The sequence below is a fragment of the Prunus persica genome, chromosome G8 (assembly GCF_000346465.2).
Source record: "Prunus persica cultivar Lovell chromosome G8, Prunus_persica_NCBIv2, whole genome shotgun sequence".
NCBI classification, from domain to species: domain Eukaryota; kingdom Viridiplantae; phylum Streptophyta; class Magnoliopsida; order Rosales; family Rosaceae; genus Prunus; species Prunus persica.
Window position 1 is genome coordinate 9,675,649 of NC_034016.1, and position 72,089 is coordinate 9,747,737.

Below are 72,089 nucleotides of genomic sequence, written 5' to 3' on the forward strand. Positions count from 1 at the left end.
TTGTGGGTCCCGCGGGCCCAATTGGTCAAATTTCGCCATCAGGGTCAAACCGAACGTTGGATCATGATGAGACTTTTAGGATGGGTTTAAATCATGGTTTTGGACCAATAGGAATCGTCGTATAACAAATTGAGGTTATGGTCCCTACGAGCCCAGTTGACTTAGATAGTTGGCTTTGTCGGCTCTTTTGAGACCATTTAGTAGTTGTAATTGTAATTAGATGTTTGTTTTAAAATGTTATTATATTGTGAGAGTTTTAGTAAATGTTCATAAATTATTATGCAATCGCTTTTACTTTCCAAGCATGTTATATTATGTTTAATCGTGTGGAGTTGGGAATGGCTTGGATAACCGGTTTTGGCATGAATAAGGAATTAATTAAATGCTTGATTATGTCTATATTTAAAAACATGCTCGGCGGCTTGAAATCGGTGAATTATGGATACTAGTTTTCTCAATAGTATGTTGTACATATTTGAATGTAGTTTGAGAACAGTTTTGAAAGATTATGCATGGTCAAATTCAAGTTAAGAAATGTTGGGATTGATCTCGTTTTAAAAAGAGATTTTTCGTTATCTATTTAAGAACTGATTTTTGGAAAGTTGAGGAAGGATTTGGAAAATAGATTTGTGAATGTGGATTGAAAAAAAGAGTAATTTTATGATAAGTTTTGGAAAATGGTTTTCAAACCCACCACAGGAGTACTCCCCCACCACCCCTCTCCCCCCAAGTTGCCTTCAGAACAGTCTAGTCATTTATGAAAATGCCCCAGGAGGGACGCCTAAATCATGTAGTGCGAGGATTTGCGTTCTCAGGTTGATTATATCTTCCTGAGTCCTATGAGGGGATTTGATAGATATGCATTCTCAGGCTGACTACATGTCCCCTGAGTTCTATGAGGATATGCATTCTCGGGATGACGAAGTGTCCCCTGAGTTCTGCAAGGATATGCATTCTCGTGTTGACCACGTGTCCCTCGAGTTCTGTGAGGATGTAACATATATGACACTTGGAATTGAATGAATATTATTGGAATTGACGGATTATGATTGGGGGTACGCCTGTTATAAAAAATAATAGTTTTCCTCTTTCCGTAAAGCGAAATACAAAACATTTATATTATAAATAACATATAAACAAATTGGAAAGTTTTAAGGTATAATGAAATTTAAGAAAACAAAATAATAGGTAAGTAAAGGAAAATAAATAATAAGTAAGAAGGTAAGTTTGGTACGGTGAAGCACGTCAAAGACGCTGTCCTAAAGCCTTTGTAGCCTCCCTACGTACAGGTACTGACGGTCTACAAGATTCCAAGATACGACCCCTTGTACACAAACTCAAGATCCGCTATGAGCACGTTTACAGACAGATATAGGTATCCAAGTCACATAACCATTGCCCAAAATAATAATAATATAAAGTAGAGAATATATGTAAAAGTAGACAATGAGAGAATTAGAATGTGTATGTGATATTCTGATAATGTATTGTAATATCGTGTGTGTATCAAATGTGAATGAGGAGTGGCCTTTTATAGGCATCCAAAATTATGTAACTTTCACCAACCATAAAAGTTCACCAACCAAAAAATTAAAGCTTTCACCAACCAGAAATAAAACCTGAATATTAAATATTTAGAACCCCCACAATAAATAAAATAAAACAGCCAAGATAATTAAATAAATAAAACGGTTAAATTTACCTTCGTACTTATTGGTGAAAGTTTTAATACATGTTTTCAGATTTATGAGATAAGGATTGAGAGTTTTCTAAGTTTTAAGATATTTATACAATTCACAACTATTTTCTTAGCTGATGAGTTTGTTTTTAGATGTGAAAGATTGAAGCATGTTTTATTCAAACCGTTGATATTAATGTTAAGGTTTCACGTGGCGAATGTTATTTTAATAATTTTCTCATTTTCCTACTTATCTGTAATGAGCTATTATATATATGTATTTGTATATACACATATGTGTTGGGTGGAAGATTGTTCTAAAATCAATATCTTTTGCTTAAGTTTCAGCAGATTGATTAGAGTTTGAAGCTTTTGGTTTTAGGAAAGTGTGAAGAAATATTTAATTCATGTGCTTACATGTGGGTTGAACTTTGTTTTCTTGTATAAAGAATTACGTGTAGCTTGATCCCTCAGTAAGGGTACGTAGGCAACCTAGGGGCAGTCGTAGGTTTATGATTGGGTTGTTTTGTTCAGTTTTGTAAACTTGAATTGCTGAATGCTTGGGAAATTATTTGAGTTTGCTGTGCAGGCAGATTTCTGGTTTTTGAGCTTTTTCAAGGGAGACTTTGCTGGTTTTTGCGGTAGAAGTTAAACCCTAAAGAAGCTTTTGGATTAGGACAAGAAGGGTATTTTGGTTATTTGTGCCCGACACCTACCATGTGTCGTACACACACAAGGTTCGACTCGGATTCCAAAGTAAAATTTGGGTCGGGTCCAATCAGAAGCTGCCTCACGTTATCTATTATGCAAGCCGTACCTTAAATGATTCTCAACTTAATTATTCAACTACAGAAAAAGAGCTCATTGCTTTGATTTTGCTTTGGAGAAATTTCAATCCTATTGAGTTGGTTCCAAAGTGATTATTTACACTAACCATGCAGCCCTCAAATACTTGTTATAAAAATAAAAATAAAAAGGCAAAGCCGAGATTGGTTAGATGGGTGCTTCTATTACAAGAATTTGATTCGGAGATTCGTTCGAAAATGTTGTAACAGACCATTTGTCCATATTAGTTCACACTCATGATGAAAAAAATGATTTACTTCCTTTGCAAGAGATATTTCCGGATGAGAAACTCTTCAACATTAGTTCTACACTACCATGGTATGTAGACATAGTTAACTATCTCGCCTGTGGGGTAGTTCCGAAGGATTTTACATATCAATAGAGGAAGAAGTTTTTAGCTACTATGAAGTACAACTTTTGGGATGATCTCTGCCTTTACAAGCACTGTCCAGATCAGATTATTCGAAGATGTGTGCCTGCGGAGAAGCAAGGAAATATTTTGAAATTCTCTCATCATTATGCTTGTGGAGGTCATTTCGGTCCCAAGAGAACTGCAACCAAAATTCTTGAAGTGGTTTCTTATGACCAACATTGTTTAAAGATGCTTATCATTGGTGCCAAGCGTGTGATAAATGTCAGAGAGTTGGAAATTAGTCTTGTAGTAATGAAATGCCTCCAAAAAGTATCTTAATTGTGCAAGTATTTGATGTTTGGGGTATAGATTTCATGCGACCTTTCCCTTCATCTCATGGTAACCAGTATATTTTAGTGGTTGTTGATTATGTATCTAAGTGGGTTGAAGCCATTGCGTCTCCAACAAACAAAGCCTCAGTTGTCACGAGTTTTCTTCAAGGAACCATTTTTCCCAAATTTGGAACTCCTAGAGATATAATCAGGGATGAGGGCACACATTTTATTAATCGTGCTTTTGCTTCTATGCTTACAAAATATAACATCCTCACAGAGTTGCAACAGCCTATAACCTCTTCTAGAAAATACTGGAGTGTGAAGCGTACTGATGCATTATAGGCGTATTGAACAGCCTTCAAGACTCCAATTGGCATATCCTTTTTTCATTTAGTTTATGGGAAGGGGTTGCAATGGTGCAAACTAATCCTTACTCACATGTCAAATTAGAACTCATATGTCTTTACTCACATGTCAAACTAGAACTCATAGATTGCAATTGAGCAAACTAATCCTTAGACCTGAGACATCATAGATGTCTTGTGGCTATATTGTTTGTCTTTGAGGGTATCATACAGTTGTGTTGTAGGAGACATGACCTAAAAGTGTTTATCAGGACTCTAATAAATTCAGGGAGGCAAATGAATGTGCAATAAGGAATCTCTGTTCTCAATAAAGAGAAAGACTGCTCCAATGATATGATTGATCAAATCTCTACGCGGAGTAGTGGATAAGATTTGAAAGAAGAAGTCTTCAAATCTTACCAGGATAATCATATAAAGGAATAATTCGCATTAGGATACATTAGATTACATTATCTAATAATGTGAATAAGGAGTATTGTATAAGAGAATGATTCAATTGCACGATCATTCCAATTTGATTAGGTTCTTCCCTACACCTATTTAGCTCGGATAACCATGACATGTTGCTAGACGTCAACTATGATTTGTGAAGTCCTAAAAGGTTCAATCATAATTGAGCTTCACTAACAAGAAGAATTAAATAGTGAGATTAACTCATTAACTCACAAGTCAACTAAGAGAAGTTGAGTCTACCCACTACCTTACTAAAAGGAACCTACAGATCGCACACCGAAAAATGTGATTAGAGGAACAAATGAAGAGAAAAGAAACTAGGAGTCAAAAGTCAATGGTCAAAGTCAACATATTTGACCAAAGTAATTGACTGAGTCAAATAGTAAAACTATAAGTATAACTTTAATGGTTAAGTTATAATTCATAATTAAGAGTTAATTATGGAATTAACTTTGACATGAGGAATGGGATTGGGCGGCAAAATACCCAAAAGTCCTTTGGCCCCAAGGATAAGTGTTGTATGACAACATAAATCTAAAGACCCAAGTCAAGCCCACCTTTCCCACATGGCCAGCCATAGAGAGAGCTTTCTCTCTCTCTCTCCCTTTGTGTGCTTTTTCCTATAAAAGCTAAACTTGACTCAAAACCTAGTAAGAGAGCCCTCTCTCTCCCTCTGTATTCTTTTTCCTATAAAAGCTAACTTGACTCAAAACCTACTAAGGGTTTTGACATTCCACTGTTGGGTTTTTTATGTGTAGAAGAGACATCTTCCCTCTCATCTTCCTTAGCCAAAAATCAATCCAATCTAGAGGAGGTCTAGCATCTAAGTCTTCTAGGTTGATTTCTCTTTATCTCTAGTCCATTTTGGTGTGGTGAGGTAGAGGACTTCAATCTTGGAGTCTTAGGTTGAGGAGCTTGTAAGAAGAGGAAGAAAGAAACTTTTTTTCTTACGAAGGTGTTCATTCTTAGCTTGTCCAAAAAATAGTCTTCAAGGGTAAAATCTTATCATTTCTTCTTTTCTTTTTTCTTTTTTTTGTGCTCAAATAGACTAGATCATAAGATATTTGGGTTAAAACGAAAAATACTTAGTTCAACTAGAATAAGCATAATTAATCCATCATTATGAATGTTTATATGTTATATGTTGTGGCTCAATTCATTTTCAAGTCATGAGATGTAAATGTTTCCTTCAAATAAACAGCGAAGTGTAAGAAGTCTTAGTAGAGATAGAGTTTGTTTCAGAATTTTGTATGGGCTTATCAAGGAAGAGGCAAGGGGATGTCAACAGAAGTTGTTCACAGATGGTAACCTAGTACTTCATAAAATTGCAATCCGTAATCAATTTCAATTGTTTGATTGTTCAATTTCTAAAGGCAAGAAGATCCTTCACATTTTTACCCTTAACCGCGTGGGTGTTTTTTGGACGAAGAAATAGGCCAACTTAAAAAAAATGTCTGATCAATTTTTATTTGGGAGCTTCACTAATATACCCAAAATAGGAGCTGAAATTATTTATAAAAAAAACCCCACATAGAAAAAACTTTATAAACACATTCAAAACCCATTTATTAAATAACAAATTAGTGTTGAAGTTTCAATAAATTACAGCACTGCCACTATCAAGCCCAATAGATAAAAACTCAAAAAGCACCCAAAACAACCCCAACCCAAATTTATAAACAAGCCCAAACATTTTACCATCTCGAAAATCGTAACTTTTGTCCACAAAAAAAAAGTAAACTGTAACTTAACTGCCAGCACGCGCGCCTTATTAAGTCATATCTGCAAAACGTCTCTTCACTCAGCGTCTTCATCAAATCGTCTGCAAAGCCGAGACTCCATAACCACCACCAAGCTTCATCTACTTTCAAAAACAAACACCAGACATTGACCTCCACCTTCAAAACCAAGACAAAATTTCAGAGAACAATTTCAACAAGAAAACGCTTCAAAGGTAAGACATTTACAAACCAAACCTTTACTGTAATATTGATTATTTGCTATAACGATCCAGTCTAGGGTAATAACAGTATTTTAGATTCAAATGAAGGACAAAATCTTGAAACTATATTGGATTTCACTATTGGACTAAATGCATATGACCATTATTCTAGTCACTAATTTAGTCGTTAGTTTACTGTCATGTTGATTAATGGCTATAAAGTTTCAGGATAGGGTAATAACACTGATTGTACACTATGAAATCCTATTTGTAATGCATGTCTACCACTATAAAGTTCCAGTATAGGGTAATAATACTACTTGTTTCCTATGAAATCCCCTTCGTAATGCTTGTCTACCACTGTAAAGTTCCAGTATATGGTAATAACACTGATTGTTCCCAATGAAATCCTATTTATAACACATGTTTGCCACTGTAAAGTTCCAGTATAGGGTAATAACACTACTAGTTCCCTATGAAATCCTATTTCTAGTGCATTTCTACCACTGTCAAGTTCCAGTATATGGTATTAACATTGATACTTTACTGTCATGTTCCTATTTCTAATACAGGTATATTAATTAAAAGATGAAGAAATAACAAACCAGAAGAACCTCCAAACCAAAAGGACAACAGCCATCATCCAAAACAAAAACAAACAAGAAGCCAAGCAGATAGGAGGACCCAAATTATGTGCAAATCAAGAGCAACATGCTCTCTTTTGCAACAACAATTGACAACATCAGACAAAGACTTGAACATCGGCACGATGTCTTACACTGCTATCAAAGACACCTTTTGGACATTGATAGAAGCATATATCCTGAGAAGGTTAACAAAGGTAGAGTGCATGAAGTCTAACTATGACATTGTGAGACTCATACTAGTTTATGACACAAAGAGAAAGAAGTTCAAGTTTAATGATGGTGACAGTGAGATGAAAAGCCAAGATGTGGCTGAAATTTTTGGCTTGCCAAAAAGAGGCAAGAAGCTACCAAGCACAACAACCTCAACAAGGCCAGATTTGCATTTTGTAAAGAAATACTTCACGGGTTATAAGAAGATAACAAAGACTTCAATTGACAATTGCTTGAACTTAGCACTTGAAGATGAAACAGAATAGGGTGCTATGGATATAACAAGATTGATAATCCTACAACTCTTCATGACCAATCTCTTCTGCAACTCTGGTTGTACACTTGCTTGGACATGTACAACCACAATAGACATTTTAGAAGAGATGGGGAAATATAATTGGGCTCAATGAGTTTTGGACTACATGTATTTTGGATTAGAACAAGCAAAGAAGAACAAGAAGGACAAAAAAAAGCAACCAAGCATGAGTGGCTGCCTAATCCTAATACCGATAAGAACACAAATCTCCAAACTGCAAATTCATAGCATTACTCTAATGATATGAATTGACACGTGATATTGCAAAAAAAAAATTGTGCAGTATTGGCTGTGTCAAAGATCTAACCTGCTCACTCCAATTCCTGGAAAAGAACAAATGACACCAGCCGCTGTCAAATGGAGTTTTCAAGAACTCAACGCGAAACTTCATCATCTAAAGAACAACCAAATAAAAGTAATATTTCCTTTCAAATAATCTGCAGCTGATATGACAACACTGTTAATACCATGTCATAGACATACATTCTTAATACCATGTCATAGAAGTAAACTATGAATACCATGTCACACAGGTAAACTATGAATACCATTTCATAGAAGTACACTATTAAAATCATGTCATAGAATTACACTCTTAATACCATGTCATAGAAGTACACTCTTAATACTAACTCTACTCAACAAACAGATAAAAGCACTAAAGGTCAAGAGCCGGATGATGATTCTGAAGAAGAGAATGAAGAGAATGATGATGATTCTAAAGAAGAGAGTGAAGAGGAGGATGATGTTGCTGAAGAAGTGAATGAAAAGCATGATGATGATGCTGAAGAAGAAAAAGAGGAGAAGGATGATGCTGCTGAAGAGGTGAATGAAGAGCATGGTGATGCTGCTGAAGAAGAAAATGAAGAGGAGGAGGATGCTGAAGTGAATGAAGAGCATGATGATGCTGCAGGCCAGCAACACCACCAGCTACAAGAAGACCTCCAAACTGAAATCCCAGAATACCGGAATTAAACGTTGTTTGAGGAAATTGTTAGATCAGTCCCATAATACAAGGAGGATGAAATACAGCTTACAAAAGAGTATATGATGGCAATCAATAATGCTACTAAATATTGGACAAATAAATGAGAACATTAAAAGATCCATGATGCAATAGCATCCTGCATAAAAAAGAATAAATTGATTCAAATGCTATACAATAAAAAAGAAGAATTAAGGAAGCATCAATAGCAATTACAGAAGATGGTCAAGGAAGCAGCATATCACAAGAATGCCATACAACTTGATGTTTATGAGGAAAAACCCTACATGACAAAGCTGCAGCTAGAAAATGATCAACTTTTTGCAGAGAAGATTTCCTACTTGGACATTATTAATGAAAAGGAAGCTGTTATTGCCTCGTTGAGAGATCAAAAATTAGCGCAAGAACTGCAGAGTGAATACGATAAAGGAGAAAAGAAAGAAGGTGAAGCAGAAAAGATAATATCAAGAAAACCAGATTCCTCATTCCCTAAAGCAGACACGAGAGCACAAAAAAAACCTCAAAAACCAACCAAATCAAAGAATAGGGCCAAAGGTTCATTCCTGCAATGGAATACATATCAGGTCTACAACATGCTGGATGAACTCTCACAAGAAAGTTGAGAAATTACTAGTAAAATTCAATTGATGGGTAAGGCAATGTGTTTCATTTATTTTCAATGCAAGATGCTATTATTGAACATGCATTAGAAAATAGGATTTCATTGTGTTATGACCCTATACTTGAACTTTACAGGGAGTAGACATGCATTAGATATAGGATTTCAGAGGAATCTAGTAGTGTTATTACCCTATACTGGAACTTTGCAGTGATAGATATGCATTAGATATAGGATTTCATAGGATACAAGCAGTGTTATTACCGTATACTGGAACTTTATTGAACAGTTCTTTCACTTTTATTGACATTTTTTCTAACTACAAATATTGTTACAGCATTGCTTTTTGGCAAGGGACAAGCATTTTGTTCAAAGATGACATACCAAGCTTATTAAGAGATACTGAAATTTATGGACAAATCATAGATGCTTATGCCGAGATACTTCATCATGATGAAAAGAAGAACCCTGAAAGACAACAGAATGCATACATCACGTGCTCCGCATACGTAAGAACATAATTATCCCATTACTTCTAGTAAAAATCACAAATTATTCATCTTCCTATACATTTCACATTCTCTCTAATGCCGAAACTATTAATCTTGCAAAGATACCTCACAGGTAAAATGCACCCAAAAACATTCGATGAATATTTTTTTCAAACTCCTCGAATGCATAGGGAAAACTTCAAAAGTGTTCATACCAATAACGGATGGCGAACACCACACCCTGCTTGTCTTTGACACCAATCCATTGCAATGGACTCACTACAACTCATTGAGGGGGGGAACTGAGCAAACCGTTGAATACTACAACAAAAAAGCAATAATTCTTGTAAGACAGACTCCTACTATGAACTGTTAATACAAGGCATGAACAAAACAGTTTAACAAAAATCAATGAAGCTAACAACATACTTGCCTACAATGCAGGCAGATGCATCAAATGTCTTCCTCAATAGTGCCAAGGAATGTGCTCCAACAATTTTAGAAAAAAACAGCTTCACACTTCTAAAGTTCAAGAAGCCCGTCTACGATGAAGAATTGACCGACGAGATTGCAAAACTTCTTCTGAACATGAAAGTTACACCAGCAATTGCTCAAACAATACAATATCTAATGAAACATGCTCCCACCAAATTCAACTTTAAGGAGGACAGGGAATGCGCCCAACAACCTGAAAAGTCGTAAGTGTCACAATAACACTTTTCTTCCCCCAATTCAAATTAAACTATGATTCACAAAATGTTGCATATGTATATATGTATGAATTTGCAGAAATGATTGTGGAGTATTTGTTATGTACTACATGTAGTAGTTGTCACAAGGAAAATAAATTGAAAAAAGCTTGAGTACAGAGCCTGTGGGAAATGAGAAAAGCAGGAAAAAATTTGGTATTTCACAAAAGGGAATGAAGGATGAAAGCATGGATTTCACAAATTTTAGAACTATAAAATAGTAAATGCCCAGCTTCTAACTTTCAAATGTCAAATTGTTAATATGTAGCTTCTAAAAAAAAATATTTTGTTGCTTCTTAACTTTCAAATGTCAAATAGTTACTGTGTAGTGAGATTCAAATGTAAGAAAGTGTTATTGTGTAGTTTCTTCTAAATTTCAAACTGCGCATTAATAGTGCATTTCAACACGCGTATTAACAATGACTTTCACAAAGCCCAGCCTAAGTTGAGAAAATCAAGGTCAAAAATGAAATAAAAACCAAAACAAATCAAGCAAGCCATTGAAAAATACAGAGAAAAAAAAAGCCTAGTCTAATTTGACCAAAAAAAAAGCCCAAATAAACTAAAAAGTCTCACACAAAAAGAAGCCCACAAAACTCAACAAGCCAATAAAGCCCAATTTCACTAAGCCCAATGAAAAAAATATATATATCTAAGCCCAATTTCACACGCACACACCCAAATAGCGAAAAACCAACTCACCTCTCACTCCAATCTTTGCGACACCAACTCCAAAAACAGGCGACAACCTCCATAACAATCCTACAGGAGACAAACTCCATAACCACCAACTAACGATAACTTCATAACGAGAAAGCCGGCAAATCGAAGTTACACTCTGCCATAGCCAAAAGTCTTCAAAATCGACACTACAAAACCCTAAAAAAGCAACTGAGCACAAGGACAACCCAGGAAAAAAGGAAGAAAATTTCATCCATAAACATCGACAGAAGGTACAATCTCAAAAACCCACACTCACTTTCCACTTTTCATCTTAAGATTCTACTAACTAATTCAAGAGTGCCACGTTTAATACAAGTAACCAACGAAAAGGTCTAACAATGACAGAAACAAACACTCAAGATGCAAAAAGCACAGAAGACCATCCCAAATCAAACCAAGAAACTTCAGAAATGGCTGACAAAGCATCAGTATCAAACTTCCAGGTATTATAAAATCTCTTAACTTCAAAGTCCAATAGCAATGTTTTGACATGTTTTGAAAAGACGCATGTTTTGACTGCAATGTATATGTTTCATAACTGTTAATACTTTGTCATAGAACTTGAACTGTTAATACTATGTCACAACTGTTACTACTATGCTCCTTGCTCTTCTAGTGCACTACGAAGTAGTGCACTTGAAGACCAAAATATATAGCATCCTTTGTTAATCAAAATCTGGGACTGCTATGCATCTTTCTCTTCTAGTGCACGCTGCTATGCAACTTTCTCTTCTAGTGCACTGCGAAGCAGTGCACTTGAAGACCAAAATATATAGCATGCTTTGTTAATCAAAATCTGGGACTGCTATGTATCTTGCTCGCAGTGCACTTGAAGACCAAAATATGTAGCATCCTTTGTTAATCAAAATCTGGGACTTCTATGCATCTTGCTCGCAGTGCACTTGAAGACCAAAATATATAGCATGCTTTGTTAATCAAAATCTGGGACTACTATGTATCTTGCTCGCAGTGCACTTGAAGACCAAAATATGTAGCATCCTTTGTTAATCAAAATCTAGGACTTCTATGCATCTTGCTCTTCTAGTGCATAGAAAGAGAAGCATGAGGTTCAAATGCATAGAAGTAAATGGTTAATACCATGTCATAGAAGTATTCATATTTATGTTTCATCTTTCTTTTGCTTAGTTAAAGTAACTTATTTGTTTCACTTTGCGGGTGGTCATATGGAAAAAGGTAACAGGGTTGAAATTAAAAAAAAAAAAAAGCATACAAAAGGATCCCAAGCTAGCAAAGCATAAAACAGAATTAACAAACACACAAGGCACACCACCAACAATAGCAAAAGCCAAACCATCCACACCCAAATCCACAAATACACTGAAACCAAAGAAAACAATGAAGACCAAAAAAACACCATCCAAAACACAAAAACCTCGACCAAACAGAAGCAATAACCCAAATTATGTGCAGATCAAGAGCAACATGCTCACATTTGACAACACATTGCAAACGGTAAAAGACAAGCTTGCAGCAAGAAAGGATGTCCTCAAGATCCTACAAAAAATGCCATTCTGGAGCATCATCAAGGCTTATATGGAAGGTCAATTAACCAAGGCAGAATGCCAGAAGTCTAATTATCAAATAATTAGACTAATCAAACTCTACAACCCCGCAACCAAAATATTCAAATTCAGTGAAGGCAACGAATATGAAATTACAAGCAACGATGTGTCTGACATCTTTGGATTGCCAAACAAAGGAAACAAGTTCCCAAGCACAACAACTTCCACAAGAACAAATTTGGGCTTTGAAAAGAAGTACTTCAAGAATTCAAAAAATATCACAAAAAACCGAGGTTGATCGGTTTCTGAACACAGCAATAGCATATGACAGAAACAAGAATGCAATGGATGTTGTGAGATTGTTAATCCTAGAGCTGTTCATCACAAATCTCTTTTGCAACTCTGGGCAACAATGGCTTGGACCTTTTTGACAATGATTGACACCTTAGAAGCAATGAACAGCTACAACTGGGCAAACGGAGTTTTAGATTATATGCATTTTGGACTGGACCAAGCCATAAAAAATAAAAAAGGACAAGACAAATCAACCAATTGTCAGTGGTTGCCTTGTGCTAATCTTGGTAAAAAAACTACATCCATTTGTTAATGCTATTATATTATTTGTTTTCATGTGCATTAACACTTTATATTGAAAAAAATGTTTGTAGTATTGGCTGTGTGAAAGAACTAACCTCAACTCCTGGAAGAGAAGATCACAAACCAGCGGCTGTCAAATAGAGCCTTCCGGAGCTCAATATCAAGCTGAATATTGCAAAATATGAAAACACTAAGGCATTTTTCTTACTTCCATAAACATATATAATGTTAGTACACCATAATTACTACTTACTCCAATAATTCAACAGATAAAAGCTGCTGACAATGAAAAAGAGGAAGAAGCAACAAAGACTGATCATGCAGACCATGAAGAACAAGAAGAAAATGAAGAGGATGATGACTTTGTTATCACACTTAAAGATTGGGTAAGATAACCTACAATGATCCAACATTTATATTTCAAAACTGAATTGATGGTGTACAAACACATATACATGTATATAAATTTGCTAATACTCTTTTTTTCCTTTCTAATATTTGTGACAGTTAAAGAGTCAAACACAAAAAGGAAAAAAGTAGACTATTATTACCCAGAAACAGAACTTCAGCTTCCATGAAAATGTGGACCAAAGTGCAACCCAGACAAAAACTCCACAACATGAGCAAAATGAAGACAATGCACAATCATTGGGATGCAAAGCAGATGATGAAATTGAAGAACCACCAGCACAATCATTGGGATGAAAAGCAGATGATGAAATTGATGATCAAGCAATTGACCTTAGTGCAGACTCAATGATTGAGGAAGACACTGTTAATGTCCAGCAACAGCAGCCAGAACTTGACAACCAGGATGAAGACTTCGACACCATTTTTAAAGACATAGTGGGTTCAATTCCAAAGTACTACAAGCATGAAATAGTCCCTACCCATGAGAAAATCCAATAGCTGAAAGAAGCAGTCGACTATTGGATTGAAAAGGCACATACTCGAAGGGATTTGATGCAGATTGCTATAGAATCCTGCATAAAGAAAAATTCATTCGTTCAACAAATACGGACTGAAAAGGAAGAGTTGGAGCAACAAATTAAAATACTGAAAAAGCAGCTTGAGCAAGAGAAAAAAGAAAGTGCAAAATTACAAGGGGAACTTCATGCACTCAAATCAAACAGGAGACAGCTACAGGAACAACATGAACTACTTGAAGGGGAAAAGTTGTCCTGCATTGAGAGCATGAAAGAAAAAGACACTGTTATTGCCTCTTTGAAACATGTGATGGGAAAAAATTTCAAACATGGTGAACAAGGAGAAATTCCAATGAAAGAACAAGCTGATAAGGAGAAAAAAGATGAGAGAATAGCAGAAGAAAGTCAATTGGAGATGCAAGAATCTCCTAATGATGAAGATGAGAATGCCGATGAAAAAACTCCTGAAAACTCAGTTATCATGCAAGCGAAAGAAGCAGGAACACGGCAGTTATGTTCTGGCATCAAAATAATCAAATACATAAAAGACAGAAAGCCTGCAAAGAAACCAGACTACACATACCCCGAAGCACATAAGAAATCCCGATAAAGAGCAAGCCAAAGCGAAGATGAAGCAGCCAACAAAAAAAAGGACAAAGATACATACCTTCAGTTGCACATGTATGAGGTCTACAACAGGCTGGATGAAATATCAAAGAAGAAGTTGGAAAATTACTGGAAATCTGCATCTAATACTGATGAGTAAGCCAATCTGTCATAGAATTTCACTGTTAATACTATGTCGTAGAACTGTCATAGAATTTCACTGTTAATACTATGTCATATAATTGTCTTGTTATTAAACTATTACGAGATTATTATTTGTTGAATTATTATTTAAACAACATTATTGTTGCAAAGACGTTTTTACCTACACAATAGGACAATATTGTACAAGCACAACATTGAAAAGCTGATGGGAGATGATCTAATTTCTGCACTAATCATCGATGCTTATGGAGAGACACTTAATGATGATGCAAAGCAGAACCCTCAGAAACAAAAAAAATGCATATTTGTCTGCCAATACTATGTAAGATCACATCTAATACATCAAATTTATATCATCAACATGCTCACTAATCACCAACACATGACTTTTGCATATGTTTTTGCGAGGTGCTTCATACAAGCTGACATATCATGCTTTCTATATGCCACTCCTAGAAAATATTGGAAAAGTTGATAGAGTGTTCATACCAATTACAAATGAAAACCACCGTACGCCGCTTGTCTTAGACACCGGTGCAGCAAAATGGACACACTTCAACTCATTCAAGGGGACATTAGAACAAACTCTCCAATATTATCACAAAAAGGTAATTGTTTTGGTAAGTAAGATTGGTGATTAACACTGTTAATACATAGGACACTAAATTTAAAGGAAACTAAGCATATACTTGACTATGATGCAGGTTGAGACAGCAAATATATTCCTCTGTCTTCTTAAGGAATGTGTTGCAGCATCACTGAAAACAAAACTCGTCCAAATTCCTTATTTGAATGCCAAGAAGCCGAGAGAGCTGAATGAAGCTTCAGCTAAAATGATAGCAAAAATACTTGTCAGCATCAAACTTACACCAGAATGTGCTCAGACATTGAAGTATCTGATTCGTCATGATACTACTAGCTTCAAGCTGACTGAGAACAAAGAATGTCCCCAACAAGCAAACAATTCGTAAGTTACGCAATAACAGTGAAACTTTAATCCTCTTCAACTAAAAAAATACTGAACTAACTCCTGGATGCTATCTCTATTATGCAGCAATGATTGTGGCGTCTTTGTCATGCACTTCATGAAGCAGCTTTCCAAAGACCAACAAATAGAATTAGATTTCAACAAAGAAAAGGTCTGGGAAATGAGAAAAGAAGTCCTCATGAAAATTATGAGCAATGAAAGAAGTTGGATTTCCATCAAAGAAAGAGAAGAGAGAAATGCAAAAGAATGAAAGTTGTAATCAAATATTTTGCCAAAATTCTTGCTTATATTGTAGTTTCTTAGGACTTGTGTAGGTTTAGAACATTGAAGTTAAGTGAATTTAAAATTCAAGTTATGTACTTATTCAAAAACCAATTTATTTACGTGAATTAACAGTGTATGTAACCTGACATGATGGTCTCCATAACACTAAAAGAACTAAAAAGGTGAACAACAAATAACAACGCACTCTAAAACAATGTTAATGCTATTTGATAGAAATAAATTGTTAATACCATGTCATAGAACTATCTTTTAATTTCAACAATGATGTAAACAACGCGCGTTAAACAGTGTTAGTTAATTTATAGATCACTCAAACAGAAATAATGCTTAATTCATATCAAACTTCAAAACCAAAATTTGTAAAATACCAAAAATGGTAAATATTATATATTAATACCAAAATTCAAAGAGTATTCATATGCAGTAACTGCTATTTCACCGTATTAACAACTTGCATATCAATTTCTATTCCTTTCAACTATGATTGTCATTAATCAATCACATAGCACTTTAACTACTTAAAAACTAACTACTCTCATTCAAGTCTTTATACTCTAGAACCTTTACATCAAATAGGAGCCTTGCAAGTCCTATTATGAAGATCACAAGATCTGCATCTCTTGCATTTCACCTGCCTTTTAGTTTCACTGCTTGACTTGAAGCGTTTTGTCGGAGCTTGTCTCGGAGGCTTTCTTATATGAGGAGGTAGAATAAAAACATCTCCAGGAGGAGGCTTCTCAATATCAGGTATGGGAAATATAAGGGTTGCATAAGTAGCCCTATAAAAGTCTGCCTTGTAATACTCATCAACAAAGTTGTACAAACATAACCCGGCATGTTGGATAACTTGAATAGCATGCTGACACGGAAACCCAAGCAATTGCCACTGATAACAGGAGCAAAACCTCTCGTCCAAATTGACCATAACACTAAAATCAACATGAACTTTAAATATAGATTCACTCGCGTGACATATCCTCAAATGACGACCCTTTGCAGCTAAATTCTCCAACTCATCCTCAATAACCTAACACAAAACACTACACCATTTCTCAGATGCAAGCTTCCTCCTAGAGATCATCTCCATCATTTTGACCCTAATAGTGTCAATCATCTCATAAATTGGAAGCCTACTTACATCCTTAACCCATGAATTAAACGACTCGGACAAGGCATTACTAACCTCCCCATACCTCTTTCCCGGAAAAAATGCATTAGCAAAATTTTGGATAGGGAGATCAACCAAAATCTTATCAATTATTGTTGAACCGCCATCATCTCTTAATTTTTTCAACGTATCTTGATATTCCTCAACAGTCGGTGCATATAACAACTTAGAAAAAAGCCACAAAATATGATCCTTGAAAGAGGAACCAACAGAATGCAGATACTTCTTTTCCAAGTTCTCTTTCAAATGATATAGACAAAAACCATGGGCAGAAGCAGGAAAAACAGTCCTAACAGCATCGATAATAGCACCATGCCTATCAGAAATGAATGTAAGTAGCCTACCTTCATCCACCAAGACTTCAAATATCCTTTGCAGAAATGACCTCCAATTGTCTACAGTTTCACCGGATACAATCGCAAAGGCAAAAGCGAATACTTCTACAAGAAACAGAGAACTATATTAGTTAGTTTGAATATTGCAAGAGCTAACAGTGTTACAACATGAAGCAGAGTCAAACTACAATGCATAAAAATACTAAGATGCAGGGTATGAACAGTATAAAAACTGTTCATACCACTCAATGGAAGTCAACAACTACAGCATTTACATTTGCATAACTACATTGTTCATATCACTCAATGGAAGTCAACAACTACATAATAGGTACAAAAAATTGTAACAACAGCAGTGAAAAAAAAAATGCACTGCATACCTTTATTTCCATTCTTTGCAGTAGCACTTAGAAAAGTACCTTTGTACTTGTTTGTGGCGAAAGTACCATCAATGAACAGCATAGGCCTACACCATCGAAAACCAACAATGGAGGCCTTAAAACATATAAAGATCCGCTGGAAACGAGAACCATCCTCGCCACAGTCAAGCACACAATGAGATCCGACATTGCTGGCCTTCAAAACATCCACATACCAAGGCAGGTGAGCATAAGACAACTCCTCATCACCATGTAAATCCTTGGTAGTCGACTCCTTCCCATACCACGCAACATGATAAGGGATATCCAATCCATAATTTTCCTTCAAATCAATAATCAACTCAATAGCCCTTACCAGAGGATTGCTACGAACTTTATCTTTGACAATTGAAGACACCAAACAAGACCCCATTGCCTTATTTCTCTTCTCACGAATCAAACCATTGCAACTGTGTGTGTTATTTAAATTCTTAATATAAAAAATTCCATTTACATTGGACTTAACAGCATGCACATGCCACTCACAGCCATTTGATTCCTTCTTAGCACACACGACAGTAACACAACGAGGCTCATTTTTCAAATACTTCATCTTAAAACCATTCTCAATCGAGTACTTAGCCAACTTATCACGGAATTCACAAACTCCACCCTTAAACTTCTGACCCTCATGACTAATATAACCCTCCCAATCAGTAGACAAATACTTACGACCTCCACAACTACCATATTTGCCTAAATATTCATTTCCAAACTCACTACTAATACCATCAAAATCCATACTCAAACAAGAAGAAGAAGCTGCACTTGAATCAACAATACTACCAGTTTGACTTGAATCTTTACATGTATCCTCATGTTGTGCAAAACTGTCATTGTTAGGAACAGCCTCCAATAAAAAAGGAGAAGCATTTATGTTCGTATTAACAGTTTGAACATGATTCACTACAGCCCTATCCCTAACAGCAATGTGAATTAATTGATCCTTCATCAGTCTACATACCATAAACATGATTTTCAAATGATCATCCGATTCCAATAAACAATTGTAGCAATCCGTAAAAGAGTACCTCAACTCAAAATAACCTAACTTAAGCTTAAACCTACTACACAACTTGTTGGACACCCAATCAAAAGTAGTAATTGAAGTAAAAATAAGCATTAAAGTTCCAATACCATAGGTGCACTTCGCCACTCTCGAATCATCCATATCTCTACAACAAAATAAAACAAGCAAAACAAACATGACTACTAGCATTAACAGTGAATTATAGTCGACTCAATAACCAATAGTGCATAAACACAAAAAACACGAATATACTCATATTCAACTGAAAAAGTATACCTCAATATGAAAACTAAATCAAATATCACAAATTTTTTACCACAGCTCAAACCAAAACACAAGAGCAAATCCACAATCAAAACGAATCTGAAATCAATCCAAATTATAAACAAAAAGAAACGAAAACCTAATCAGCAACTTAATTAATCGAACATGAAATCACCAAAAATCATACTACAATATAATCGAATACCTCAAAAAATGAATATCAATTCACAAGAAAAAAACAAATACCTCAAAATCGAAGACCACAGATCGCACCAAGCTCCAATCGAGTCTCATGCAGCAGCGCAATATCAATCCAAAAATTACCAAATCAAACAAGAAAGATAAAAATTGAAGCAATAGAACTCCAATCGGCACCATACTGAGCTCAGATGAATCGAAAAAGAAGATCTGGAACCACATCATACTGAGCTTCGTTCGAAGAGGTGAACGAAGCTCGTTTGGAATATTCGATCTGCTGACTGCCAAACAGGTTTCAATTATGAGGTCACCAACGTAAGTTTCAAGAAATTCCTATCCTAGCTGGCGAGTTTTGGGTATGTTTCAAAAAATTCAAACCAAAAGGTCAAAACCGTAATCTAACATAGAAAATAAATCCAAAAATCTCCAGCTGTCAATTTTAGGGTTTATTTTGGGTGTGTTTCTATGTATTAAATAGTGTAGGGTATATTTATAGTTTCATGTCTAGGAATGGGTATTTCACTAATTTTTTATTTTTATTTTTCAGGCTTATAGAAGAAAAAGGGAAAATACCAACAATTAATTAATTTAAAACAATTGAGAATTTGTCATTAACATTAGGACCGCATAAGAATGTTTGAATCATTGAAATGCAATGCGTAAGGACCCAACAAGAATGTTCATCAAATAAATTTATTTGATTGATCCCTCAATTGAAAAGTTGTGTTGTATATGCATAGTCATTCGAAAATTTCAATAACGAAAAAGAAGGATCTAGAATTGTATACCATGCACAATCCATTGAAACTAAATACTCATTCTTGTGAGTTTTAATACATTAACCCTACAGATAGGCTTATTACATTTTCCTTTGAAATGATCGGTCAAGGATTCAATTCCTTTCAACGTAACAAAAATTACAAATTACGAAGTTCTACAACAATGCTATATTTTGTAAATGCAGTGCATTCTTACACCTTGACCTTAGTAAATTAATTCTAACAAATTCATAAGTCGCCAAAATAGTATATCTGCCTGTGCTACAACTTACAGAAAAAATGAAAAATGCTGCAGAATGCGCCTAGCATTACAATGCAGTTACAGAATTTTAATGAAATTTTGTACTAAGCTTGTGAGGAAGGCTCCCAATTTAGTTTGAGTCTTGAATCCAAAGAATTAATCAAATCATAGTAAGCTATGGGATGACAACAAGACCTCTCTGCTACGCATCTCAGACGAACTGTGTCGGCATGGGCAGGTAACCAGGCTTATGAGCTTGAAATGACATCAGTTGTGGAATCAACATTCTGTTTCCCATTGCCAATAATAAGACTACTCAAGGGGCCACTAAATTCCGACCCATAGATGTGACCCATTTTAGCACGTTTAGTCTCTAAATACCTCTTGTTCTCCTTAGTAATGGGAGTTACTAATGGTATTCTGCCCGAAACTGTTAAACCATAACCCTTTAGCCCAACATACTTGGAAGGGTTGTTTGTCATCAGCTTCATTGTTCGAACACCAAGGTCCCTTAGTATCTGCAATGAATAAGCCAATAGTTCAGTTTTACCAAGAGAAAGGTACTCTTGAACATGCAAGTATTCGGGGTTTAAAAAGATAGTCACAGGATAAAGTTCACAGTTCTATGAAATAATAAAAAGATTCATTGAGGCAAATAGCATTTTCTCAACTAATTTACTGTAGGAATTCCTTAAAACTGAGTCTCTGAGAGTAAGTTTTTCCTTCAAACTTGTAGAAACCAACATTCATTCAACTCTTGAATGCAATACGAAATCTATTATATGTTGCAGAACAAATCACTTGTCAATATTCATCATAACTACTCTATATTAAAACTTTTGAAATCTTCAAATTTGAGTTTCAACTATCCAATAAATTTAACAGAATTCATGCAAGATAAAGACCAATACTTAATTAAACAACATTATGATGAGATCCAAACTTCTATGGCTAAATAAATTGTTTCGAAATATCAAAACTTAAGCATGTAATTTGAGGCCAGACAGAATCAACATTGATTGCCGAGCAATCGAAAGCTCAATAAAGAAATCTCAGTTAATTTATTACCAACTTTAAACAGTAATTCAGTCTACTTTCAAAATGCCTGTAAACAGAATTTCTACTAGGAAGTACCTGGGCACCAATGCCATATTCTCGTGAGTCAACAGGCAACCCCAAATCCTCATTGGCTTCAACTGTATCACGTCCAGCATCCTGTAGGTTATAAGCACGAAGCTTGTGACCCAAACCAATGCCCCTTCCTTCATGACCACGTAGATACACCAGGACACCCTTGCCGTTGGCCTCAATCTGCCGCATTGCAAGTGCGAGCTGTTTCCCGCAGTCACATCTGGCCGATCCAAATATATCTCCTGTGAGACATTCTGAATGTACTCTCACTAGAACATCTTGTCCGTCCCCAATGTCACCCTGCTTATACCATAAACTTAGTTATAAATTAAACATTACTATAGTATTGAAAAGAAAAAGAAAAAGAAATTATGGATCCCACATTCAGGCGAAGGATCTAACAGGACCAGATTGGCCTAGGCTTCAGACATAATTTCATTCTGGTCATCAGGCAACTTTGTCTACCAGCTATACAACTATTTTTGGTATAAAAACTCTAGTATTCTAGTATTAAAAGTGAGTGCAACCAATAACTTTGTTTTACATTGTAACTGAGATAAACAAATTTAAAATAGATTGAATACCAACGTAACAAACAGTGCTTACCTTAACCATTGCAATATGTTCAATCCCATCTAAGATGGATCTATAACAGAGGGCTGTGAATGGTCCCCACATTGTAGGTATCCTTGCAGCACCAGAACGATCAACTAATTTGTCTCTCTTCCGCCTATACCTGCCATTATCCGAGCACTGGATCAGTTAAGTCGTTTATGCTTTAATGAATATGCAACGCCATAACAAATAAGATGGAAGGTAAGTATAAAATTGAAAAGAAAATAGTCGATACATGCATATATTTATTTATACATTGACCTGAAAAAAGAATAGGGATCAATGAATCTATGAGATGAGTTAAAGCATGAGATAAGATGTTTGTTCTTTATGAGCTATTGCATATAAAATATGTGCATGAATATATATTGCATTGAAAATGCAGGTGAAATGTAGGCTTTCATCGAGGTATAAAACAATTAAAACCGCAGGTTAAATAATTCTAGCTATATTTAAAGTCGCAGGAGAAAATGTAGGCTTTCATGGAGCAACTGCAGTTAACTTAATATACAGTAAATTTTGTCCAAAAGTGAGCAATAACTTTACCTTATTAAATCAGCAATGGATACAATTTTCAAATTCTCCCGCTGTGCAAATTGGCGAAGCTTTGGTAATCTAGCCATTGAACCATCATCATCAACAACCTCACACAAAACAGCAACGGGATCCAATCCAGCTAGCACGGTAAGATCAACAGATGCTTCAGTGTGTCCGGCTCTTTTCAAAACACCACCCTCTCTGTACTTCAGTGGAAATATATGACCTGGGCGGTTGAAATCATCAGGTTTTGAATCTCTAGAAGCAAGAGCTAAAACTGTTGTTGCCCTATCACTTGCAGATACCCCTGTGGTTGTACCATTTTTTGCATCCTAAAAAAGTTATTAACGCAAAATCAAAGTTGAGAAAGAGTTAGATAAGTACGCAAATGAAAAACATCAACAACTAACTTACAAACCTTCCATAAAGCACAACACTGCAATTGAGTCAACTGGAAATATTGTCAGTGGACAATTCAGGTAAATATCCTAAACAAGATAGTTTAAGCTTTTTAATGGGTTTGTTATTGTACTGACTGTTGTGGTCATTGATTTTCTAATATATGTTAGTACATTTAACATTTAAGTTCAAACCTATGATACATTGGCATATTTTCTAGCATATTCATTGTGAACAAACTGCATTGTCTCAGCACTGTCTCTTCAGAAAGAGAACTAGCGTATTATCATTGTTTTCTTTTTCATGATAAGATAGGACAGCTCAAATTTTAAAATTGCAGGTCTGCCCTGCTGAGATGAGGAATTAATCTATTGTAGCCTTAGAAATAAGAGATCAACATTAAGTTGAAATTACAATATTGAAAGGAAAAGTTAAAATTTTCAAATAAAATGTCAAATAATAAGAATACTTACCACTGTCACGGTGAATGCTGTTCGAAGCTTCTCATCGTTATCCTTTTGTGTTACCATTAGAGGTAATTGCAACCTCTCCAGATCTTTTCCATCCATGCTCACGCACACTATTCCAGTGCTATGCTTCACGATAAAAGCCATAGCCTCAGGTGTTGCTAGTTGTGCTGCCATGATCAGATCTCCTTCATTTTCTCTGTCCTCATCGTCTACAACCACTACCATCTGCAATAGTAATTTCAATTACTCATGGAAATATACTTCAAAAAAAGGTGGACAAACATAGAGTGCCATGCCACCAAAAGACAAGAAAAAAAACACATAAGAAAAGCAACCTTTCCTTGGCGAATGTCTTCAATGGCCTCTGGGATGGAAGCAAATCCTTTTGTGGGGCAATCCAAATCAAATTCATTATTATCAACTGGAAAACCACTAGTTGTTGGAACAGTATCTGCTGAAAGTGTTCCAAATGCTACTGCATCCGGCTGTATCTCAATCCCAACTGACTGATCATCAATGAGAGTACTATTTGTCACTGCACCATTGCCGTTAGTATAAACAAGGTCACCCTCTTCAGACACCATTGTAGCTCTAATTCGAGAAACCCCCTTATTACTGAATGAAAATTTACTACCCATCTGGATCGAGGCTATACTAGACGTGTTCCCATTAGACAGAGAAAGATTCAGAGTATGCAACCCATTGAACAATTTAAAATTTTTGCATGCCCTACATAAAATAGAATGCCAATAAGTACCAAGAGATTAAAATAGTGGTAGAGAAAGGATACACGAAACATAGCAAAATGGTGTGAGTAGATTGTGTAGCTAACACAAATAGTTGAAGAGATTAACTAGACAGGAACTTCTCAGCATATAAAATGTATTCGAACGTCCTTTTATGAAGAGAACCAGTTGTTGAATAATCCAGACCTTAAAATAAGTCTACCATAAATTAAAGTTTCTCCTAAGAGTTATGGCCCAAACAATCATCAATTGTATTGCTTTGTTTATGAGATACGAAAAGAAAAAAAAAAAGTAACATACACATGAATACTACAACTGTATTTAAACTATTAATCAGTTACATTAACGTAACAGTTGAAACGTTCAATCCTTAAAGGGCCCATTTGGTTATGTGTTCTGCAAAAAGGTGCAGTCCTCAGAGTTCATATCTCAAAACCAATCTTAGCAAAGCCTTTGAAAAAGTTTTTATTTGCCAGTATATCGGAAATGGGTAGAACTTTATGATATTATCTAATTTGGTTTCCTTCAAATTGAGTGAAACCGCTGGACACAACAAATAGTCAAAATTTTGTTTTTTCTCAAAAGAAGGTTGTCCAAAACTATTTCCTAAGCAGACAAACAAAGCTGCCAAATTTTTTATTTATTTTGTAACTTCCATTATCTGAGCACTTAAAATTGTTAACTAATCGAAATATTGGATCTGACCAACTAGAGAAAATTCCTACTCAGACACAACAACAATCACAAATAAGAGTTCTCTTAAAGGCAAATCATATGATATGACAAACATATGGTAAACCATGAAAAAATAAATAATAGCATGAAGTATACAGCTAAAAACATAAATAAATAAAAGTCAAAGAATTAAGCAAAGCATTAGCATCTTGCCATAATCCAAGTCCACATTTGATGAGCAAATTTCAATCAAACAAGACATCTGTAGAAGATGTAAAGGAAAATGGCTACAAAACATCAAGAACACAAAAACCCAAATGGGTTTTAACTTAAAAGGTTAATACAACAGATAAAAAGCTGAAGAAATGAAAGAAAGCTCACTGAGGTCGTGAAAGGGGAGTTGTAGAAGGGCATGAGACGTTGATGGAAGCCATGGGATTGTTGGAGAAGCCTTGCCAAAGCCCAAAATCAGACTCTTTTGAGACCTTCCCACTAAAACGGCTCCCTTTAGATTATAAAATGAAAGAAGATGAAGCAAAACGAAGGAAGGTGGACAGGGAACAGATTATGAAGCAATGGCGATTTATATAGAAGGGAGAGGTTTGTTACTCGCGGGTGACGAAGCTTTGTCCCCAACCAATCAGAAAACAATAAACACATCACATGGTACGAACTTTCTTTTTCAATTGAATAAAGATGTTGATCTCCTCGTTGATAATAAAAAATTTATAAAATCCCTAGAAAAAAAAAATTTAAGGCATGATAATATTGGAAAAATGACTCATCTATTTATTTTATTTTTGAATTTTTTATACACAAGCAATATTAAATAAGAGAAGAATTGAACCTAGAACATCAAATGCATAAATAATTACTAATTCTTTATTATTTTCAAGTTTTTAATATCAATAGGCTCTCAATTTACATTTTAATACAAAAATGCGAATCAAACACAAATTCTTGACTTACTCTTTATCACTCCGTGGTCAATATTGTGGGCTCACTTATTTTATTTTTTAATTATTAAAAGAAAAGGTGGATTCCATCCTGGGAGTCCCACAGTTTGTTTGGGAGTGGTTTATTTATTTATTTATTTTATTTTTTATTTTTATTTTTTATAAAGCCTCTTTTAATGAAGGGATCGATAAAAATCTACAAACTCACACACACGCCGATGCCGGGGGCAAGCCTAGGACCTCTCCTAGCAAGGCGCAAAGCCCTAACGACTGCACTATGGTGCCCATCCTCCAGTTTGTTTGGGAGTTTATGTTATCTTGGATAAGGAAGACAGAAAAAATAAAAAATAAAAAATTTTAAAAATTTTAAAAAAAATTTGAGATTACCGCAGAAAATCTTTTCTTATTTTAAGGCAGAAGATGCATTTGATGCAAATAAAAGAAACAAGAATATGCACATGATTGTTGGAAATTGAAATAGGAGAAACTTATTTGTGCATATGCATCACGTGTAATACATGTCTCTCACATCTTGTGGTCTATAAATTTATAATGAGATTGACCTTTTACTTGCTTTAACAAATGCTTTGCAATGGCTCTCACGCTAGTGCACTAAAAAGTTGATTGTTGATAAATATAACAATTTAAAGAAGAACATCCTCGGTCCCTTCTCCACTGGTCACCTCTCCATGTCCTTTTTGCTCCTTTCTCTTTCTTTTACATAAAAACTTCCGATTTAATGATGGGTAACCTTTTGAGTTCAAATCAGGTTGAGAGAGAGAAAGGGGGACGGCATGGTAGGTGGGATTGCTAGGTTTTTTAATTTAAATTTACCTCCTGCAGCTTTTAGAATATTGTTAATGGTAAAATTAGGACTATATTTTTACAATGTTTCTAAACTAGTATATAGATGGGAAGGGGGATCGAACTCATGTGCAAGGGAACTGATTTAGTAATTTGATCAATTGTCCTAATTCATATCTGCGAAATTAGAACTTAAATTAGAAGGATCGTAGAGTGAGCAGTTGGGGTAGTATAAATACAATTTTTCTAATACTATATCAATAGATTTTTTATCCGTTGTGTGCCCCTAGATTTGGATGATATATTATCTACACAATTAATTGATGGGGTATGGAGGAGGATGGGGTATGGAGGATGGGGCGGAGCGGAGGGGTTGGTCCATTTGCATTTTGATGAAATAAATTCTATTTCACACTCGTCAAAATAGCTTTTTATTTTTTTATTTTTTTTATTTTATTTTGATGGTATTATAGAGCTCTACTCTACCTCACTTAACATTGGGGTAGGGACGGAGAATGGGGAAGAAAGGTAGGCTCAAAACGTGTTGATTGGTAACCATAGCTAGGCCTAGACCTACTCCAAGGACTAGTTAGTTTTCTATGGCATTTGGTCCTATAAGACCATCTCCAACTACGTTTGAGCTAAACTCATATTTCCACTCTCTAAAATACAACTATTCATGTATTTTCAGGACTCAAATTTTTTTTCCCTCCAACTTTGCAGACTCATAATTTGAGTCCACAACTTTATTAAATTGTTTAAGAATGATTAACCCCTAAATTTGTTTTCTCGTTAATTTTTCTTGACATTATTTTTGTTTCAACATTTGTGATTTAATTTTCTAAACATTTTAACCTAAAAAAATTAAAATTCCAAAACATAATAGAATTTCACTTAAAAATAAAAACAAGTACAACACCATATGTGTTTAAATTATGTAAGTGTGTTTAAATTATGTTGTGTGTTTAAATTATAAAAGTGGTTGTTGTTGTATTGTTAATTGACACAAATTAATGTGCTAAGAATGAGAAAAGTATAAAATAGAATGAAAAAAATATAAGAATGAAAGTAGAATGAAAAAAAATAACAAAAGGGAGAAAAAAAAAAGATTTTTGGTTGACACAAATTATAGCTATTGGAATATTTAAAAAAATAAAATAGTTTTAAAAAAAAAAGAAAAAAAAAAGAGCACATAATAATTTTGAAAAAGTAGTCGTTGGGATTCAATCAAATGGCCAACTTGTTGCAAAACTCACGTGAGGCTAGCACTTTTTGTTGTTCACGTGGGCTTCGAAGGCAAAAAACAAAGAAGAAAAAGCAGATTTTGGGCCCACAAACGTTATCAGTCCAGGCAATAATTTGAGTGGAATTCCAGTTCAAATTTGAGATTCCTTAAATTTCCACCCCCCAAAATGCATGGGTTTGAGAAGTTTTTTGGACTCAAAACTTATAATTTGGGTTTCCACCCCTTGAGTTGGAGATGGCCTAAGGCCATATCCAATTATGGGCCATAGGCCAAATATAGCCCTAAAATAATGTAAAATTCATCTTCAACTATAGGCTAAAAAAAAATTTGGCCAAATTTAGAGGGTCACATTCGGCCCTTTAGCCCTTCAACCAAGTCAATTGTAGCCAGTTTTGGCCTAGGCCAAAATTTTTTGTGGGCCCTATACATGTGCTTTTCAAGAAGAGAAATTATCAAGTGTGGGCAAGAGCACGCAACATCTCGTACAAATGCATATCCAACAGCCAATATTAAAGGCGCGCTGATGTCATTAATGACGTCAGCTAGCCGTTAAGATAATTTTTTTTTAAATAGCTTTTTAAAATGTTATCAAAGTATACTGTCATATGTGGATATTGTCTCTAAATAGTAGTTTAATTAAATTAAATAATACATTGTTGTTGAATGTATGAGTGTTGTACTATATTTTTTTTCTCAAAATAAAAAAATATGAAGGACCCTAAAACATAGCCCTACATGGCTAGAGATGGAAAAATTTTAGCCCTACACTATTTTAAAAAAAATTAATATTTTGGAGGGCTAAATTTATAGCCCTGGACTACATTTAGCCCTATGAGTCTATGACTGGAGATTGCCTAATAACACCAAAACTTATGAGCTCATCTTTGAGAACTGAGTCAAAAAAAAAAACCAAAGTAAAAGTGATTTCTCTTTCTTTTTTTTCAAGTTATTTTTCAATATTACGTATTCTTCTATTCTTTTAAATTGAATGGTCCAAAGTTTAGTTGTGTGTTTGATTAACACATTGTTAGTCCCATTCGTTTGTATCTTCAAATTGTATTGAGCATACTTCCATATATATGCTACTAATATAACATAGGAAAAGAACAAAACTACTTAATCATCTCATTTTATTTTGGTCCTTCCAAAGGATAAACGGGAATCATCATTATAGATTACATAGGGAAAATTTTAACATTGACCTTGAACTTATGGCTTTCTTCCGATTTATCCCTCAACTTTTAGTTTGGTTATGAGCACCTCTACGCTTTTAAAACATGCCAATTTGCCCATACCGGCAAACTTGTCAAAATTTATAGTAGTTTTCTATTGACAATGCCCCCAGAATGGATGAAGCAATCCTCAATTTGACATGAATTTGACAAATTTGATTGTAAGCATTGGCACGTTTTGAAAAATTAAGGGAGATCATTCTCAAAAAGAAAGCCCAAAGAGAAAAAAGGAAGAAGGTCCTCAATTTAGATGACATTGCCAAAATGGTTTTTGATTGTGCTTTCTAGACTTTTGTTGTTTGGTGGGTTCTTTCTAGCTAGGAGTCTGGTAGAGAGTTTTTCAAATAATTGCTGATTTTTCATCTTCATGCGTAGTAGTTTAAAGCACATTAAATTACAATTTTTTATTCTTTTTTTATTTCAATTGTACATAGATTTTTTTTTTCCTCTCACACATATTGCCAAGGTACTATGTACTTCGAACATGAGATCACTACCCTAGACTAGAAGTTACAGTTTTTTTTTCACTGAGTTAGACCTCATTGGCAACTTAACCATTGTGGTTGGTTGCCATTTTTCATTTAGGCTAAATTCCGTCAATTTAATTAAGCAAAAGCTTAAATGACGGTAAAACGTAAGCATGCATGTCATTGTTGCATATACATCCCACCAATTTTACAAAGAGCTATTTACACTGACATCCATGAGATTTTTGGTGTTTTCACAAAATTCTCAGAGGTTTCGGAAATTACATTAACATTCCTTGAGGTTTCAAATTGTTTTCACAAATCTCCTTTACAGTGCGTTTGGATGAGGGAAATAAACTTGAGATTTTGACAAAAGTCAATTGGGATTCTAGAGCGTTTAAAAATATTTTGTTTAAGTGCCAAATTTCATGGAACTTTGTGGAACTTTTAGATTTCGTATAGACTTTCAGAAGACTTCTATACAATTTTTTTATAATTTTCCTTAAGATTTGTATGGCTATTATTCTAGACTTCTATAAATTCTATCTAAAAAGTTGTCATTTTTAAAATTCCAAGAGACATTGAGTTTATGGAAAAAGAAAAAAAAAACGTTTACAAATAAAGGTTACATTTCATATTTAAATTCGTTACCAAAACAAGAAACTTTATAAATTCTAGAATATTAATTTCCGTCATTTTAAATTTCATCATTTATGAATTTCTTTATACTTTTAAATTTCCTCATCCAAAATTAATTTACTGTCAAATATAAATAACTTTTCATAAACTTAATTAATAATTATATTTATTCTTAAATTAAAAAGATACTGCAAGAATTTGGTTTAGTTGTTTCTCGTTTACGTTTTGACTTTTTTTAATCTTAAGATTCAAAGAAGTTCCTTGTAATTGGTGTACACGTTATGTGTAGAGTCACAGGCAGGTGATGCAATGCAACAACGGGATTACGACAATAAAGGATGAGAAGTGGAGAAAACGCATGTGCCGCCACCCACGCAAGCAATATAGAGAAACAAATTGAAAGGAAGGTCGAGGAGATTCTTCTTCTGTCTGTGTCCCTATCCACTGAGAAATGAGGGTCAAAATGCTCGTTGTTGGTTGGATAACACAACACTCCTTCGACGACGTGGAGGTTGCAAAAGCCCAAACCAAAGTTTTCCTCCTACTAGTCTTCTCGCACCCCTTCTTTGACTATGACCCTTTTACTTTTATTTCTCTGTTTTTGTTTCCTAAAAACAATCGAGACCGAAACGTTGTTTGTTTTCCGCTCAACATCAAAAGGAACATCCTTAATAGTAAACGTTTATTTCAGTTTATTATACAATATGGTCTCATGATTCGGATATTTCATTTATATCTTAAAACAAATCAGAGAACTTGAAACCCTTTAATCATTTAATATATCATGTTGATTACTTTCATTGTTTTTGTTGTTAATATTGTATTTATCTATATAGTTTATCACAATTAGATGGCTACAGGATTTTTTCGATTGGGCTTTTTTTTTTTTTGCACGATGATTGTTAAAATAAGGATCTAAAGCCCAAACGGTTCACTTATTGATACCACATTGTGACTAGTTGCCCCAAATGAGTAGTTAGTATCGTATTAACTCAGTTTTTGACTAATTTATTTACTTTAAGTCATTCAGTTAAAGGTTGGTGAAATAAGGAAGATAATTTCAATTTTGAGCGACTATATTGAGAAAGGATAAGCCTATAGGTTCTCATTTCATGGAGTTTTGGCCCAATTGGTAAAACTAGACTTCTATACTAATTGTTAAGAGCCCATGAGTAAAAAAAATTCCAATACAAAACCGGCTTATAAGGAAAGAGTGCCTAGGAGATCATTTACTATCCCGAACTATGTTATCGTAATATTTGGATCCTTACATTTGCATGCAGGCCATTTTAAAATATATGGGCCTTGCACACGTCATTTAACATAAAAGCCTTTTAATTAGTTGTGGGCTTCTCTCTTTCATTTATTGGCCCATAATGATGTGAACTTAGTTCCCGTTGTGGGCTTCGGCCCACAACCCAAAGAGAAAAAAACAAAAAGAGACTGATTTTCTCTTCTCCCATGTTCCTGAAACTGCGGAAATATATTGACTCCAATTTCAATGAAAGAGACGATTTGGTTGCTTTGAAATCATAATCTGCACTTGCCGAAGAAAAAGACAAAAAGCAAATCGCCAGATCACCAGATCACCGGCCATCTGCACCGTTGGAAAACTAACCGTTATAGGCTGAACTTTTCATCCAACGGCCATAAAACCTGCGCAGTAAACAAACCGCGTTTCGCCTTGAGTTGGTAACACGTTTTCTAAACCGACCCCTGCCATCAGAAGAAAATCTCCACCGTCAAGTCCCTTAAATTTCGCCACAAACAAGATTTTAATAATCCAACGGCGATCCCTCAGCCAAGTCTTCTCACCATACCCCTTTATAAAAGGCCCCCCTCCCTGCTCTCCTTAAACCCACATCCTTCGCCTCTCTGCCTCTCAGCCTCTCAGACCCTCACTCTCTCTCTTCGTGCGAATTCTCTCTCTCTCTCTACAATGGCCAGATTAAGCAGCGTCGTTTTGGTGCTAATGGCTTCTCTCTTGTTGGCCTCAACAAGGGCGCAATCCCCTACATCGTCACCCGCCAAGTCCCCTGCGCTCTCTCCCAAACACCCCGCTGCCCCTTCTCCATCGAGCATTCCACCCAAGGCTTCGCCTTCTCCTTTGAGCACTCCACCGTCGGCTGCTCCTTCTCAGTCTCCCGTCGCAGTCTCTCCACCTTCTCCCCCATCCGCTTCCCCTGAATCTCCAGCGATCCCTCCATCTTCAGTTTCTGGACCGCCGTCTGAGGCTCCCGCACCCTCCACCAACGGCGCCGTTTTGAATAGGTTCTCCGCCGCCGGATCTGTGGCCGTAGGGGTTTTCGCTGCTGTCTTGGTTATGTAGAGTGGGGGGTTTATGGGTTTTTTTTTTTACAATTATCCATTTAATATTTGTATCAATTTAATTCAATTTATTTATTTTATTTAATTTAAATTTGTAGCGCAGTTATATGGAAATATAAAAGAGACATATTTGTTTTCTTAAATATTTTTTTCGATACATATGATTATTCTCAAGTTAGCCCCTGCATTGGGTCCAGAATTACAAATAAGTAGTCGTTAGCAACTGCCAACAGCTATTGCTACCTCACACTGGGCAGAGCTAGTTGTGTTGAAGTTGAACCTAAAAGTTGTTCTTTTATTAAACTCAAATCATCAAATGAGATTAGCTTTGACATTAAATATTTAATCAGACTTGAGTTTAAATTAAAATTTGCTCTTTTCTTTTCTTTTTTAAAGTTCTGTCCTCCTAGTTCTGTAGACAGCGAGTTTCTTGGTCACTTGCCATTGGAAATCCAATGATGCACAACACTCTTAACAACAAACTCATTTTTTGTAATTCTTTTTGGTAAATGATTTTTAAAGTTTTCACAAATGTTAAGAATAAAAAATTTTGAAGTAATTTTTCAGGAAGAATCCAATTTTTTTATCTGTCTAGCGAGTTTGAAATTTTTTTTCTACTCCCCTGTAAAGGAAATTATGATTCTTATTAATCAATTGAGAAAATATTACAGAATAGTATTTAAAACCTAACTAATTTATACAATAGATAAAGCCATTGGTACAAGCTGTTACAACTACTCTCTTTATTTTAGCCCCTAAATTGTATCCGTGTTTGATTCACATAGAAGACAATCTTGAGACAACTCAATATATTACTCCCCCCTCCTCCTCTCTAGCAAACGACAAAAAAATAAAAATAAAAATTAGTGGAGTTTATATGTGAAATAACTTATTTTAAATAACTTAGGGCATGTTTGGTATCCTACTCAAAAAAATTTTTGGTTAGAACTCACAAACTATGACTCTTAAAAATATGAGTTTTCAAATAGTGATTTAAAACTATTTTTAAGATCTATAAGAAATTGAAATTGAAATTAAAATCAGAAACCATATATTACCAAATTGAAATTAACAAAAGAAAAGGAAAAATCTATGTTGTTTCAATGGAAACCATAAAAACCCAAAACATGAAAAAAAAAAAAAATTTATCAATTTTGGTTGGGGTTGGGTCAGACCAAGGAGGTAGTGGATGAAGGAGACCGTCACGGAGCTACAAACGACAATGTCGACTCATAACCACCAACCACGAAAGGGAGAGAGAGAGAGTGTGTGTGTGTGGAGAGAGAGAGGGAGGAGAGAGAGGTAGAAAAAACTCTTAAAACCTCACTTTTTTTGTTTGCAATAATGGGGGGTGTTTTGAGTGTTTTTTGAGTTTGAGTTTTAAAAAATAGGCATACCAAATGAGTTTTTTTGTAAGTTTTGGACTTAAAACATGTTTTTAAGTTTATAAAATTGAATTCAAGTATGATACCAAACGGCCCTTAATTTATATGGCAAACAGTCATCTTACACTGCTCCATTAGAAAAATATAAGAGCAAAATAGCATCTTAATATAAAGTGCAAAATGATGTTTTTTTGGAGTGCTGGCAATCACAACTCTTTAAAATAAAGCAACACTTTCCAACTGCAAGAGGAGGATCCGTTGCATAAAGCCACTATTTGCACTGGCAAAAAAGAAAACACAATCACCCAAACTTGCCATCTGCACCGTAGGAAAACTAACCGTTAGAGACTAAACCTTTGCATCCAACGGCTACAAAACAAGGCCAGTACACAAACCGCGTTTGGCCTGAGTTGGTAACACGTTCTCGAAACTGACCTTCTCTCAAAAGGCTAAAATCTCGACCGTCCAAATAAGCTCCTAATAATCCAACGGTCTATCCCCCATCCAAGTGTCCTCCCCTTCCATCTATAAAATGCCCTCTCCCTGCTCTCCTTAAACCTATCCATCACCACTCTGCCTCGCAATCCCACACACACACTCTCTCTCTCTCTCTCTCTCTCTCTCTCTCTCTTTGTGCCAATTCTCTCTCTCTCTTCTCTCTTCTCTCTCTACAACAATGGCCAGATTCAGCGGCGTCGTTTTGGTGCTAATGGCTTCTCTCTTGTTGGCCTCAACAAGGGCACAATCCCCTACATCGTCACCAGCCAAGTCCCCTGTGTTCTCTCCCAAAAAAGCCGCTGCCCCTTCTCCATCGAGCACTCCACCCAAGGCTTCGCCTTCTCCATTGAGCACTCCACCGTCGGCTGCTCCTTCTCAGTCTCCCGCCGCAGGCTCTCCACCTTCTCCCCCATCCGCTTCCCCTGAATCTCCAGCGATCCCTCCATCTTCAGTCTCTGGACCGCCCTCTGAGGCTCCCGCACCCGCCACCAACGGCGCCGTTTTGAATAGATTCTCCGCCGCCGGATCTGTGGCTGCTGTGGTTTTCGCTGCTGTCTTGGTTATGTAGAGTGGGTTTTTTAATTACGAGTATTTTTAGTGAGAGTTTATGGATTTTTATTTATTCATTAATTATTGTACCGATTCAATTTATTTGTTTTTTTTAATGCTTAAATTTAATTAAATGGAGACATTTTATTTAATTATTAAATCCATTTCTGTGGTGTCAAATGCCATTTCCAGCTGGAAAGCCTTAGCAAAAGCAGCTGCTGCTAGCTTTGTCACTGGGCATTGGCAAAAGCAAAGAACGCAAGATTTTGACCAAAAAGAAAAAAAGAAATCTTCGTGCTCAAGACTAAACTTTAGCAAGTAAAAGGAAATTGTGACAATCAAATGGCGGTCACATATAAATGTTACCATTCAGCACCTATCATGAGACAACCAGATAAAAGAATAAGAACCCACTTTCACCCAACTACAAGAAGCAATGTGCAATTTGCCTTGAGGATGAGTAGTGTTTTGAGTATGGTGTAAATTTAAAGGTCGGAACCATCAAATTGAAAACCATTGTGACAAAAAATTAGATGAACACATTGTTTTGAAGATAATCTTTGAAGGAATATGTAAAAGACGGATAGTTTAGATGATTGAAATACAATACGAAATAGACCCACAAAAATATTCCTCAGATAAACTTACAGAATTGTGCGCCCGATGGAGTTAGTTTGCAGGTTTGATTCTCACTTGTGCACTCCAGTAGTTTCTTTACTTCTTTTTTCGAAGCAACAAAATTTTCTTCATAAAATGGCCCTAGGGACTATCAATTTCATGACGAGTTAGACAACATTACCAACCACCAAACGACTGGACTGGGCATGTCGTCATGGAAGATAGTTGTGCTTAGGTTTTTTATGACATCAACAATTCATGGTTTTTTGTTTTAGTTTTGTTTCATTGTTTTATCATGTAAGAGTCTCAATTTAAGTTTCGTATAAAGCACTAATAGTAAGGTTACATATCGTAGCCTAATTACCTAAGTGTGCAACCTCATCTATCCATGCACTTAAATTTTTTTCTTTCAAGGACAACCAAGTACCTTTAATATAGTTCAAAACAGCTGCATTCTCTTTGTACTCATTTTCAAAACGATCCAAGCTTCATTGAATGATGGTTCATTTGGAGATTTGATTAAATAAACCCAAGTAGATAGGAAATCTGTATCATCTTGAATAACATATTGCGTACCGATCGTACCGTATCGACAATTTGGTCCTATAGTGGAAGACACCAAGAGTATGATGCCACAGATCATTGAGGAAGTTTTTACTCCCGCTTGTGATTGAGCGGATAAGCCCACTTAGTTAAATTAACAATCAAACCCATTGATGTAGAGACACTTGCCTAATCGCTGACAACATAGCCTGATTTTTTTTACTAATTACTCATTTTCTCTTCAATACATTTCTCTCCAACAAAAGATAATTCATTCATCATTGACCAAAACAAGATCCTTTATTGACCAAAAAGAACAATTCATTATTGTTAAATAACCTTGTTCTCGTTCCCATACATACTGAGGAATCCTCTCATATAAAATGAACTTATTCTCATTCCCATGAGAGGATTTCTCTTTCAACTACTTAATCACCAGAAGAACAAAAAAAAATTACTTCATAATAAAATTTTCTAAAAAGAAAATTCTAATTCATGATTGCAGCTTTTTCATTTGTAATCTCAAATCTCAGATTCTTGTCAATTGTGAACTTGGCAACAATTACACAATTTATCTCGACTTTTTTATTATTATTAATTCATTCAATCTTGAGCTTGAAGATTTTTTGGATGAATGAAGATTGAACCTCAATTTCTTGAGAATTCATAGACATATCCAATAACAGGGGTTAGCAATGGCTGGTGCAATGCGCCAACTTTTGCCTGTGAGTTAGATACTGTACCTCTTTGAACCTGAGCTCGATTCATTTCACGTGTATTAAAATATTTTTGCAAACACAAAATTATATAATTTTTAATATAAAATAAAGAAAAATTAGATTGCAATTCTGATGACAAAAAAATATGTCTCTTTTTATTCCCACATATATATATATATATATCAACAACTACAAAATGAATGAATTAATCAGATGGTAAATTAAATACAACAAAACAAATGATTAAAATTCATAAAACCCCCGCTGTACTTTCCCTCTTTACATAAGCATGGCGGCAGCGAAAACACCAACGGCCACGGATCCAGCGAAGGAGAACCTGTTCAAAACTGCACCGTTAGGTGCAGGAGATTCTGTGGGGGATCCCGAGACCGAAGAAGGGGGAGAGGTGGCGGGAGATTCAGGAGAAGACGATGGGGGAGAAGGTGGAGAGTCTGCGACCGGAGATGTAGAAGGAGCAGCCGAGGGTGGAGTGCCCGAAGGAGAAGGTGAGGTACTCGAAGGAGAAGGTGAAGCAGCGGGTGGAGTGCTCAAAGGAGAAGGAGCGGCGGCGGGTGGAGTGCTCAAAGGAGAAGGGGCAGATGCAGGGGACTTGGCTGGGGAAGATGCAGGGGATTGTGCCCTTGTTGAGGCCACCAAGAGGGCAGCCATTAGCACCAAAACGACGGCGTTGGATTGAGCCATTGTAGAAGAGCGAATGAAGACAGAGAAAGTGATGGGGTTTAAGAGGCAGGCAGATGAAGATTAAGAAGCGAAGGATGGGTTTAAGGAGAGAAGGGAGAGGGCTTTTTATAGGGGAGGGCTGAGGAGAGTTTGGTGAATAGATCCCCGTTGATTTTGAGAAATTTCTAAGGGGTTTGGACGGTGCAGATTGTGGTTGGGATGAAAGGAAATATTACGTAGCAAGCTGGACTTGGTTAGAAAAGTCTGACCAGAACGCGGTTGTTGTATTGGCTGGGTTTTAGTGGCTGTTAGATGTAAAGGTGTTGCTGCATGAAAAAGGACCAAAGTTCAATCCAAGAAGATTTCGCACGAAAACTTAGAAGCCAAGTCAAGAAAATCAGTTCCAGCAAAGAATATGATTGTGACTAGCTTGGTGACAACACCACACCTTTGTGATTTTGGTCTAATTAGTCCGATCTTGATGTTTGTATACCGATCCTGGGTATGTTGCTTGGGCCTTAAGTAAAATCTTTTTCCAGTTGGATCCAACATAAGAGAGGACATAATACTATTCACATAGTGTGCTTGGTCCCACTTCTCCTCCTGGGGTGAACAGTTATCCTAATATATCACTGTATAAATACAACAATGTAATCATTCTTCAAGTATCAAACACTGAAAGATAAGCATCCCAGCAAAGAAGTGGCTATTCACTTCAACTCAAATTCCTCACATCGAAGCCTATAAAAAGGGCTAGATGGCTGGGAGGAAAAAGGAACGGAGGGAAGAGGAGCAGCCGTAGGAAAATAAGAGAAAGACAGCAAGCAAGCTCCAAGATTCGATCAATCCATGAAAATTCTTGGCCGTGATGCCTTCAAGCATCTCAAACAACAAGATCTTGAGATTTCTCTCACTGATGCCCTTATCATCCAAAATAGCAAGTTCAATCCTTGGGGATTGTTATGTTTCACAGCGCTGTTAAAAGACTTGGAGTTTTCTGGACAATTGAATTGTGCGGTATGAGGTGAAGTCTCAGAACTTCATGGACCCACATAATCAAAAAGAAAGAGGAATTCTTTCTCAGTATGCAAAATCAGACATTTGGGTTATTATGTTTGGCTGAAGGTAAACCAAAAAATAAATAAAGAAGAAGCCTGTGGGTGGTGAACCTACCACGTGAAAGTAAGAAGGAAGTCGTCTTGTTCCCTTTTGTTCCAAAGCCACCTGCAAAAAATTGAGACTCGAGGACAATTAAGACATAAAGAAACAAACTAGCAAGAGCTCACAAAAAGACTCCAGTTCGCAGGTTGGAAGGCCATGTGCATTGTTGCCTTAAGCTCAAAAGACGTGATCAAGAAAGCTAAAGGCTTGTGAGGACTCAGCTCATTAACAAATCATTAACAGCTACAGGCCGAATATGAAATTACAAGATTTGATGGCCTAAGACCTAATGGTCTCATATGCATTGGGCTCGTCTCACATTTCATGATCAGTCAGTCTTACACCAACATTCCTAGACTTAACGGTCTCAAATACAATGGGCTCATTCTATTGCAAGTCTCAAGCACAATGGACTCGTTCACTAAAAGTCCAATTGGAGAACAATTGGTGCAAAATCATAAATTCACAATTTCTTTTTATAAAAATTTTGATAAAATTTTCTTGCCATATCGTTATATACATTTTTTTTGTTTTAATTGTTTAAATGAATTATTTATCTATATTGAATTTTTTTTTTAGTGAAAAGTAGTGATGTGTCGAAATTCATAAAAATACACGAGTGTCATGGTTACATTGTCGCATATCTATGTTTTCTACTATATATGTATATTTGTTTGACTAATTCGTTATACCATGTCAATACGATGATTAAATGGTATGATTACTCAACATAATTAATAATATAAAAATATGAGTGAAACACATTACAAATTAAAACAAAGCATGTGACATTATGTGAACAATCATACCATAAAATCAAATATTACAATGAGAATTTCTTCTAAAAGAAAAGGGAATAAAGGAAGGCTATATTAAAATGAATTAATATAAAAATAAATTATTTCCAAAAACAATGGGTGAAGTTTTGTACATTTATATTGATACCCTTCCTCATATGGACGCAATAAAATTGCTGTGGAACATTATAGGAAATTTTTGAAGCCTTAGATACCCTATACTATTATTAGAGTGATTCCAATATACCTTGGTGCAAGACGCCAGAAACCGGATCTCTCTTTTCTCTCTGTACAAGCTTTGCTTGAGTGTGAGCATTGAGCACAAGAGTGAAACGGATGTAGGTCGGGAAAGAGAGGGGGGAGAGAAGAAGAGAGTGGGACATGGAAGGGAGGATTTTGGGGGGTGGGAGATGATGAGGGGTGAAAAGGTGGCCGGGATGAGAGAGGGAGAGAGGGGTTGCTTGGCTACAAGATTTTTATTTTTGGTTTTAAAAATTTAAAAGTTAAATTATTTTTAGAGAGATTTACTATTATACCCAATATAGGAGCCCAAATTATAAAAAAAACATATATAAAATGGACTTTAGAAACACACTCAAAACTCATTTACAACATAACAAAAAGACTTTTAACTTCTTTTATATTACAAAATTGCCATTGATTTCTTAAAACAAACTCAATCCCAAAATCTTATAAAAAAGCCTAAAACACTCAATAGGGTATCAAAGTAATTTAATAATCAAAATTAAATTCAATAGGGTCAGCTGTCATTTTTTGAGTTTGTTTATAGAAATTAAATGGTATAGGGTTTATTTATAGTTTTAGTGCTAAGAATGAGTATATGACTAAATATCTCTTATTGATAAAGAATGGATGGGTTATGTTTTTTCCCTAAGTTTTTAGAAGTCATTTAACGAAGGGGTAAATTTGTCTTTAAAATTTTGAAGATAAAGTGAATGGAGAAATAGGACAAGGAGTGGAAATAGCAGCACTCTCTTCTAGATGGTGTAACAATAATGAATTGTTTTTTACTGTGAATAATGGATCCTGTTTTGGAATATGATGAATGATTTTAAATTTAGAAATGATGAACAAGAATGACCAATAAATTAGGAGGAACTTGTTAGGACTTAAGGAAACTAACCATTACGTTATCAACTTCAACTTTACATACAACAGCTAGGAAAAGCAGCCCAATATACAAACAAACCACGTTTTGCTCCAACCAAATCCACCTTGGAGAGATCTCCACCGTTCAAACTAGTTTCTCACAATCCAACGGACCAGTGTTCTACAAGCCAAGCCTCCTCAGTGTCCCTCTATAAAACCCAACATCTTCTCTCAATAAACCCATCCTTGGCTTCTTCATTTGCCTCTTAAACCGCCCTAAACCCCCATAACTCTCTCTCTCTCTCTCTCTCTCTCTCCAATGGGTCGATTCAGTAATGTTGTTTTGGTGCTAATGGCTTCACTTTTGCTGGCCTCAACAACGGAAAAATCCCATGCATCATCACCTGCCAAGTCACATGCGCCTTCTCACTCTAGCGCTCCATCTAAGGCTTCACCTTCCCCTTCTCCGTCGAGTGCTCCACCAAAGGCCGCTCCTACTACGTCCGAAGCTGACTCTCCGCCTTCTCCTCCCTCATCTTCCCCTGTTAGCTCTGCGGAGATTTCTCCCTCTTCGAGTTCTGGTTCGTCTTTTGAGTTTCCTATATCCGCTCCTAACTTGGCCGTTTCGAAAAAGTACACCTGGTCGATGGGATTTACTCTGCAAACTTGGTTAAACAAGTACTTTGGGGGCAGAGAAAGAATCCGCTAATGTAATGGTTTGAAGTAATTGTTCTCTCAGAAATTTACTGGATTCAAGTCTAAGCATCTGTGTAGTGTGTGTGAGTTTAATATGTTATCGCCTCTCTAAAAGGTCAAACAAAAAACTTTGGGAGGTTTACCTATCCATTTTTAATTATCTATTTGAATATTACTTGTATTTATTCATTTATTGGGAAATAAATAGCGACTTTATTCCCCAAATTATTACTTGAATATAGTGGATAGCTTTGCCATTGAAGAATTATGATTCCATTTAACAGCTAATGGTTGAGATTATCATTAATCAAAAAGTTGGGTGATGGTTTCTCAATCATGGATCAGAATTTTTTTCTTGTCAAGAAGTATTTCAAAGAGGGCCCTCATCCTCCGAACTGAGAATGAAAGGGAAGATTGTTTTTTAAGATGGTGTTACAACAAGTGATTTTTTTTTTGGTTACCAACTATGAAAGAATTTTGAAATACAATAGTCCCGATCTCTTGGACCACAGGAGTCCAAGAGATTGTGGTCACCCACCGTTGGATATTAATCCAATGGTTTAAAAAAGTTTTTTAAAATGAGTGCAAGAGTGAGTGAACCGTTGAATTTACATCCAACGGTGAGTGACCACAAATTTCTTGGACCCCTGTAGTCCAAGAGATCAGGACTGTACAATAGGAATGCTATAATTTTTTCGTTTTGTTTATAAAATGCATAACAATAGATGACAGTTAAATACCGATAACATCATTTACAATCTTTACTAACTCCCATGATTCCATTCAATTGGATTGTTCATTCCAACAATCAAACACTTCTCTAACTACTAATAATATAGATCCTGAGCCTCCACATTTAGGTGGTCTTGTACATTTATCCACATTTGGCACAATCCAAACCAATCTAATAACTGTGTATTTACCCACTTACATACTTGAAATGATAGAAGTTATGAATCAAAGAAATGAGAATTTAAAAATGGGTATGACATCAACTACTGCTAATTAGGCCTGAACACGGATCGATTCGGAATGGTAGAGGGCTCTTTCGTTAACCAAACCAAAGTCTTCGATAGACCAATTTCTCTTTCGTTAACCAACCATTAGAACATTTAATCATTTAGATCGGTTAACCGCTTCTTCGGTTTGAATTAGTTCGATACGCCGGTAGTACCATTCACTACTACAATTTTAGCTTATACCGACAACCTAATACTGGCGAATGAGCAGTTTAGCCAGTACTAGGAACCATTACTGGCCAAGTAAAGTTGTTTGCCACTACTAAATAATACTGGCAAAGTCTTTCGTCAGTACAAGTTTTACTGACGAGCAACAGCGCCAGCCCCTTTAAGGGTGGGAAGCCAAAATATTAAGCGCTCAAATTTGTAGATATCAGGAAGCCAAATTTTTTCACTGACGAGTTGGTTTGCCAATACTAGACTTAAATATAATTTTTTTTACTTAAACTTTCTCTTTACTTCCTTCAAATCGACTCTCTCTCTCATTGACCAAAACATACCATATCTTCTCTCTCGTCTTTTTCTTTCGTTTTTGGGTTTTAGTCTCTGTCACTCACTTTCCCTTCCTCATTTTTTTTAGTTGAAGAAGAAAGTGTTTTCTTCCTTAGAGCTATTGGAGTTAGAGGAATCATGTGGTAGTTTGATTTTCGTATCAGTTGGTTCAGATTGACAGAGAGATTCAATTTGGGGGTTTTCTTTGCTCTTTTCAGTTGAGGTTGATTCCCTGTTCTGGTGAGATTTCTGTTCCTATTTCTTTTATTTTTTTCAAGTATTTGAGTATAGGCAATGACCCACGAATCCTTCTGATTAGTTATAAATTACAATACAAAAATTTTAAGATGCAGACATGGACGATGTACCAGTTGTATAGATGAAAGGCTGATTATATCCTTTGATTTTTTAAAGCTCTTGTTTCAATCTTTTATTATTTGTTGATCAAGTCTGGGGCTTGTTTATTTGTTTTTGGGAGCTTTGTCTTCTGTTTTGTTTTGTTTGGGTTGTGGTTCTGTTTTGTTTTTCTGTTGGGGTTCTGGTGGTTTGCCCTGGGGGATTTTTGTCCTCTTTCTTGTGTTTCTTTTCTTTCTTGTTCTTAATAAAATTGTTTCTATTAGAAAAAAAATATTGGGAGTATTTTGCTTTTATACATGTGTGAGTTGATATATTTCGGTTAATATGCATACTTTATTTGTTTGTTATAATGTGGTCCACTTGTTTGGTGTTATTTCTTCTTTTCTTCAGTTCAATGAATGTACAATTTCTTGTTTAATTTGGTTTTGCTTGTGAGTTGAAGTAGATGGTGTTGAGGGTCATCCAATTGAAAGACAATAGATTGTTTTGTATTGAAATACTGAAGTAATAGTTTTTTTTTTATACCAATGATGTCTGATTAATTTGTTACCACTTTAGATGAGTAGTTCTGGAGATAGTTCACAAGAAGGGCTCAATGTTGACTTGGGGGATGGTCTAGAGGGAGATGGTTCTGCAAGTGGTACTGGTATGTTGGTTTTTCCTTTTTTCTTTTAATAAACTGGTATGTTTAAATAATTACATAAATATATTGTATATGGGATATATGAGAAACTTATTACCTTTGTATTGAGCGGTTAAAATTAATTTTTCATGTAGGCAATGACGCAAAGCAAGGTCGGGGTCAAGGGATATGCAACTGGTGTCTAAATAACATGAGAAAAAGTATCAGACTCCAGCAAACTTGATGCGTGGGACACTCTCGTGTTTCTTATTCCTAAAATTATTGAATACTTAGTGCATGTATGTGAGTTTATTAGTTATATATTTTAGAGTTGATGTAAGACTACCTTATTGTGGATGCAAGGCACCATTGAATTTTGTCCTGAACAGCAGCCTTTGATTCATGTCTTCAAGGATGTATGTATAAATGAAGAATAATGAAAAATTGTGGAGAAGTTTCAAGAGTGATTTGAAGTAAGCTTATTATAAACCTTTCGAAGGAAGTGAAAGACGGTGGCAATGTGAGGATTCTCGTGTAGGCCCAAACCAGTAGCAGCTGTTGTTTGAACATTAGGAAAAAGATGAGACTGCAGTACGTATTATTACACAACAGTCAATATATATATATAATCTGTGCAATGATTAAGCATGTTTTGCTTTTGCGAATAGTAGGAACAAGCTAAATGAAATGCTGAAAATTGGAGTAAACAAAAGTTGAATCACACATCTAGCACAAAGTCTTATGCGCGAAGCAAAGCACAATATGTAAGTTTATGAGGCACATGAATGTTTATTCTTTTTTCTTGTTCATTGTTCTTTATGTTCTTTTATTTGTTCAAGTATATGAAAAACTGAAATGTAGAGGTCCAGAAGACTAATTGTACAATTCATCATTGTAGATTTTATTGGTTTGGTTAATCTATGATGACCATAGAATTTGATGTAGAATGATGAACTGAATATGTATCTTTATTTTTTGTTAGGCTGAAATGCAGGAAAACTTTAAGGGATTAGTTGAAGATGAATGTCCTGATAATTTAAAGGCACGAAGAAGAGCTTTGGTTGGGCAACTAAAGTTTTGGAACTCTACTGATGTAGGCAGACCTTTGTAATATTTGGCTATTGTAAATTGTAATCCACATTGGTACTTTATATTTTATAAGAATGGTTGTTGTATCTTGTATGGTTCAATCTTTCAGTATTGTACTTATAATTGTCATTACATTTTAAATATGAATTAAAAAAAAATTAGGAATGAAAAATGTGCAGATTATATTACAAAACAAGAGGCATTTGAAGGAAGTATATTTAATGGTGCATTAGCTCAAAAAAGAATTGAATTGACAAACAATCCTGGCATTTTTTATTTTGGTTAAGAAACAATCCTGGTGAATGTTTGGCCATTGGTATCGAAACAATAATCCTCACAAAAGCTTCTTTAATACTGGCCATTTGTTTTGTCAGTAATAAATTGAAGTCACTTTATGACTTGTGTCAGAGACAAACCTATACTGACGAATATGTTACAAAAGTTGGTCAGCATTAGTATTACTGACAGGACTTTTACTGACAAGCCTTATTTCCGTCGCTGCACTCGTCAGGAAGCCATTACTGACGAATTTTCGCCAGTAATGAGGTTTCTACTGACCATAGAGCGTTGTCGGTATAAGCTAAAATTGTAGTAGTGATTTAACAAAAAACCTACTAATTATGTAATGCAAATTAGGCCAAAATGGATTAAAAACAAGTATTCCAAATTCAAAAAAGAAGAACCTTGGGAATAAAAACATTTATCACTAATGCCAGTTGAAAAACTCCAAATGAGTATTTACTGGGAGGACGGTGAAATTCAAGCATGTGGACTAAGATTCTAGGATGAAGGTTTTTGTAAAGGAAAATACAGTGGACTGTGGAGGTTTCCTTAAGAAACCAATGTGGTATTCTTAGCAGTCCAACATGAGGCTTCAAAGAACTTATTAATATAATCTTGAATAACATATCGCTACAAGATGCTTTCATGTTTCTTTTCTGTCAAGATATGATTCTTTTTCTTTTCCTGTTCTCAATTTTATTGTTGGAAGTTTGAATTTTTGAAATTGTGATTGTTGTTGTGTTTGGTTTCAGTCAACACACAATAAGTTGACATGTGTATATTTGATTTAATTAATAAAGCAATTATAAATATCGAATTGGTACGGATTTTTGTTGGGTTAGAAAGAATATTACCCAACGTTTTAATCAAACATTTCTGTACAAATTGAATCGAAATAATAAAAAATAAAAAATAAAAATTTAACCAAACTAAACGAAACTGTCGGTATCGTTAATGATCAATCGAATAATTTTCATGTATTGAATTACATATTGCAATGTGAAACACATACTTTTTTTTTTCTTCGTATGTGTTAGTAAACACACAAGAATCATGAATCGAAATAATTTCAACACTCATGTGTTAACAAACCCATAAAAAATTAGGAATCATAACTAATTCTAATTGACATTCCAAGTATATAAGCATACAATAGTTGCATAGAGAACTATTATTAATATTCCAAATAAGTTATTTTGCACTCCTCTATATAATTTCTCTCTTATGTTTTTAATTGCGATGACTTTTTTAAAGTGCAAATACCGAATCCCTTTATATTTTGAATATATATAAAAAAAACATACGATACGGCGCGCGCAACACCTGAATGGCGACGACCAAAATACATTCCTCCTTTTTGAAACATTATTCCAAAAAAAACATTAATCAAGAAACAAATCGAATCGAATAAATCGGGTAATTGTAAGTTGTAACACCTGATGCACGGCGGCGACCAAAAGACACAGAAAAAACACCTGTCTACCGACCAACCGTTGTAAACAGACCTTTACATCCAATAGCCAGTAAACACAACAACCGCGTCCTGGCCAAAAATGGGTAACACGGTTTCTAACCAAGTCCAACTGTACCTAATATTTCCTTGCATACCAATCTGCGCCGTCCAAGCCTCATCAAATCCGCGTCAAACAGATTAATCCAACGGTGATCTACAATTTGCCAAACTCTCATCAGCCTCCACCTATAAAAGGCCCTCTCCGGTCTCTCCTTAAACCCATCCTTCGCTTCTCAATCTGCCTCTTAACACCTCCACAATTTTCTGTCTTCATTTTCTCTTTGAACTCTCTCTCTCTCTAATGGCTCGATCAAGCGCTGTCGTTTTGGTGCTTATGGCTGCCCTTTTGGTGGCCTCAACAAGGGCACAATCCCCTGCATCTTCACCAGCCAAGTCCCCTGCCTCTGCCCCTTCTCCTTTGAGCACTCCACCTGCTGCCTCTCCTCCTTTGGGCACTCCATCTTCAGCTGCTCCTTCAACAGCTCCCGTCGCAGACTCTCCACCTTCTCCCCCATCGTCTTCCCCTAAATCTCCGGCCACCTCTACCTCTACCTCTCCCTCTCTCTCTACTTCGGTGTCGGGATCGCCCTCGGAAGCTCCTGCTCCCAACGGCGCCGTTTTGAACAGGTTCTCCATCGCCGGATCGGTGGCCGTTGGGGTTTTCGCTGCCGCATTGCTTGTGTAAACAGGGAATCTCATACTATAAGGCCATGAGAACAGCGGGGGTTCTATGAATTTTTTATCATTTGTTTTATTGTATTTAATTTCCCATTTAATTCAACCATTCATTTTGTATTTATTGATATATATATATATATATTATGGGAATATATAGAGACACATTATTCTGTCATTTGATTGATTATCGTCATGTGAATTGCAATCTAATTTTTTTTCTTTCTAGATTAAAAATATCTAATTTTGTGTTTACAAATATATTTTTACGTGGCAACATATTCGAAACTACGAGGAGGTATTAACCAGAAAAGCATTCTAAACTACTTCGATACATGTTGATTGGATCGATTTGACAATCAAATGCCTCTCACACTAAAGTATACTATATATATGTTTTTTCAAAAGAAACTGCGCATGAATCTTCTGATACATGTGCATAAAAGTGTTCTATTTTTTTTTTTTTTGTTTTTGTTTTTTCTCACAATGAAATTGGGATGTGAGAACTTGAAAAACTAACCGGTTGTAATCCACCAATAATACAATGTTTAAGTAAAACTCAATTTCAAATTATGATAAAATTTGTCCATGTAGGTTAATTTATTTGTAAATCATGCCATTGGATCTTTATTTGGTTGCTAACAATTTCTCAATCGCCTAATTAAGGCAAATGAATAATATCTCACTGCACATTTATGTTTCAACTCTCATAAATAATGGGCTACAATCAAATTACTTCAAATATTCCCTCCTAACCTCCTATAGCTCGAATAAATGAATTTTATTATACTTAGTATCCTACAATTATATTTAAACATTACTTAATATTCTCCAATGATATAAATGTATATGTATCAAATATATTCTAACAGGTACAATATTAGGAGAAAAAATGTGATGGCTTTAATATACCTATAATACACCCCTAATTGGTAAATTACAAGTTATATTATTGCATAATGGATCCCGAGCCTCTGCATTTAGACAGTGCATTTACCCACATTTCGTTAAATATAGACCGTTGTAATAATCTTACGCCTTAGAACATGACACATCATCAAGTTTTTTTTTTTCTTCTTCTCTAAGCAAACATTAAGTTTAGAGCGTGTTTCTTTTCTTATTATTATTTTTTCCCTCCGCGTAATCTTCTTTTCTCTATGGTTCAATCAAAAATTGCCCATGGTTGAACGAATATTCAAATCCAAATGGAATGGAAAAACTCCCAAATTCTTGAATAAGTAGTTTCTTTGAAGTAAAAATAAAGACAAATCCGTTGCAATCTGATTATGAAGGGAAGGAGATGACGACATAAAAGAACAACAAAAAATCCCTCTTGTGAAGCCAAAAAACGCATGAAACAACACTGAAGAAAAGCCAAAAACTATTTTAACTTGGTTGGGTTTGAAGATTAATACAACCATGAAGGTTTTCCATTGAATCCCAAAAGGGCATCAATCAAGCAGGGAGAAAGAAGGAGATGACCAAAACACAAACTTGCTGTAAACTAAGGAGACATGAATGTGGTGAAACAAAAAAAACTCCAAACTAACAGCAATAGTTAACGTCTGTTATGTTTGTTTGGAGAAGAAAAAAAACCTTGATGATGTGTCATATTTTAAGTTGTTAGATTATTGCAATGGCCTAGATTGAGTGAAATGCAGTTAAATGCACAGGCTTGGGATCCATTGCATAATAGTCAATTATTAGGTAAATTATATCTAAAATGTGTTTATAAAAATTGGGTATATTATTTGAATAATAAGTAAATTCATACTTAATACATTATTTTCATAATATATTGTGAAAAGTTGGGTAGGTAAATTCATACTAGGTACATAATAATCAATGTACCTATAAAAAGTTAGGTTATGAAATTATTTTCACAATATACCTATAAATGTGTTGGCTTTAATATACCTACAATATACCCATAATAGGTAAATTACAAATTATATTATTGCATAATAATCAATTATTAGGTAAATTATATCCAAAATGCGTTTATAAAAGTTACGTATATTATTTGAATAATAAGTAAATTCATACAAGGTACATTATTTTTTGTAAAAGAAGTAATAGTTATGTTGTTTTTCAACATTAAAACGTATGTATTTTCAACATTGAAATGTATGTATGCTATTACATTTATAAAACAATAATATAATAGATAATTAATCACGTATACTTCATAACTAAATTTTAAAAATAGTATTTTTTATATTAAATAAACCGATTAAGTATGTTAAATTTAAAAAAGTTTCCAAATTAATTTGGGAGATTCACTATTATACCCAATATAGGAGCCTAAATTATATTAAAAAAAAACCTATATGAAATGGACTTTAGATACACACCCAAAACCTATTTACAATATAACAAAGAGGCTTTTAAATTCTTATAAATTACAAAATTGCCATCAATTTCTTAAAACAAGCCCAACCAGAAAACCTCATAAAAATACCAAAACCACTCAATAGGGCATCAAAGTAATTTTAATAAAAAAATAAAATTCATTAGGGCCAGCTATCATTTTTTGAATTTTTTATATATAGAAATTTAGTGCTAAGAATGGGTATATGACTAAATATCTCAATTAATTTATACATCCATTTGGAGATCTTCCCAAATTCAATGTGTGTCATTAGTTATAATCCAATTAAAATCTGTTTCTATATTAGTTACTACATTAATATACAAAATGCAATAATGGCTTAGGTGGGGAGTACTTTAGGAATTGAAAAAGTGCAATAAATTCGATTTTGCACTTGATTAGGTAACTTGCCGAGTTGGATCCTAGTCATCAAGTTTTATTTAGGAAAAACAAGATTTTATTCAAACAAAAATAAAGAGATGGTTTGTGGTTGAGGAAAAATGACTTTCAAGGGGTTAAGCTAAATTTACTATTTATTTTATTCGGTGCACGAATAGCATAACCTGGTTGCCATAGATTCTTTGACCAACGAACTTCCTTCTCCCTCGATCTTTGTGAAAAAGGTTGGAGTAAATAGATCACACTCAGGGGGTGTTGGCCAAAGGCCCTCCGATGCCTAAGTTAGTTTGATTGGATCTTGAAAAAGATATGACAATAGCTAAAGTGGTCGGAGCTTTCTCTAAGGTACGAGAGAACTAGATGGCCGAAGCCGTGGGTGGTGGTGGCTGGAGCGTGAGAGAGAGAGAGTGCCTAGAGTGGCATGAGAGAGTGAGAGTGAGAGTGAGAGAGAGAGAGAGAGAGAGAGAGAGAGAGAGAGAGAGAGAGAGAGAGAGAGAGAGAGAGAGAGAGAGTTTCGGCTAGGGATTTAGGATTACCTCATATGTGTGATGTAGCTATAGTGCTCCTTGTCAACTAGGGTTTGAAGAATAATCCTTATTTAATAAGGATTATTCTTACACAAAAATAGGAGATTGGAATTAAACAAGGAGATTCGATGGAAATCTCATCCTTGATTTAGGGAGATATTCCTATCTTAAATCAATTATAATTAGGATAATTAATTGACATAAGGAATTTCCCTTTTCCATGTGTCACCCATTCATTGGTCGCCAAAATATATGCTCCCATAAATGCCCCCCCACCTTCTGCTTGGCGTCTGTGTGGCGGGGAAGAGATGTGAAATATTCTTTGGGCTTTCCAACTTTGTTTGGGTTTCCACTTGTGAGTTGGGCTCCTAGTTGGAGTAGGCATTTGACTTCTTCTTGGAATTGGCTTGTGACTCCTAGTTGGATAAGGATACCCAACTATTATAAATACAAGGCTTCTCTTCATTCCTCTTCAAATTGCAAACTTGTCTTCCTCTACTTTCTTGCTTGTAAGAGAGACCTTGGAGGAGTGTTTTGCTTGTCGATGAGAAGAGTTGTCATGTACACTAAGGTAGGTCATACTTGGTTTTTGTATGTAACTTTTTTCTTCACAGTGAGGACCAGCTGGGTGGGCCTGTCTGGTTGTTGTTGTGACCGCATGGAGCAGGTAGAGCAATCGGCGATGAGCGATGGTGGCAGCCGCAACAACTGCTGGTGGCAACTGCGGCAGCGGTAGTTGCATCTTTTTACGTGTGCGCGTTAAGGGCCTAGCTGCTGGACCCTAGCTTTTGTTGAGGTTTGGCAACTGGACAACATTGCAAGTCCATTCGCGGGTGCTAATGGTCGCCGTCGAATAGTGGCTGCTGCCGCGGTGGTTGTTGGCTATTGTTGGTGATGGCTACGACCCTCTTTTTTTTTTTTTTTTTTTTGAATTTTTTTTGCTGGAGCTTGTGTTGCACCATGACCTACTGGGCATGTGGTGGCTTACCTATTGGGCATGTAGTGGCTCAGATCGGGCCGAGGAGCATGCAGCTTGGCGGCTCGGCGCACTTGGCTTATTCTTCCATGTTCTTCTTTTCAAATCACAAATTAGGGTTTTCATTTGCGATTTGACTTGTGGAATTTCTTTTCCTTTTACAATTGTGCAATCATCATGTCATCTTATGAGGGAAGCCAATATGTCGGTTCACAAGTGTCCATGTATTTGTGGGGTAGCTCCAAGGTACCTAAGAGGAAATTTGTGGCGAACTTGTATCATATCACAACCGAATCCCAGTTTTAGAAATGGTGCTTCACCTTTGCTTCTGCCATACTGAGTAATGGGCATGTCAGGTTGGCAGAGCCTCCGATAGACCATGTGGCTTGCACAGACCCTAATGATCCAAATGCTAGGATCATCACATTCTACCCGTTCTACTTCTCTTTGGGGTTTCGATTTCCGATGTCGCGGTGCTTCAAGAGGGTGTTCCATGCCATGGAGTGTGCTCCTAGTCAGTGTACTCCGAACGTTTACCGGTCCGTCATCTGCTTTGCTAACCTAAATTGCTTCTTCAAGCTGGGCTTAACCTTGAGGTTACTTTATGTAGGTGAGATGAGGATCAAAATATAATATTCGAACAAGTTTGTTGTGCTTCATGTAGTATCTTGCAGTTTTCTGCTTGATTTTTTCTAGCCTCAAACTTCTCATTTGTCAAATTTTTGTTTACCAAGTAGTCGATGATGGGGTCTTGCCAGCTGGGATCCTCATCGATCTGCATTAGATCTGACTGCTTTTCCTTTTTGATACTTGGTTAATCAAGGTGCTCGATCGCAATTGAAAGTCTGGACTGCATGTCCAGCGTTGATCCCAAGCCTATCAGCGCATCTATATGTGTGTTCTCTACCCGGGGAACTTGTTGGATGATGAAGGTAGGGAATGCCTTCAAAAGTTTTTGGACTTTGTCCAGGTAATAGATCATCCTTGGGTGCTTTGCCATATACTCCCCTGAAGCTTGATTGGTGATTAGTCAGGAATCTGAGTAGATGGCTAGCCTCTTGATCGATAACTCCCTTGTCGTGTGTAGGCCAACAAGCAACCTCGTACTCTGCTTCATTGTTTGAGGTTGGAAAGTCGAGTGTGTTGGCTTGCACTAATAAGGTTCCATCCGGGGTGATTATAACGACGCCTATTCCAGCTCCCTTTTGATTTGACGCTCCATCTATGCGCAACTGCCACATGTCTTTGGGCACGTCAGGATTAGCAGCAGAGTTCTCGTCTGCTGTCAAACTTTCCTTGTTTTTGATGACCAAATTCTCTTTTTCAGCTGATCGAGGGAACTCTATGACGAAATTTGCTAAAGCATGGGCTTTTATGGCAGTATTCGACTGGTAGAAGAGGTCATACTGACTTAATTCGATAGCCTACTTCATGAGTAGCCAAGAAGCGTCGGGACTATGAAGAATCGACCTCAAAGAAAATTATGTCATGACGATGATTCGTTGAACTTAGTAGTAGGGTCTTAACTTTCTCACGGAAACTACTAGGGACAAAATGAGTCTTTCCATTTTCGGATTACGAGTCTCTGCATCGTGGAGGACTTTTGACTTGTAGAATATTGGATGTTGTGCCCCCAGCTCTTCTCGGATGAGAGTTGAGCTGATTGCTGAGTTGGACATCGCCAGATAGATGAATTATTCTTCGCCTAGTACGGGTTTGAGAGTAGAGGAGGTGAAGTGAGCTAGGTCTTCAAGTTTTGAAAAGCTACTTCATACTCTTCATCCCACTTGTCTCTTTTCCTTTCTTCAAGGCTTTGAAGAATGGCCTGCACTTGTCAGTTGATCTCGAAAGGAATTGGTTGAGAGCTGTTGCTCTGCCCATCAAACTTTGTATCACTTTCAGTGTGGCAGGCGACTTCATATTGAGGATGGCCTTGATTTAATTCAGATGTGCTTCAATGCCTCTTTGGATGGCTAAGTATCCCAAAACTCGAGTAGAAGTGCACTTGCTCGGATTGAACTTCATGCGGTACTTTTGGAGCAGGCTGAAGGCTTTGGCAAGATTCTTGATATGATATGCTCGTTAGGGAGCTTTGACTAGCATGCCATCCATTTAGACCTCTATAGTCTTGCCGATCTACTTTTTGAAAATCTTGTTCACGAACCTCTGGTACTTTGCTTCGGCATTCTTCAACCCAAAGGTCATGACTTTGTAGCAATATGTGCCTATTTCAATTAAGAAAGAAGTCTTTGCTTTATCGTCCTCATGCATCATGATTTGATTGTAGCCAGAGTATGCACCCATGAAGCTTAGCAGTTGGTTAACGGAAGTTGAATCTAGGAGTTGATCAATTCTTAGTAGTGAAAAGTTATCCTTCAGGCATGCATTGTTGAGGTCAGTGTAGTCTACACAAACTCTCCACTTACCTTGAATTTTCTTTGCCACCAGAACAACTTTAGCTAGTCACTTTGAGTATGAGACTTCTTCAATGAAGCTAGCAACTAGGAGCTTGTCAATCTCGACTTCAATAATAGCAACTCGCTCAGGAGCAAAGTTGTGTCTCTTATGTGCCATTGGTTTAACATGAAGGCAATGGCAGATGATCTGCGAATCGATGCCTGGCATGTTAGATGGTGACCACGCGAACACGTCCTTATTGCTTGGACGAAGGTGGTCAACTCCATTTTCTCATTTTTTCTTTCTGGCTTATTAGGATCAAGAGGTACTAGCTTCAGGAGAGACCTCCAGATGGATTCCCTCGTCTTAGTCCCACTCTTTAATTGCTATTGGGGAATGACTATTCCCTTTCCATTTTGATCCGCTCGATTGTTAGGAACATGATCTGCTTCCTCCCCTACTTGTTCTGCTCCCTTAAGATCTACTTGATTTACAAGGACGAAATGGGTTTGTCTGCTCTTCTTTAGCCCTTGAGCTGAGCATCTTCTCGCCATTATATGATTGCTGTTGATTTGCCTGACACCACTTCTAGGGATTAGGTAGTGGATTTTTTGGTGCATGGCCGAAGTGATGGCATTAATCTTGTTAATCCATAGTCTGCCCAGGATGCCGTTGTATAGGGAAACCTCGTCAATGATCATGAACGTGTATGCGCTAATCATTGGTGGAGAGTAGACATCGAGCTCTACCATTCCCATAATGATCAAGGTTGCTCCATTGAAGCCAGTGAATGATCTAGTCGACTTGTTGATCTTGGCCTCCATGCCCATCTACTCGACTATCGAAAGTCGTAGGATATAGGTTGTGTTGCCATCGTCCATATGAATTCGCTCGATCATGGCTTGTGAAATTTGGATGCTTATGATGAGGGCGTCATTGTGAGGCAGATCAAACCCGATCAAGTCTTTCTTCTAAAAACCGATTACGGGATCGTCTTCAATTGTTGGGCAGCTTATTAAGACTTGGGGGATCACAGTCGCCTTCTTAATCTCCCTTATTTTTTCTTTGCTGGTCAGTTCGGATTCCTTTGAGTCGACCATGATTGTGTTAATCTTTATCACCTTTTGCAGAGGCTCTTTAGCTGCGCTGCATCTCGATCCTCGATCTGCTGGATGGCCTTCTTTGTCACAAATTCTGTTCAGTGGTCTTCTCTTACGAGCTCTTTGAGGTGTATATTTCAAGATCGATAGTTGGCTGTGTCAAGCCCATGTGTGCCATGGAAGGTGCAGTACTTGTTGGCACTCCTCTTGTCAGGATCTCCCTTCAAAGGTAGTGGCCTCCTAGGCAAGGGATTGTGAACTTTGTATAGAGTTCATGTGCTGGTGTGCCACCTTAGGATGGTGCCTTGCGCTTTCCTCCATGGTTCCTATTGCTGGGCTTATCACTTCTCTGACCTGCCTCCTAGGGTGGTTGTTCGGCTTGCTTAGCAGACTTCTTCTTAGGAATTTGATTATCATCACAGAGCGCCTAACATTCTGCTGTCACGAAGACCTCTACCAGAGTTTCGCTGGGAGCGATAGTCAGGTCGCGATGCAAGTCGTTTTCAGCTGGTAAGCCCTTCTTGAAAGCAGAGGATGCGATTTGATAATCGCATCCCATAATGTTGGCTTTCTTCCTCTTGAATCTTTTGTTGTAGTCTCGGAGGGACTTATCATACTTCTTGAGCAGGTTGAACAGGTGGTCGGCTTGTTTTTTGATCGTCCGATAGGAAGTGTACTCCTTTATGAAGATGAAAGCTTGCTTCTTGAAGCAACTGATCGACTTGGATGGCATGGAATGAAACCAATTCTAAGTTGCATTTACTTAGAGGCTAGGTTTGAACCATATGTTTAGGGTTTCCTGGGTTTGAAGGGTTGAGGAGTGGGTACGTATATGGGTAATTTTGGAACACAAGCTGAAAAGTCCAATGTTGGGTTAAAAATTTCAAATAAAAAATCTCTTATTTTTTTAATTTTTGTTTTTTTAACAAAGGGGATCTAACAACCCAAAACAAACTAGTAACACAATTTTGGGCTTCTATGAATCGTTCTTGGCAAATCTTTTTCTGCGTATGAGGACAACCATTGAATTTGAAGAGCTACCTAAAGTCAGGAGCTACCTATTATCCCAACCAAACTGGATATCCAAAAGGGCAATTGAGGGACTATAGTGTGACAATTGTATAGTCAATATTAATATATTTTTGAGTTGGTGTCTTTTAAGGGTAGTTAGGTCTTTTACTTATCTAGAGATATGCCTATATATTGTAAGCATACTGCAGCTTTATTTTTCTATTGATTTGTGAATATATTGGCATTCTCTGCTTCTGCTTGAATTGTTCACATAGTATCAGAGCGATCCTCTTGGCTTGTTTCTGGTTTTTTGGTCTTCCCCCCAATGCTTTCTTGATTCGTGTTGCTGCGTTTCCTTGTTGATTTGCTGCTGCGTTTTCTGGTGACGGCTGCTTTTGTCTTCTTGGTTTTCATCTATTTTGGTTTCCGCTGCTTTTGGTTCTTGTCTCTCCTATATTGTTTTGCACATGGCTAGTGAAAAAGATGATTCTCCTCAAGCAATCAGTGTCAATTTGCATGGCAGTAATTATTTTTATTGGGCCTATGTTATGAAGAACTTTCTAATGGGAAAAGGAATGTGGGGTTATGGCTCTGGTGATATTATTGTCCCATATGATAAAAAAGTAGAAATGTATGTTGAATTGTTGAGTACGTGGCAGATGCAAAATTCTAAATCATCACTTAGATCAATAATTATGTGGACATCTCGATCAGTATGCAACTTGCCAAATTTGGTACAACTAAGGAAATTTGGGAACACTTAGAAAGATTGTACTAGAGATCCAACTTTGCTAAATGTTATCAATTAGAAAGTGATCTTCGAGCCACCAAACAAGGAGAAAAAGCATTCAAGATTTTTATAATGTTATGACTGGACTTTGGGATCAACTTGCACTGATTAAATCTCCTGGACTTAGTTCTACTGATCTTTATTGTACATATAGAGAAGTGCAGCGCCTTGTTCAATTTCTTATGGCTCTCCAAGATGAATTTGAAGCTCTTCGTGGTTCAATTCTTCATCGTAATCCCCTTCCTTATGTTGATTATGTTCTCAATGAATTATTAGCCAAAGAGGTTTGCTTAACATCCCATGTTGGCACAGGGCTTCTTCCTTTGCCAAACCAGATAGTCTTTGTAGCCTAATCCCGGTCCTTTCCTCCTTCATAAAATAAGCCACGCCCTAGAGTTGCAGTTGATGAATGCGCATTTTACAAAGAAAAAGGCCATTGGAAATCTCAACGTCCTGTACTCCTTAATAAGAAGGCCCAACCACAACAATTCTTCCTACCCAAACGATCTCCAACAGCTCAATTGTTTCATCCTATTGTGAATCTTCCACCAGTCCTACAATGTTGCTTATGGCAGAGCAATTTCATAAGCTTTGTTCTACCCATCAGCCTAATGCCTTGTCCATGATTTCCCATTCTTTAGGTTTGCCTTCCTCATCTTCTTCAAGAATATCCCCATCCACTTGGGTCTTGACTCAGGTGCTACACATCATATGACTAGTGATCTGTCATTGTTTACTTCATTGTCTTATTTGTCTACATCAATTTCTGTTTTGACTGCCAATGGCACTTCTATGTCATTGGCTGGTATCGGCTCTATCACAACTTCTGGCCTATGTCTATCTAATGTCTATTATATTCCTCAACTAACCTTAAATTTGATTTCTATTAATCAATTGTGTGCTTCTGGCAATGTTCTTCAATTTTCCTCTACTTCATGTTATGTACAGGATCCTCACTCCAAGAAGCTGATTGGGACAGGTCGTAGAGAAGGAGGATTATATGTGTTGGGGAAGCTCTAGATTGCTGCCTTGGTGGCTTCATCTATTGATTTGTCATCTTTTTGTTTGAGTCCTAAGTCGTCTAACTTTTACCTATGGCATTCTCATCTTGGTCATGTCTTTGGTTCTCGTTTGAAATATTTAGTTTCTATATGAGCTTTAGGCAATTTCAATTGTCATGACATTTCATATTACAGTGGGTGTAAACTTGCTAAATTTTCTGCATTACCTTTTACTAGAAGTTCCTCTACTTCTTTAGTCCCATTTGATTTAATTCACTTTGATGTGTGGGGCCCATCTCTTATTTCTAGTAACGGGCGATATTATTTTTCTTTTATTAGTGACTACTCTTATTATTGTTGGACTTATCTTATGAAACACCGCTCTGATTTCTTTTCTATATTTCAAAATTTTAGCGCCCTTGTTCATACACAAGTTTCTACTGTCATTAAATGTTTTCGATGTGACGATGAATATACCTCTCGTGCTTTAACTGACTTGCTTGCCTCAGATGGTACCGCACACCAATTCTCTTACACTGCAACTCCTGAACAAAATGGTGTTGCTGAAAGAAAACATCGACATATTGTTGAAATTGCCAGGTCTATGTTGCTTTCTGCTGATGTCCCAAATTTTTTTGGAGGCGAAGCAGTTCTGATTGCCAATCATGTGATTAATCGCATTCCCACATCTCTCACCTATGGCATATCTCCGTTTGAAAGATTGTATGGTAACAGTCTTGACTATTTCTCATTGAAAGTGTTTGGTTGTACTTGTTTTGTTCTTCGTCCTCTTGTCGAACATATAAAATTATCTGCTCGCTCTGCTATGTGTGTTTTTCTTGGTTATGGCGAAGGACAAAAAGGTTATCATTGTTATGATCCTAGTGCATAAAAATTGTACGTTTCTTGTCATGTGGTTTTTCTTGAGCATATTCCTTTTTTCTCCATTCCTACTAGTTCTCCTATTTTATTGAATTATGAGCTCATGTATATTGATCCTTTTTCTCCTACTAATGATGATTTCTCTTATTCTAACAATGTTAACATTTCTCCTATTTCTAGTTCCCCTTCTAATCCTTGTGTTACTTCTCCTCCTATTATTCAAGTGTATTCTTGCATTACTTCTCCTCCTATTACTCAAGTGTATTCTTGCAGGAAACATGTCATAAGTTCTGAGACTAATAAGTTCTTCTCCTTATCCTTCGCACACTCATAAGCCCCCTCATTGGTTTAGTTATTCTTCTAATGATTTTAGTTATTCTTGTTATTCTCATAATTTCTCTTCTTTCTTATCCTCTATACATACTCTCTTTGGACCCACCTCCTACAAGGATGCTATATGTAATCCTCTTTGGCAACGGGCTATGAATGAAGAACTTTCTACTCTGCATAAAACTGGCACATGGGATTTTGTTCCTCTTCCTCCTAGTAAACATGCAGTTGTGTGATGGGTCTATAAAATTAAGACTAAGACTGAGGGTTCTATTGAGAGATATAAGGCTCGTTTGGTTGCTAAGGGATTTACACAGGAATATGGCCTTGATTATGAAGAGAACTTTGCTCCAGTGGCCAAGATGACTTATGTCCTTACCTTACTTGCTGTTGCATCAGTTCGTCAATGGAGTTTATCACAAATGGATTTTAAAAATGCTTTTTTGAATGGGGATCTTTTCGAGGAGGTGTATATGGTTCCCCCCCTAGGTATTCTTCATAATCCTGGGGAGGTGTGTCATTTACGGAAAGCTTTGTATGGTCTTAAACAAGCTCCTCGTGCTTGGTTTGAGAAATTCTCTGCTATTATTGGTTCCCTTGGTTTTCAATCAAGTGCTCATGATCCTGCCTTGTTTGTTTGTTCTACCTCTATTGGTTGTATCCTTCTCCTCCTGTATGTTGATGACATGATTCTTACGGTTGATTATTTGAATGGTATCACCGAATTAAAATTGGCTTTACATGATCAATTTGAAATGAAGGATTTATTGCATTTTCCCCTAAAAGTTATCTCCTTTCTCAATCTAAATATGCTGTTAACGTTCTTCAAAAAGCTCGTATTACAGATACTAGAGTGGCTGATACGCTTCTTGAGCTCAATGTGCGTTATATTCCCTCTGATGGTACCCCTTTGGATTATCCTACTCTTTATCGCACTATTGTTGGGAGCTTAGTTTGTCTCACTATTACTCTCCCTGATATTGCATATGTCGTTCATATTGTTAGTCAGTTTGTCTCTTCTCCTACTACTCTTCACTGGGCTGCTGTGATCTGTATTTTAAACTATCTTCGAGGGACTTTGTTTCAAAGCTTATTGCTTCCTTCCACCACAATTTTGGAGCTTCAAGCCTTTTCTGATGTTGGTTGGGTTGGCGATCCTTTTGATCAGAAATCTACTACTGGTTATTGCATTTTTCTTGGTGATTCCCTTATCTCCTGGAAGAGTAAGAAACAATTAGTTTTTTCTCGTTCTTCTACTCAGGCTGAGTATCGTGCTATGGCCTCTACTGCTATTGAAATTGTTTGGCTTCGGTGGTTGCTTCAAGATATGGGTGTTTCTCTCTCTATGCCTACTCCTATGTATTGTGATAATAAAAGTGTCATTCAAATTTCTCACAACTCTGTCTTTCATAAGCGCACAAAAGCACATTGAGTTGGACTGTCACTTTGTTCGCCATCATTTCCGACAAGGCACTTTCTCTCTTCCTTTTGTCTCCTCCATCATGCAATTGGCCGAATTCTTCACCAAGTCTCACACTCTTGCTTACTTCCGCTTTCTTCTTAGCAAACTCTCGATGCTTAATACTATAACATTGTGAGTTTGACAAGGGGTGTGACAATTCTATAGTCAATATTAATATATATTTGAGTCGGTGTTTTTTAACGGTAGTTAGTGTAAGATGGTAATACATCTTACAATTGTATAGTCAATATTAATATATATTTGAGTCGGTGTTTTTTAACGGTAGTTAGTGTAAGATGGTAATACATCTTACACTCATTAAAGTGATCTTCTAATCACTGAGGGATTGCAAGGATTCCAAGTTAATCAAGAACTCATAGACTTACTCGACCAACAGCTTTGGATAATATGTTAAACAGAAATCTAAAGACTTTGGGATTCCTAACTCTATTAGGATTGAGACTCCAACATCTACTACATTAAGGACATCTCTTAGAGTTCCATGATGGGCAAAACTCTAAGAGATATATGCATATAAATAGAGAGCTCCCTCCAGAACCAACAACACACGCTTTAGCTATCAGATATTCACCCCATCAGAATAAGCATACAGTGTTGGTTTCTTGGAGAAGACCTTTCTTGTTCTTGCGACTATTCTGGATAATGGCGGCTAAGAATCAAGGTTAATATATTTGATTTTATAGCTTATCAAGTATTACAATTAGGTCTTTTACTTATCTAGGGCATCTTTACATGCCTATATATTGTAAGCGTACTGCAGCTTTATTTTTCTATTGATTTGTGAATATATTAGCATTCTCTGCTTCTGCTTGAATTGTTCACATATAGTACTATCCCAAGCCTCCAAACTAACATAAAAAAAGGGCAAGTCAGGACCTACTATATCCCACAACAAACTGGGATATCCAAAAGGGCAAGTCAGGAGCTACAATCCCAAAACAGTAAGTAAAAAGAAGAAATAGATAGCGATTTACTTGATCATAGAGCTATTATATATATAGCTCTCTCTCTACCCCCATTGTGTTCCAGGTTTAAGATAGTGCATGCACACATCATGCTTCTCGATAATCTTTTCCATTTTCGCTTCTTTCTCTTTCTAAGTTCATATTCATAGTTTGTAATTTTACGTACAATGTGTTGGGAAAGATAGCGAAAAATAAAAGAGCCAATAAATAAATATGGCACTCCCAGGATCTGACTTCTCCCAGCCTAAGAAAAATAATGGAAATACAAAAATAATCTCACCAAACACCGGTGGCTAAACTCTCTCTTGGTTTTTCTCTCAAGAGGATTTTCTCTCTCACACACGTGAGGCTTTCTTACCTCTCAAAACTGTCTAAGTTTTGGTTTTCTAAGGGATGTGTTGAACTGAAAGAAGGCAACTGCTTTTATAGCCAGTATTCCTAACTAATTAGTGGCAATGCATGAGGGAGAGTTTTTCTCATTTCCTCTTCCATTCGTTTTCTTCAAATTTTCCCTTTCTTTCATTTTATTTTAATATTTATTTCCCTTCTTGTTCTCTTCTCCATAGCGAGGGAAACCCATCAATCTCCCCCTCCCGACTTAGGTGGAGGGCTCCAGCAGTCCAGCTGTTCTTCTGCAAAATTCATATTTTTCCTTAGGTAAGGACTTGGTCATCATATCTGAACTATTGTCATCAGTATGGATTTTTTCAAGCTGTAATTTCTTAGACTCCAACACATCACGTATCCAGTGATATCGCACATCAATGTGCTTCGACCTTGAGTGAAAACTCGGATTCTTGCTCAAGTGGATCGCACTCTGACTATCACAATGCAAAATGTATTTATGCTACTCTTGTCCTAATTCTTGTAGGATTCGCTTCATCCAGAGCATTTCTTTGCACGCTTCAGTAGCTGCAATAAACTCTACCTCTGTAGTTGATAGAGCAACACATTTTTGTAACTTTGATTGCCACAAAACTGCTCCCCCTGAAAATGTAATCAGGTATCCTGAAGTAGATTTTCTGGAATCAAGATCTCCTGCCATGTCTGCATCTGTGTAGTCAATCAATGCAGGTTTTCCACCTCCAAAGCACAAACTCATTTTGGAAGTACCCCTAAGATATCTAAGAATCCATTTCACAGCATTCCAATACTCTCTGCCTAGTTTAGACAGGAATCTGCTTACAACGCCGACTGCATGCGTTATGTCTGGCCTCATGCAAATCATTGCTTACATCAGACTACCAACAGCTGAGGAATATGGCACCATAGCCATGTTTTCTTTTTCTTTCTCACATGTAGGACTCTGCTTTGAACTAAGCTTGAAGTGATTAGGAAATGGAGTAGAAATTGGTTTTTCTTTATCCATGTTAAACCGGTTTAGTACCTTCTCGATATAACTTTCTTGTGATAACCTCAACTTCCGATTTTTTCTATCACGAGATATACTCATACCGAGGATTCGTTTTACGGGTCCTAAGTCTTTCATAGCAAAAGACTTGCTCAACTCTTTCTTCAGCTTGCTAATCTTGTCACTGTTTTGTCCTACGATCAACATGTTATCGACATAGAGAAAAAGTATGATGAATTCACCATCATCAAATCTTTTCACAAATACACAATGGTCTGAAGTAGTCCTCCAATATTTGTGTTCAATCATGAAGGAATCAAACTTCTTGTACCATTGTCGAGGTGCCTGCTTGAGTCCATATAAGCTCTTCTTCAGCCGACATACCAAATCTTCTTTTCCTTTGACTTTGAATCCTTCTGGCTGCTCCATGTAGATTTCTTCTTCAAGATCCCCGTGAAAAAAAGTTGTCTTCAGATCTAGCTGTTCGATCACAAGATTCAGGCTTGTACCCAAACCGAGTACAACCCGTATGGATGACATCTTCACTACGGGTGAGAAAATCTCTTCAAAGTCAATTCCTTTCTTATGACTGAAACCTTTCACAACTAGCCTTACCTTAAACCTGAGCTTAGAGTTATTTTCTTCCGTCTTCAGTCGATACACCCATTTGTTCTTGAGTGCTCTTCTACCTTTTGGTAGGTTCACCAGATCATATGTACGGTTCTCATGTAGAGATTGTATCTCTTCATGCATGGCTTTCAACCACTCATCTTGTTGATCATGAGTCAATGCTTCTTCATAGCATTCTCGTTCTCCCCCATCAGTTAGGAGAACGTAATCATCTGGAGAATACCTACTCGGAGGTCTCCGTACCCTGGTCGATCTTTTTGGTTGGAATTCGGCCACTGGCTCTTCATGGGCTTGTGCTTTTTGCCCCTTATCTGCTGCATCATCTATTATACCATCAGTTGTATGACCATCACTCATGTCATCATCAACTGGTTCATTTATAATAGGATCACTAGCTGGATCATCAGTATCATTAGATTCATCTCGCCCATCATTGTGCTCTAATGGAGGAGGAATTGGATCCAAGTTAGCTAGATATTCTCTAGGATTATCAGGTTTATCACCTCTTCGAATGTCTTCAATGTTCTGATCTTCAAAGAAGACAACATCTCTACCTATAATAATATTTCTAGCTACAGGATCCCATAACTTGTAACCGAATTCTTTATTCCCATATCCTACGAATATACATTCTTTCGACTTCGTGTCGAGCTTGGATCTCTCGTCTTTAGGAATATGAACAAAAGCTCTACAACCAAAAACTTTCAAATGATTGTAGGAAACGTCTTTTCCCGACCAGAACTTGTTCGGGACATCACCATTCAAAGGTGATAAAGGAGAAATGTTGATTACATCAACCGCAGTCATCAGGGCTTCACCCCAAAAACTTTTGGGCAGCTTGGCATGAGATAACATTGTTCTTATTATTTCAATAATTGTTCTGTTCATTCTCTCAACTATGCCATTATGCTAAGGAGTCTTCAGAACAGATCGTTCATGCCTGATTTCATTAATTCTACAGTAGTTTCTAAACGCCCCTATATATTCTCCTCCATTATCGGTGCACATACATTTCAAACTTCTACCAGTCTCTCGTTCAACGCTAGCATGAAACTGCTTGAAAACTTCATACACTTGATCTTTTGTTCTAAGTGCATAAGCTCATACCTTCCTGGAATGATCATCAATGAAGGTGACAAAATATCTTGCACCACCAAGAGTACTAGTGGTCATAGGACCACAAACATCAGAGTACACAACATCCAATACTGTCACATCCCGAGATCAACTCCGCCGTAGTACGATATTGTCCGCTTTGGGCCCCTCTCTGGCCCTCACGGTTTTATTTTTGGGAGCTCACTACCAACTTCCCAATGGGTCACCCATCCTGGGATTGCTCTGGCCCCCAACTCGCTTAACTTCGGAGTTCCTACGACTCCGACGCCAGTGAGTTCCCAAAAGGCCTCGTGCTAGATGGATGCAGGTGTGCACATATAAGGCACATCACCCCCTCTCCATTGGTTGATGTGGGATCTTACAATCCACCCCCCTTAAGGGCCTGACGTCCTCGTCGGCACACTCGCACCACACGGCAGAGTGGCTCTGATACCAAATTGTCACATCCCGGGATCAACTCCGCCGTAGCACGATATTGTCCACTTTGGGCCCCCCTTCTCTGGCCCTCACGATTTTATTTCTGGGAGCTCACGACCAACTTCCCAGTGGGTCACCTATCCTGGGATTGCTTTGGCCCCTAACTCGCTTAACTTCAGAGTTCCTACGACTCTGAAGCCAGTGAGCTCTCAAAAGGCCTCGTACTAGATGGATGCGGGTGTGCACATATAAGGCACATCACCCCCTCTCCGTTGGTTGATGTGGGATCATACAAATACATTGGATTTTCTTTGTGCATGACCATGTTGAAACGAAGCTCTATGTTGCTTTTCAGCCAAGCATTGTGTGCATGATTTTAGAGGCATGCATTTCTTCATCCCAGTCAGTGCCTCTCATTGGGGTGAATTTGTAGCCCTTTCTCACTCATGTGACTGAGCCGTTTATGACATAGCTCGATCGAGTTTTCTGCGAGAGCATTTACGTACCCATTACTGACTTTTGCATGTGTCATGTATAGGGTGCTCTCATTCTTCCCTTGTGCTAGGACAAGAGAGTTCTTGCTAAGTTTCCATTTCCCTTCAGCAAAGACATTGGTGTATCCTTTATCGTCAAGTAATCCAGTGGAGATTAGATTGAGATGCATGTCTGAAACATGTCTCACATCCTTGAGGACCAAGTGACAACTTGTGTTGGTTTCAAGGGAAATATCTCCTCTTCCCACGATCTTGGACAATTTGTCATTTCCCATCCTCATATTACCAAAATCTCCATTGGTGTAAGATCTAAAGAAGTCCCTCCATGAGGTGACATGAAATGATGCACCAGAATCTACTATCCAACATGTATTTTGAGAGGAAAAATTAATGAAGCCATCACACAGAGAATAATTAACTCATTTCCACTAGAGGTAGTTGCAGTCGTGTGCCTGGTATCACTCTTTCCGTTACCTTTATCTTGCTCTCGTTTAAACAACCTGCACTCTCTCTTCATATGGCCTATCCCTCCATAATGGTAACATTCTAGGTCCTTTCTTGTATTGGACCTTCCTCTCGAGCCATCTCTTAACTTGCCCTTTGACTTATCTGGCCTGTGGAATTTTCTATTGTTAGTTCTTCCACGATACTCTGAGACGAGGGCTTCTAACTCGGCTACTACACCTTGTTCTTTCCTTCTTGCTTCTTCATTGAACATGCTATCTTTAATTATGTCTAATGTAAGAACACCTTAAGGAGCTGAATTGCTTAAGGATACTACTAGTGTATCCCAGTTATCAGGCAAAGAGCTGAGTAACACTAATGCTTGTAACTCATCATCAAGCACCATCTTCATATTCGTCAACAGGTTGATCAAACCTTGGAAGTTACTGAGATGCTCGGTAACACTTCGACCATCTCTGTACTTAAGGTTTACCAATTGTCGGATAACCGATGCTTTATTTTGAGTGGTCTTCCACTCGTACATGGACGACAATTTTGTCCATAATTTGTATGCATCCGTCTCTTGTGCCACATGGTGGAACACACTTTGATCCACCCATTGTCGGATTTGTCCGACAGCTTTTCTATTCAGAATGCTCCATGCATCGTCTGACTTCCCTGCTAGTTTTTGTCTTAGCAATTGAAGGGGCTCGTACAAATCCTTGCAGTAAAGGATGTCCTCCATTCTTAGCTTCCAAATTGAGTAATTGGATGCAGTCAATTTTAACATTGTTGTTGATGATGACGACGATGAATCCTCCATCTTAAATTATACAATAATATAATTTTTGAGCCGAAGCTCTGATACCATTTGTTGGGAAAGATGACGAAAAATCAAAGAGCCAATAAATAAATATGGCAGTCCCAGGATCTGACTTCTCCCAACCTTGTGTAAATAAAATGGGCAAAATTAACACTCTATCTTCCACTAAGAAAAATAATATCACCGAACACCAGTGGCTAAACTCTCTCTTAGTTTTTCTCTCAAACGGATTTTCTCTCTCACACAAGTGAGGTTTTCATATCTCTCAAAACTGTCTAAGTTTTGATTTTCTAAGGGATGCGTTGAACTGAAAGAAGGCAACTGCTTTTATAGCCAGCATTCCTAACTAATTGGTGGCCATGCATGAGGGAGAGTTTTTCTCATTTTCACTTCCATTTGTTTTCTTCAATTTTTCCCGTTCTTTCTTTCATTTTATTTTTATTTTTATTTTTCTTCTTTTTCTCTTCTCCACTAACGAGGGAAACCCATCACAATGGATGAACAAGAAGGAGCACCACGACATTTACCTGGACAAAAATCACCATCATATTACAACAACCTTCAATATGAAGCTGCAGTCACTACATCTATTTACTATGGTAGAATGGTTGTTGGGGGTCAGGTAGCAGTCAATGATGGTAACCATCACGGTCAGGGAGTAGCAGCCAATGATGGCGAGGAAGTTCAATTTGAGGAAGTAGCAAGCGTGTGGACGAAGGAGATAGTCGGGTATGTATCCTACAAAAATTTTAATTATTAGTTTTCATTTGTGTTATAAATGTTTAATTCTTTATATTTTTTTTCCAAAAATCTGAAACTGAAACAGCACATAAAAACACTTGATAAGATGATATAAAGCTCAAATAATATGAATTAAAAAACTCTATGGTGTTTTTGAGTTTTTGATTGATTGACATGTTTGTACTCTTTAGTACTATATCGTATCGCGATTGATTTTTATTTTGTTGGTAAAAGATGCATTTTAAATAAAATACCCTAGGTCTATTTTTTTTTTTTCTGGTTGTACACATTCTAAAACAGTTCTTAACTGATTTTTTTTTCTTTTTTATAAATGAAAAATAAATTTAAAAAATCCTTTCAAAATCCTTATATTGAGGTTTTATTTCATGATATTTTTAAGAACTGCTACAGATTTAGGATTGTGGCCTCTATAAGGGACAAGATTGAATGTTTATTGTCAAACAAAGTAGGGCAAATATTCAATTATGCTCATAAATGTTCATATTGTTATTCTTCTCCAATATGGAGGTATTTATACAAGTACAAAGATGTGTTAACCCTAAATAAAATAGAAAATATATCTAAATTATAATAGGCAATAAATTTCAATTATAATAGGACTAGATAAATGGATAAGTAACCAAAATCCTAACATAGTAAGGAACCCAAATCCTAACTAAGTAAGGACTCGCCAATATTTACTAGGGATAACAGTATCCCAGCAAGTCTTATTCTTCAATGAAGAATATCTTCATGAAGATTGGCGTTTCTTCAATGGAGAATTTATCAAAAATAGCCAAAACTTGACCCCTAATTTCAAAAATGTCAATTTTTATAAAAAAATTCAAAGCAGAAAACTCATCTAAATAGACACAAACGCCCTCAAATTTAAAACTCACAAAAACCTATAAAAAAAACCTTATTAAATAAAACTTTGGAATATTTCCTTCAAAAACTTCTCCAATCACCTCTCTATTTCTTTTTCATTTCTTTTTTCTTTCTTCTTCCGTTTGTCTCTAGCATCACTCCCTCTCTCTTCCTTTTCTTTCTTCTTCTCTCCCATTTGTCTTCAAATGAAATGTATGTCGGTTATTCCTATTATTGATCCGTTAATTCTGTTAACCACCCTTGCCCTTAAGTGGGGGTACTGAGTTAATCAACTGTTATTACTGAACGGAATGCAATGGTGCCAAAATAATTTATATTTAGCTGTCAGTAACAACTACAAATCAACTCTTGGCTAAGCTACCTACTAGATATACTAGCCTCTCTTCCACTTGCATGCAGTCATTTACTCAAAGCATCCCTTTTGGCAAATTAACATATAATTGACTAAAGGACCAAAGCATCTCAACAATCATATGCTTTGGCTAAATCACTACAGCATTTCTTTCACTTCCATAACTACGGCTTACATTTTTATCTAGAAGGGCCTGCCAGATTATTCATCTCATATAACACAGATGAACTCACGGGAGACCAAAATTCGTTTACATGCAGATTCTTGAGGGTAAAAGACAAATTTTCTATATAGCTATGTGAACAAGAACGCAATTACCAAACTCAATAATTTTCCAAGCCTATATACACTAACCTTTGATGTAGGCTCAAAGTGAATTGACAATATTAAATCATAGCACTTTGGATAGGGCTCAAGAGTTAAGTCAGCAAAACTAGAATTGAAATTTTATAAATATAGATGAAGAATAAACGAAGAAACGAGTAAGAAATTGACGAAGAACTAAGGAAGCAAAATCATAATTGAAATTTTATAAATATAGATGAAGAATAAACAAAGAACCAAGGAAGAACTACACTCATCGTTCGACTATGACAGCAATACGTCTGCGAACAAACTCTACGTACAAAGATTCCCAATCTAATAGGGTTTTCTTTTTTAGGTTTATCTGGGTTTTAAATTTGAGAGTATTTGTGTCTATTTAGGTGAGTTTTTTGCTATATTTGAAATTTTTTTTACAAAAACTGATATTTTTGAAATTAGGGGTCAAGTTTTGGCTATTTTTGATAAATTCTCAAGGGGAGAATTGCATCCAACTCACGCATCCAGCTCTTTGTGTTAGAACCATCGGCCATGATCCCCACATCAGCCCCTATTGAAGGGTCAGCATCTCCAACTAGATATTCTCTATGACCACGGCCTAAGCTCTAAACCGATTTGCTTCCATTTGGCCGACAGTTTGTTTTATATGGGATCAACACTGGCCTTTCTGTTACCTTTAAGTTTAAGTTATGCGAGAGATAGATTAAGCTATAATAATTTATGCGAGAGATAGATTAAGTTAGAATTTATGCGAGGGATAATTAAGTTATAATTTATGCAAGCGATAAATTTAGCTATATATGAATATTATTTACATGCTACGTAGTAAGAAATCGAAAGATTTTTTTTTTTTTTTTTCTGAGGAAGTACTGATTTTCTATGGTCACCAAAGTTCAAGTATCCTATTTCCTTTCGCAATAAAATGAAAACAAGAGGTTACATAGAAAACTGCTCACTGTCTTGAAAAGAATTCCCATACTAAAACTAGTTTAATTTAATACCATGCCCGCAGTACATATATAATTCGACATGAAAAATACATGCAACACATTAGAAAAATGAAAGCACGACATCCCACTTCACTCTATATTCGAGTTCAAATCCTCTTCTTCGTTATTTAGATTAGATTAGAGGAGAATATTATTTATAAAAAAAATAATTATGTGTATTCATACCATCCACTGCATTTATAACATTGACAAATAATATATTAGTACAGTAAAATGCTATTGATTTATTACCTAATAAACTAGAGAACAACAAAATGAAGAATACAATATCTCATTGAATTGAAGAATGATTACATTGTTGTATTTATACAATGATATATTAGGATAACTATTCACCCCATGAGGAGAGAAGTGGGACCAAGCACACTATGTGAATAGTATTTTGTCCTCTCATATGTTGGATCCAACTAAAAAGAGAGTTTACTTAAAACCCAAGAAACATCAAGATCATACTAATACGACCAAGATCGTGCCAGAAAACCCTAGATCAAGCTAGCTTTCCTAACAGAGACTCTAGTATTTTCTAGTTCAATATTAAATTAAACAAAAAAAAGATAAATGAACACTTTATAAACTTAAATGCAATCAGAAAGCATGATTTAAAACTGCAGATTTCGCGATTCAATCAATTACATCAAGCGTTTAAAGGAAAGCAACTGAAAATTAAATTGATAAAACTAGTAAACTGACAGAATGGTAAAGAGAAAAACAACAACCCTAGTGACTAGAAATCGATATCAATTGTTGACAGAGTAATAACATTAAAAGATAACTGAGGAATTGTCAACTAGATATTCTAATACATTGAGAAATAATTGAGTTTCAACGGGATCAATCATGTGTTGATCGAGTGTAAAGTCTTTTTATGGGAGGAAAGTTGTGTATTTTTAGAGTTGTGCTCTGCTGATTCATATAAGCTTCTTGGTTCTTGAATCCGCACGCTTGGTGAAGGGATGGCTCGAAACTGTTGTTAGTCCTTTCTTTGCGAGTGAAACTAGTGAACTTGAGTGCTTTGATCTGTGTGCTGATGGTGAGCTGCCCAAACATGACTTTATTCGATAAGTTGGTTCAGTAGAGACTCATGGTTCAAATCTGATTTAATGCTGTTGCTCAGCCTTTCTTTTGCCGCCTAACTTCTTCCTGGTTGTCGAAGTCACTAAAACCTTTACATCTAACAGCCACTAAAACCCAGCCAATACGACAACCGCGTTCTGGTCAGACTTTTCTAACCAAGTCCAGCTTGCTTGCTACGTAATATTTCCTTTCATCCCAACCACAAAATCTGCACCGTCCAAACCCCTTAGAAATTTCTCAAAATCAACGGGGATCTATTCACCAAACTCTCCTCAGCCCTCCCCTATAAAAAGCCCTCTCCCTTCTCTCCTTTAACCCATTCTTCGCTTCTTAATCTTGATCTGCCTGCCTCTTAAACCCCATCACTTTCTCTGTCTTCATTCGCTCTTCTACAATGGCCCAATCCAACGCCGTCGTTTTGGTGCTAATGGCTGCCCTCTTGGTGGCCTCAACAAGGGCACAATCCCCTGCCTCTGCCCCTTCTCCTTTGAGCACTCCACCCGCCGCCGCTCCTTCTCCTTTGAGCACTCCACCCGCTGCTTCACCTTCTCCTTTGAGTACCTCACCTTCTCCTTCGGGCACTCCACCCTCGGCTGCTCCTTCTACACCTCCGGTCGCAGACTCTCCACTTTCTCCCCCATCGTCTTCTCCTGAATCTCCGGCCCCCTCTCCCCCTTCTTCGGTCTCGGGATCCCCCACAGAAGCTCCTGCACCCAACGGTGTAGTTTTGAACAGGTTCTCCCTCGCCGGTTCCGTGGCCGTTGGGGTTTTCTCTGTCGCCATGCTTATGTAAAGAGGGAAAGTACAGCGGGGGTTTTATGAATTTTAATCATTTGTTTTATTGTATTTAATTTACCATCTGATTAATTCATTCATTTTGTAGTTGTTGATATATATGGGAATAAAAAGA

General features: G+C 36.5%; 7 protein-coding genes and 2 long non-coding RNA genes across 9 annotated transcripts; 5 read left to right on the forward strand and 4 right to left on the reverse strand.

Annotated features, from left to right (window-relative positions):
• LOC109950842 lies at positions 16,370-18,894 on the reverse strand. Its single transcript, XM_020570983.1, has 3 exons — positions 17,685-18,894; positions 16,940-17,409; positions 16,370-16,828 (listed from the first exon to the last, which is right to left on the reverse strand). Exons 1-3 carry the CDS (start codon positions 18,892-18,894, stop codon positions 16,370-16,372), a joined length of 2,139 nt encoding a protein of 712 aa, XP_020426572.1.
• Positions 19,996-25,412, reverse strand: LOC18767804 (bifunctional riboflavin biosynthesis protein RIBA 1, chloroplastic). The gene is made up of 7 exons (XM_007199131.2): positions 25,190-25,412; positions 23,723-24,116; positions 23,391-23,612; positions 22,528-22,850; positions 21,973-22,102; positions 21,370-21,666; positions 19,996-20,753 (listed from the first exon to the last, which is right to left on the reverse strand). The coding sequence occupies exons 1-7, from the start codon at positions 25,240-25,242 to the stop codon at positions 20,484-20,486; spliced, it is 1,689 nt and encodes a 562-aa protein (XP_007199193.2). The 5' UTR covers positions 25,243-25,412; the 3' UTR covers positions 19,996-20,483.
• LOC18767803 (classical arabinogalactan protein 1) lies at positions 32,092-32,481 on the forward strand. The gene has a single exon (XM_020570984.1). The coding sequence runs from the start codon at positions 32,092-32,094 to the stop codon at positions 32,479-32,481; it is 390 nt and encodes a 129-aa protein (XP_020426573.1).
• On the forward strand, positions 34,434-35,022 carry LOC18767063 (classical arabinogalactan protein 1). Its single transcript, XM_007200616.2, has one exon. It carries the CDS (start codon positions 34,542-34,544, stop codon positions 34,929-34,931), a length of 390 nt encoding a protein of 129 aa, XP_007200678.1. The 5' UTR covers positions 34,434-34,541; the 3' UTR covers positions 34,932-35,022.
• LOC109950678 (classical arabinogalactan protein 9-like) lies at positions 36,987-37,643 on the reverse strand. Its single transcript, XM_020570530.1, has one exon. The coding sequence runs from the start codon at positions 37,492-37,494 to the stop codon at positions 37,072-37,074; it is 423 nt and encodes a 140-aa protein (XP_020426119.1). The 5' UTR covers positions 37,495-37,643; the 3' UTR covers positions 36,987-37,071.
• LOC109950843 (mucin-1-like) lies at positions 40,894-41,250 on the forward strand. The gene has a single exon (XM_020570985.1). The coding sequence runs from the start codon at positions 40,894-40,896 to the stop codon at positions 41,248-41,250; it is 357 nt and encodes a 118-aa protein (XP_020426574.1).
• On the forward strand, positions 42,773-44,082 carry LOC109950695. The gene is made up of 3 exons (XR_002272996.1): positions 42,773-42,988; positions 43,664-43,751; positions 43,883-44,082. It is a non-coding gene; the product is annotated as an uncharacterized LOC109950695 (long non-coding RNA).
• On the forward strand, positions 44,090-44,979 carry LOC109950696. The gene is made up of 2 exons (XR_002272997.1): positions 44,090-44,491; positions 44,710-44,979. It is a non-coding gene; the product is annotated as an uncharacterized LOC109950696 (long non-coding RNA).
• On the reverse strand, positions 71,510-71,962 carry LOC109950844 (glycine-rich protein 1-like). The gene has a single exon (XM_020570986.1). The coding sequence runs from the start codon at positions 71,960-71,962 to the stop codon at positions 71,510-71,512; it is 453 nt and encodes a 150-aa protein (XP_020426575.1).

Coding starts and splice junctions, on each gene's coding strand:
- LOC18767804 (XM_007199131.2), bottom strand. CDS start 25,242: ATGGCTTCCATCAACGTCTCATGCCCTTCTACAACTCCCCTTTCACGA. Junction 21,667..21,972: donor AACATATTGCAATGGTTAAG/GTAAGCACTGTT, acceptor TGGTATAAGCAG/GGTGACATTGGGGACGGACA. Junction 20,754..21,369: donor AATATGGCATTGGTGCCCAG/GTACTTCCTAGT, acceptor TATTCATTGCAG/ATACTAAGGGACCTTGGTGT.
- LOC18767803 (XM_020570984.1), top strand. CDS start 32,092: ATGGCCAGATTAAGCAGCGTCGTTTTGGTGCTAATGGCTTCTCTCTTG.
- LOC109950843 (XM_020570985.1), top strand. CDS start 40,894: ATGGCTTCACTTTTGCTGGCCTCAACAACGGAAAAATCCCATGCATCA.
- LOC109950844 (XM_020570986.1), bottom strand. CDS start 71,962: ATGGCGACAGAGAAAACCCCAACGGCCACGGAACCGGCGAGGGAGAAC.
- LOC109950842 (XM_020570983.1), bottom strand. CDS start 18,894: ATGGATGATTCGAGAGTGGCGAAGTGCACCTATGGTATTGGAACTTTA. Junction 17,410..17,684: donor TGCAAAGAATGGAAATAAAG/GTATGCAGTGCA, acceptor TGTTTCTTGTAG/AAGTATTCGCTTTTGCCTTT. Junction 16,829..16,939: donor TTAATTCATGGGTTAAGGAT/GTAAGTAGGCTT, acceptor GTTTTGTGTTAG/GTTATTGAGGATGAGTTGGA.
- LOC109950678 (XM_020570530.1), bottom strand. CDS start 37,494: ATGGCTCAATCCAACGCCGTCGTTTTGGTGCTAATGGCTGCCCTCTTG.
- LOC18767063 (XM_007200616.2), top strand. CDS start 34,542: ATGGCCAGATTCAGCGGCGTCGTTTTGGTGCTAATGGCTTCTCTCTTG.